At 38.5% G+C, this 72,089-nt stretch overlaps 3 protein-coding genes across 3 annotated transcripts; 2 read left to right on the forward strand and 1 right to left on the reverse strand.

Moving 5' to 3' along the window:
- Positions 1-18,008: 18,008 nt before the first annotated feature.
- Positions 18,009-19,306, reverse strand: LOC133789836 (fasciclin-like arabinogalactan protein 12). The gene has a single exon (XM_062227549.1). It carries the CDS (start codon positions 19,187-19,189, stop codon positions 18,263-18,265), a length of 927 nt encoding a protein of 308 aa, XP_062083533.1. The 5' UTR covers positions 19,190-19,306; the 3' UTR covers positions 18,009-18,262.
- A 741-nt stretch (positions 19,307-20,047) lies between these two features.
- On the forward strand, positions 20,048-21,306 carry LOC133788544 (fasciclin-like arabinogalactan protein 12). The gene has a single exon (XM_062226066.1). The coding sequence runs from the start codon at positions 20,116-20,118 to the stop codon at positions 21,100-21,102; it is 987 nt and encodes a 328-aa protein (XP_062082050.1). The 5' UTR covers positions 20,048-20,115; the 3' UTR covers positions 21,103-21,306.
- A 10,728-nt stretch (positions 21,307-32,034) lies between these two features.
- On the forward strand, positions 32,035-35,222 carry LOC133789837 (uncharacterized). The gene is made up of 5 exons (XM_062227550.1): positions 32,035-32,192; positions 34,039-34,104; positions 34,193-34,249; positions 34,556-34,621; positions 34,714-35,222. The coding sequence occupies exons 1-4, from the start codon at positions 32,046-32,048 to the stop codon at positions 34,619-34,621; spliced, it is 336 nt and encodes a 111-aa protein (XP_062083534.1). The 5' UTR covers positions 32,035-32,045; the 3' UTR covers positions 34,714-35,222.
- Positions 35,223-72,089: the final 36,867 nt, after the last annotated feature.

Below are 72,089 nucleotides of genomic sequence, written 5' to 3' on the forward strand. Positions count from 1 at the left end.
CAAATATATGCTAAGTTTCCCAAAATACCCTTAGGCTCACCCATAGCCGGGCATTAGACCCCGTTGTGACTATTCTGCTAATTCGCTCCCTAGGACCGCCTCGAGCCGAATAACGCAAATATATCAACATAATATTGCCGACTCAATCATTTAACACATATAATAATATTTATACCATCAACGGGTCTAAATTACAATTAACAAAAACAGGCCTACATGCATATTTAATTCACCTAAACATGCATATGTATACTCATAGTACCATATAATTCATGTATGCCACATAGTCACACATTTAATCAATTAATTTCATACATATATATCCAATTATGCCCTCTCACCACACTAATCAAGGCACTAAGCCGTAATAGAAATTTGGGACGTTACAACTACCCCTCCTACCGAAAATTTAATCCTAGAAATTTACATGAATAACTCGGGATGCTAATCCTGCATAACCGACTCTAGCTCCCAGGTCGCTTCCTAGAACTGGAATCATCATGGGTCATCTTATTCCATAAGAGTTTAACTAGAGGAATCATCTTATTCCTTAGAACTGGTCACTCCTCATAAGACAAGAATGTCTGTAGTTCCAAATCCTCATATCCCAATACATGGGTCATATTTGACATATACTTCCAAAGCATTGAGATCTTAAAGACATCATGAACTCCTGATAATGATGGGGGCAGATCCAATCTATAAGGTACCTGCCTGATTCTCTCCAAGATTTCAAAAGGTCCTACGAATCTAGGGCTAAACTTTCCCTTCTTTCCAAATCTCCTTACTCCCCGTGGTGAAACTCGCAAAAATGCGTGGTCCCCTACCTAGAACTCCACGTCCCTACGCATAGGATCAATGTAGCTTTTGTGTCTGCTCTACAAAGAGAGCATTCGAGCTTGGATCTTATCAATAGCTTCATTAGTCTTTTGAACCATTTCTAGCCCCAAATACTTCCTTTTCCCCATCTCATTCCAATGAATGGGTGACCTACACTTCCTCCCATACAGCATCTCGTATGGAGCTACTCCAATCATTGACTCGTAGCTGTTATTGTAAGAAAACTCAATCAACCAGAGGTACTTACTCCAAGACCCCTTGAAGTATAGCACACATGCTTTAATTATGTCCTCTAATATCTGAATTAACCTCTATAATTTCCCATCTGTCTGAGGATGAAAGGATTTACTAAACTTTAACTGAGTTCCCATAGCCTTCTTTAACCATACAAAAACATAGAATTATAAATGGGATCTTAATTCAATACTATATACTCTGGAACCCCATGGAGATGTACGATCTCCCTCACATACAGCTATGCATACTGGTCCACAGTATAGTTTGTCCTCACTAGATGAAAGTGAGCTGACTTGGTATATCTGTCTACTATCACCCATACCGAGTCATGTTGCCCCACCATCTTGGGCAAGCCTCCTAAAAAATACATGGTAATATCTTCCCACTTCCATTCGGGAATACCTAAAGGTTGTAACAACCTCACTGGGCACTAATGTTCAGCGTTCTCCTGCTAACAGGTTAAACACTTTGCTACGTAATCGACCATATCCTTCTTCCTCCCAGGACACCAGTACAACAACCGTAGATCCTGATATATCTTTGTGGTACCTGGATTTAATGAGTATGGTGCAATATGAGATTCAACAAGAATCTCTTGTCTGATACCCATGTCCATTGGAATGCAGATCCAATCCTTATATCTCAGCAAACCCGTCTCCAAAATTGAATAATCCTTAGCTACTCCAGCAAGGGCATTCCCTCTAATATCCTTTAATCGTATATCACTCATCTAGTCCTCTTTTATTCTCTCAAAGAGGCTAGATTGTAGTGTAATATAGAGCAACTTTCCCACTACCAACTCTATCCTTGCTCTGGTCATATCTTCTGCCAATTCCTTAGATATTTGCTTTGGACTGAACAGCTATCCTGGGCCCCTCTGACTCAAAGTATCTGCCACTACATTGGCTTTCCCTGGGTGATAAAGGATCTAACAGTCATAATCCTTTACCAACTCTTGCTAATGTCAATGTCTAATGTTTAGGTCATTCTGGGTGAAGAAATACTTCAAACTCTTGTGATCAGTGTATATCTCGCACTTCTCTACATACAAATAATGTTACCACCCACATCTTGAGGTATAGAGAACGTCTTGAAAGATCTTGGTGTGAGTACTCTAGCGAAGACAGAAAGATCAAATTATATATGAAAAGATACAAGGACTTTTCATAGGCTACAAGAGGTAAATCATTTCGTATCAATTTTACGTATACATATTTTGTTGATTAACATATTTCATATTAAAGGATCCACATATAAATTTGTTTATATGAAAAAAAAAAAATTGTATACAATACTACCATTACCGCAATTTTCGTTGCACACTAGGAACAGTTCTTTGCAGTACCATCATTTTATATTAGTCCAGCGCATACTACAGATACCGTGGCGCAATGATTAACCTCTGTTAAAATCTTAGAACCCCAGTTCACATCTATCCGTTCAGACAAACCTCAAATCCTCTCGTTACCTCAATCAAAGGTATTGCAGTCCTCGAAGATTCTTCAAGCAAATATCGATTGTATTTTGCAAGTCATGTAATACTTCTAACCTCTAAGGCCTTCCTTTAGCCAATTATTTATTGCTTTTATCTTAAATATATCAAGCACAATCTCATCATTACCTATAATGTGACTCCAAACATGACTCAAAGAAATCAAAACTCACCCCTTCCGTGATAATCCATGCTTCCATAAATTTTGTAATATCGAATGAAGAGTTCGCTCGTACTATATCTCTAATTGAAAGTAGGCCAAAATATGACTCGAAGAGGAAGATTTCTAGCGAGTTTTGCAGTGAAGTATGGAACCAGTTAGAAAGAATACCAAATGTGCTTACTCATCTAGGGTTCAATTTGATGCAACCAAATTTATTTCCGATGGGGTATTTAAACCCTATCAAAATGTTGTAGAAAGGCATAAAACAATAATTGAAGAGAGCGGGTTTGAAATGGAAGTTCGGCATGGGTACCCATCCATTTTGGAGCAGAAAAATAAATTGGAAGAAATTTTGTTCTCAACCCGATGCTACAGTGATCCCTATAGTAAAAGAGTTTTACGCCAATCGAATATCACAAGTCACGTCTATGACTACAGTGAGAGCGGTCGATGTGAAATTTTCAAGTACTGTAATAAATTGGTTTTATGGGCTTCACAACATAGAAAATGATGAGTATAGTGTAGTAGTGGATAATCCCAACTTTGATGAGATCATCCAATTTCTGTGCAAACTGAACATTCAATAAATTACAACTAAAACAAGCCATTCTTTAAAGTTCAAGCGAGAAGCAATGGGAGTTATTGAAAAAGCATGGCATAATTTTATCAATGCAAAGCTCTTTCCAGCTAAACATGTTAGTGATTATAATACAGATACTGCCATACATCAATATTCCATCTTTAAGGGTAAAACAATTGATGTGGGATGCATAATCAAGTCATCCATTTAGAATAGCTTTAGACATGGGTCGAAGGGATTCTATCATCCCCATCTCATTACCACAATGTGTGCTCAAGTTCGTGTGACATGGAATCCTTATGAGCCTTTCCTGCAGCCTATGCATGTGCTGAATAGATCGTCCATTACTCACTTCAAGGTCACTGATACTACTGGGGCGAGCCCATCCTCTCAAACTTAGGCTAGGCCACCACCATAAACCAAAAATATGACATTGGCAGATCGTATGACACTTTTCGAGTAACCTGTGTACAATACATCTCAAGAGTTGCATGCTCACCGCACTGAATTCTAAGCACACCAGCAGCGGATGATTAAATGGGACAGGTACTAGGATGTTTGTTTCAAAATGAGTGACATGCACCTGGGTATGGATATGGCAAACCACCCACCTGCACCACAATGGTTTCAGCCAAATCCACCACCTATTCCCATGATGCAAGATGAAGAGAACAAGGAGGAATCTAAAGATGATCAGGCAGATATGCCTGATGAGTGAGCAATTACTTTGGTTGAAGGAGTTCTTCTTTTTCTCTTTCTTTATCTTTTTTTTTATTTTCCATTGAGGACAATGTAATGTTTAAGTGTAAGGAAGGGGGAAAATGCCTTGTTTCTCTGTTGTTTTTATGTCATTTTTTTTCATTTTTAGTTTGTTTTGGGTTGTCATAAGCATGGCTCTGTTGAAAGTTGTTTGTCAATAATAAAACTTCTGAATGAGATAAAAATATTTCTATGAACTTGATGAATTCTACATGAATTATGTGCTTAACTCGTGTGTTGGTCGTCACTTAAGCTTGATCTTCGATTTTTAAACATATTATGTGAAGAATTCGATTTACCTTCTCACTATTGTTCGGAGATATTTATGGATTCTATTATCTATTTCTATGATCTTCAAATCTGAAGTACACATAATTAGGAAGATGATTGATGCATGTTCTTTGGATCATTTGGGCCTTTCAAGCTTACATATAAAATTGAATATCCTAGTTTCCTATTTTTGAGCCATAATGACTAATCTTTTTTTATAAGACAATTTCTCAACCTTTTGTAACTAAAAATATTTATCTTTTTTTTGACCCATTACACCATAGTTTTATATGAATATTTGATTTTTTTGGGTTGGGTTAAGGATTGTAAGAAAGGAACGATATGTATTGCACATATTGGTTACAAATGTGAATATATAAGATATACTATTTCTCCCAATGAAGTTGCAAAAAAAAAAGAGAAAAAAAGGAAATAGTATGAACGATGTGAAAGAAAAAAGGAAAAAATTATGTATTTTCTTAAGTTGTGTGGGAAATTTATGGAAATATCTAAAGAATAATGAAAAATATAGGCTATGGTGTGATTTAAGCTTAAATATCCTTTTTCATCTATCTTCAACCTCAGCCTTACATTACAAGTTTTTGAAGACCTTTTGATTCTTGATTATGTGTATTTACATTAGTGGAGAATAATTGGTTAACGTCTATGGAGTGGATGTTTTTCATGAAAATATTTATTATACAAGAGATTTTTAAACATATTTTGGCATGTATAAATTGATTCGAATGCTTGTGTTTTGGTAGGTTTAATTGTGCATAATCATAAATATATCGATTTTAAGTTTTGACTGGGCATTAAGTTGAAATTCTTAGGAATGTGGAATTCACTTTTTTCTTATGATGTATTTGTTTGATAAATTTTTAAGACAACTAGCACTTTCGATAAAACAATATTTCTTATGTTTTATTTGTTTAGTTTTTAGTTTTTATTAGTTTTTTTTGCTAAGGAACTAGCAAAGTCTAAGTGTGAGAGAATTTGATCAAGACATTTTGGATATTACATTTGTTATATTTTCGCACTTTGACAATGCTAATATCTAGTATTTTTAGGTGTTCTTAGCTTTTTTTTACGTGTCTTTCATTTTTAAGCCATAAAATATACTACAAGGTATTATTGATAAATTTTATGTATTTTTGTGGTAGGAATTGATGGCAAACGATAGGACTTGAGAAAATGAAGTTTGAGACGAATTTGAAGTGTTTTATAAGTTCCTAAACTTGAGGTTCGAGCGTAAAGTCGAAGAATTCAAATAAAAAAAGGATGTGCGTTGAAAAGGCCCGTGGTCGCAGCCAGCCATAATCCAGGCCACGGATGGAGCTTGATACTTGCTCATAAAATCTCATATGGTCGCGGCCACAAAGAATTACTATTAGAGGCCTGAGACTAAATTTTCTTAAATTTTGATTTTTAAATTTAATTTTTAAGGGGCTATAAAATGGATTAGGGTTAACTTTCAGAACAACTTTGGATTGCGAATTTTAGCGGCTAGAGCAGTAAAGGAGAAGAAAAGACATCATCATCTATATTCTTCAATCTATATTTCTTTCTTCTCAAAACTTCTTTATAATCATGGAATATTTATGTTTGTGAATATGAAAGTTATTATGGAGTAGTTTTCTTTGTAGTTGAGGGCTATTTGAAAACCCTAGACATGAGATCTTGAATGCATTGATAAATCTTATTCTTTCTATTCCCTTATATTTAATTGCTTCTATTTTTCTACTTCAATGTCATAGATCTTGTAAAATCTTGTTTAGACAGCCGCTAATTAGGGTTTTGGATTATTCTACTATGATCTTAGGATTGTTATTAACCTAATAGTATGAGATTCTAAGTAGAGTGATCAATTACAATTAGGGTATTGTGGTGGGTATCTTGATTGTGAAGAAAAATAGAACCCAGGTTAAATGAATTGCATGCTTAATGAATTTGTTGCCTATATAAACCTTTTTCAATAGAGTGTATCCAGGTTAAAAAGATCGCATGTTTAATGGGTTTATTGCTTGGAAAAAGGAATAGCTAAGAGCGCTTAGCTTTAATTAATTATAATAGAGAAACTTGGATAATTGACTGCTTAAGTGTTATCTATGGGGTTAATAGTTTAATAAGGAATAAGGGAATATTATTTATCTTTGTTGACAGATTGATTGTCGAAGGTGGAGAGTAACTCTTGACTATTTCTTTAAAATCTTAGTTTCCTTAGTTCTCGAATCATTAATCTTTAATCTTTACTCTTTTTATTGTTATTTTATTTTATGTTATTAATCTTTAAAACCAAATCCCCTAGTTAATTTTTGTTTATTTCCTATTAAATGATAATTAGAATCATAGTCCTCTTGGGTTCGACCCTTATTTACCACTATACTAAGGTAGCTGGTATAAGTGATTAAAATAAATAATTAAATTTGACATGTCATACGACATGCATCAGGCGAGTATTGGGTTCCTGGATCCACGACATTCGGGATCAACGGAGCGGGGAAAGACACTGGTCCCCCAAATTCTCCAATATAGGCTTCCTCACGTTGATGTACTCTTGAGCTCGACGTATAAAGTCGTCGAGCCTGTGGCACCCTCTTTACTAGAGGTCATCCTATTTAGAGAACTTGCTTGGATGCCCGGGCCATCAGCTGTTGGCCATCATCGACTCTCTTTGTCCTAGCTGCTTCTTCCTAAAAGTGTTTGATGTGGTCTTTAAGGTTCTCGGTGGTTTTGGCTTTATGTTGGCCAAATCATTGAACTCAAAGTTCACCTTCCGACCAGCTATGATATGTCTTTGGAATGAGGAAGAGAGTTGCTACCAGGAGTGAATGGATCATGGCTTGTTCTTCTTGAACCACTCATCTACTGGTCCCGTCAAAGTCAATGGGAAGACGTGGCACTTGGCGTCCTCGGAGACGCAGTGGACTGACATCAATCTATTAAACTTTAAAAGATGGTCTGTGGGATCTGTTCCTCCACTGTACGAAATGATGTTTCCCTTGGAGTCAGTGTACGCGCTATTAACTGAGACATTGATTCCCTGTCCTCGGTTGGTAGAGACATTTCTCCTATTGCCCTTTGGCCATGGTTTCTTTGAGGCTGGCAAGTTACTGGCAGGACACCACCTCCAGGCCTAACGCAATTTTTTGCAACACACTTAGGCGGAACATCCTAAGCTTCGTGGACTCTAGCGACCTGGCAGTGTCCTCAGTCTCCACGCCCTTGGTTATCATTGGTCCGTTTCGGGGCCTTGAATAGTTTCAGAAGCCTGACCAGTTCTCTTCCACCCCGGTGTGTGATCTTTGCCAACTATTCTTTTACCACGATCTTGTGGTGTAGGCAAGGATCCAACTCCAGTTGGGTGCGTAGGTGGCATGCCAGCTGACGGATCTTATGCCATGTCAGTGGACTGCTCGTGAGGCACACCCACTGTTTCAACATATGGCACTCAAGTAGGGTGTGCATGTGGCACGCCAGTTGGCTGCTAAGGTGGTATCTCACCATGAAGGTCCACTAGCAGCACTTTGGCCACCTAAATAGCCCTCATGGTGGTAACCATCTCCTATAGCTCAGCGATATTCCCTCCTGGGCATTGATTTTCAATTTCTTGCTGGTAACTTGCTCTGAGAACCACCACTTCTTGCGGTTCTATTGCATCCATGGGCTAATGATAATCATCCCCATAAAATCCATCTTCTTTGTCGTTATACTCGGTGTTTTCATCGTAATCCTCCTGGGCCACCTACGGGTAGTCTGGCAAAGGTGGTTTCCTAGGTTCTCCTCCCTCAGCTCTGGTAGGAGGAGTAACATCATCTGGAGCATTTCTTCTAGTGGTTACCATGAGTGAATCTTTGAAGTTTTCTTCAAGCTCTCAATGAAAGCACAAAACTGTTGACTGTCATTTCGCTATCAACTAATTAAAAAAGAAATTAAAGAATGCAAGATAGAGACACAAGATTTACGTGGTTCGGGTTATAAAAGAACCCTACGAGGCTTTAGTATTAGTGTTCTTGAAGCTTGAGATGTCAGGCTTCAATGGAGGTTTCCCAGGGAGCGTATATATTGCTCGTAGTTCAAAGAGTGAAAAGTCATTTACGATTCGTGGGTTGCAGCCCAGTACACTAATTAAGGTGGTCAGTAGAGGCATATCGCACGGGGCCCGATTCGTAGGTTGCAGCCCAATACATTACGAGATATGCCCCTGACACTGTCAGAATGCAGCTACACATTTCCTATGTCAGGCAGCGCATTGGGACATGCCAATTGTCGAGTGTACGAGCTCGAAACCATTACTCGAGGCACCAAAAGTTATCAGACGCAGCTTGTGGTACAAAATTGATGTGATTGACTCCTGACATTCACTCTAGGTCCCGAGGACAAACTCCTAGACATGGAGGACTAACTGACCAAGAGGATGTTAGGATCGTAAGGGAAGTCCTCATGGCGTGGCCTAACTTGAAGAGATCCACAGCTGGAAATAGACCATAACATGCTGGGAGGAGTTTATGCTTCGAGGAGCACTAGGCGAGCTCCACAAGACTTCATATTAGCTCCCAAGGCATCTAACTATTCTAATGACTACCATGTTTCCAATGATGAAATCACGGACAACAAAGATAATGTCTGTAATGCCCCACGTCACTATGGCTGCTTCCAAGAATGACGACTGACCCTACAAACCAACACGAGTCTTTCCAGCGTGCTTTGTCCTCACTCGCACGCTTCCTGAGAAAACTTCCCAGGAGGTCACCCATCTTGAGATTACTCCAGGTCAAGCACGCTTAACTTTGGAGTTCTTAAGTGATGGGCTACCGAAAAGAAGATGCATCTTGTTGATATAGGTAGTACCCATCAATCTATTTAAGCCCTCTTCAACTGTGTAGTCCCATACCTACACAGTCTTAGGATCATCACACTTGACCTTCCCCAGGAGGTGTGGGATTGCACAGCTTACCCGGTCTTTCCCCTTATGGATCACAGGATTCTGGCTGTCACAATCACCCCCCCTTACGGGCCCGACGTCCCTGTCGGCTACACTTCCGGCTGGGTCAAGGCTCTGATACCATTCTGTAATGCCCTACTACCTTAGAGTCGTTACTAAGTGAGTTTAAAATGTGCAATCACTCGCTAATCGAGGCTTTTTACAGCAAAAGTGTAATCAAGTCATAATCAGAGTAAAAACTTTAGAAAGAACTCTATACCATTGAAAATCATAAAATTTTAACACTTGGGATCCCAAAATACTGTTTAAAAATATTTTCAACATATAAATACAACCAAGTCAGCTAAACAACAAAACCTAGGTTTTATAATAGTCATCTCCCAAAATCTACTGGCTGTGGCAGCCAGGCAGACCAATCATGTACATGCCGCTTCATGCCTGCTACACTCATGGTTGGTTGGCCTTCAACTCGCCTTTACCTGCACCACAGAGCATCCGTGAGCTGAAGCCAAGTAAGAAAACCCACAAACAGATAACATATGCAAAACATACACCAAACATATAATCAGTCCATCAATAGGCTAAACACATATGGCCAAGCCGTCCCAGGCGCTTTACCAGGCCCTGGGTTCGCGGTCTACACTGTGAGAATATGCCAGGTATCCTTTAGGGTCCCGCCCTGGCAGCTCGCACTCCACGTGCTCAACACTGCTCCCAACCCCTTGTCGTTCTCGGCCTTGCACTTAGCGTGCCCAACGCCATTCCCGGCCCCTACCAACCTCGGCCTACACCGTTCCCGGCTCTTGCCGATCATTTACACAATAACATTCATAGCGTAATAAACAAATACTGAACACTAACAAATTAAATCAAAGGGCTACGCCCTGCAATTCAGACATATTAGGCTCAGCCCTGCATACAAGCTCTATGGGAACAAGGGTTCTCTTACTTGAGTCCCAAGCATCCCGAGCACCGTTATCCCGAGCACAATCCCTTCTCAGCACACACCAAATTCGAAGGGCTGCGGCTCACCAAGAACAATGTCGCGGCCTGACCCTTTGTACCCAGAAAAATCCTCCATTTTTGACACCCAAACCTCTCTCAAAACCACCCATAATCATCCAAATTTCACAACTCAATTATCCAAACTTTCCACAAGGTTCCAGCAACAATACCTAGCTGAAATCTAGACTAAAAACCCATTAAAAATCCATTTCAATCTCTGAGATTTTCTAACTCAAAAACTCAAAACTCAGCCATGGAAACACTATAATTCAACCTCCAAACTTTAAATTAAAGCTTACCTCAGCTGCAGAACCAATCCTCCAAGTGTTTTCTGGCTTAATTCCCAAAGTTCCAGCCTCAATTCACTCTTCAAATTCAAAACCCAAAAACCACTTAGAACATACTTAATTTCACAGAATTTTCAACACAGATAATGAGAATCAATCCTTACCTTAATCCTGGTCGAATACCTTTGCTTAAGTTGAGCTAATCCCTCAAAATTCAAGCCTAAACTGCAGAGCCCTCAGCTGAATTCCTTAGCTTCCAAGAGTATCCTTTGTTTTGCCTTAGAGAAAATAGAGAGAGAGAAGAGGAAGACTTAGGTCGGTTTCTACAAGTGTCTAAGTACTTCTTTCTTTTTGTTTTATTTAACATAGTCTATGTGGTTACCTCAAGGCTCGGGGTACCAAAACGTACCCGAGGGAAAAATGGTAAATTTCCCCAATATTCCCTCCTAGACATTCTATCCTCAAATATATCTCCAAATATTTATTTCCATAACCCGATACCCCATAACACATCTAATACACAAAATACCCCTCGACTCATCCTGAGTCGGATTCTCGACCCCGTGGTGACTTTCTGGCTAACTGCTCCCCCGGGACTATCTCGGATCGTACTACACAGAGATATACCACATGCATAACATATTTATCACATTTACGCCCCCAACGGGCCAAAATCACAAATATACCCCTATCATCCAAATGGGGCCCACATGCATATTTAATCCAGTTAAACATGCATCATTATCACATATTCACATATTAACATATTAAATCATTTATTGCCCTGCAGGCACACTAATCAAGGCCCTAAGCCTTATTAGCAAATTTGGGTCGTTACAACTATCCCCTCCTTACAGAAATTTCGTCCTCAAAATTACCTGAACAATTCGGGATATCGCACCCTCATCTCTGACTCAAGTTACCACGTCGCCTCCTTAACCTTGCTATTCCTCCACAACACTTTCACCAAGGCGATGGTCTTGCTCCGCAAGACTTTATGTTTCCAGTCAAGAACCTGAACCGGCTTCTCCTCATAAGACAAATTCTGATCAAGCTCCAGATTCTCATAACTTAGAACATGCATTGAATCTGACACATACTTCCGGAGCATGGATATATGGAAAACATTATGAACCCCTGGTAAAGATGGAGGCATTGCTAGTCTGTACGCTACCTCTCCAACCCGTTCCAGAACCTCGAAGGGGCCAACAAATCTAGAGCTCAACTTACCCCGAACACCAAACCGTTTCACTCCCCTCAAAGGTGAAACTCTAAGAAACACATGGTCACCAACTTGAAATTCCACGCCCCTGCGTTTCAGGTCTGAATAATTTTTCTGACGGCTCTGGGAGGCGAGCATTCGCGCTCTAATCTTCTCAATCGCCTCATTGGTCCTCTAAACCATCTGTGGACCCAGATATCTCCTCTCACCTGTCTCATCCTAATGAATTGGTGACCTACACTTCCTTCCGTAAAGAATTTCATACGGAGCCACTCCGATGGTCGCCTGATAACTGTTGTTGTACCAAAACTCGATCAAAGGGAGATACTTACTCCATGATCCCCCAAAATCTAGCACACAAGCTCGCAGCATATCCTCCAATATCTGAATCGTCCTCTCAGACTGTCCATCTGTCTGAGGATGATAAGCGATACTAAACCGTAATTGCGTGCCCATAGCCTTCTGCAAACTCTCCCAAAACTTGGAAGTGAAGGTGGGGTCTCTGTCGGATACTATCGACCTCGGAACCCCATGAAGTCAACACAATCTCCTTCACATACAACTCAGCATACTGCTCCACAGTATAAGTTGTCCTAACAGGTAGAAAGTGGGTGGACTTGGTATACCTATCCACAATCACCCACACTGAGTCACGCTGTCCTACGGTCCTTGGCAAACCAACCACAAAGTCCATGGTGATATCCTCCCACTTCCATTCTGGGATCCCCAGAGGCTGCAGCAACCCCGCTGGCCTCTGATGCTCAGCCTTGATCTGCTGGCACGTTAAGCACTTGGCCACATAATCCACCACATCCCTCTTCATGCCTGACCACCAATACAAAGCTCTCAAATCCTAGTACATCTTCGTCGTACCCGGGTGCAAAGAATAGGGAGTGGTATGTGATTCATCTAAGATCTCTCGCCGGATGTCAGAATCCATCGGAACGCAGATCCGACCCTTGTACTTCAGTAATTCCATCTCTGATATAGAAAAGTCCTTAGTCTCTCCAACTAAGACATTCTCTCTGTGACCTTTCAACTGAGAATCTTTCCCCTGCACCTCCTTGATCCTCTCAAGGAGTGTAGACTAAAGAGTGATGTTGGCCAACTGACCAACCACCAACTCTATACCTGCTCTAGTCATCTCCTCGGCTAGCTTATCAGATATCTGCCTCGAACTAAACAACTGTCCTGGGCCCTTCCGACTCAATGCATCAGCCACCACATTAGCCTTCCCAGGATGGTATAGGATATCACAATCATAATCCTTAACTAATATGTGCCAGAGTTTCACCTTTGAACGGAGGGAAACGGTTCAGTGTTCGGGGCAAGTTGAGCCCTAGGTTTGTTGGCCCCTTCGAGGTTCTGGAATGGGTTGGAGAGGTAGCGTACAGACTAGCGATGCCTCCAGCTTTATCAGGATTTCATAATGTTTTCCATGTATCCATGCTTCAGAAGTATGTGTCAGATTCGACGCACGTTCTAAGTTATGAGAATCTGGAGCTTGATCAGAATTTGTCTTATGAGGAGAAGCCGATTCAGGTTCTTGACCAGAAAGATAAAATCTTGCAAAGCAAGACCATCGCCTTGGTGAAAGTGCTGTGGAGGAATAGCAAGGTTGAGGAGGCGACGTGGGAACTTGAGTCAGAGAAGAGGGAGCGGTATCCCGAGTTGTTCAGGTAATTTCGAGGACGAAATTTCTGTAAGGAGGGGAGAGTTGTAACGACCTGAATTTGCTAATAAGGCTTAGGGCCTTGATTAGCGTGCCTGGAGGGCAATAAATGATTTAATATGTTAATATGTGAATTTATGTGAATATGTGATAATGATGCATGTTTAACTGGATTAAATATGCATGTTGGCCCCATTTGGATGCTAGGGGTATATTTGTGATTTTGGCCCGCTGAGGGTGTAAATGTGATAAATATGTTATGCATGTGGTATATCTTTGTGTATCACAATCCGAGACAGTCCTGGGGGAGCAGTTAGCCAGAAAGTCACCACAGGGTCAAGAATCCAACTCAAGATGAGTCGAGGGCTATTTTGTGTATTAGATGTGTTATGGGGTATCGGGTTATGGAAATAAATATTTGGAGATATATTTGAGGATAGAATGTCTAGGAGGGAATATTGGGGAAATTTACTATTTTGCCATCGGGGACGTTTTGGTACCCCGAGCGTTGAGGTAAGCACATAGACTATGTTAAATAAAACAAAAAGAAAGAAGTACTTAGACACTTGTAGAAACCAACCTAAGTCTTCCTCTTCTCTCTCTCTATTTTCTCGAAGGCAAAACAAAGGAAACTCTTGGAAGCTAAGGAATTCAGCTGAGGGCTCTGCAGTTTAGGCTTGAATTTTGAGGGATTAGCTCAACTTAAGCAAAGGTATTCGACCAGGATTAAGGTAAGGATTGATTCTCATTATCTGTGTTGAAAATTCTATGAAATTGAGTATGTTCTAAGTGGTTTTTGGGTTTTGAATTTGAAGAGTGAATTGAGGCTGGAACTTTTGGAATTAAGCCAGAAAACACTTGGAGGATTGGTTCCACAGCTGAGGTAAGCTTTAATTTAAAGTTTGAAGGTTGAATTATAATGTTTCCATGGTTGAGTTTTGAGTTTTTGAGTTAGAAAATCTCAGAGATTGAAATGGATTTTTAATGGGTTTTTAGTCTAGATTTCAGCTAGGTATTGTTGCTGGAACCTTGTGGAAAGTTTGTGGATAATTGAGTTGTGAAATTGGGATGATTATGGGTGGTTTTGAGAGAGGTTTGGGTGTCAAAAATGGGGGATTTTTCTGGGTACGAAGGGTCAGGCCGCGGCATTGTTCTTGGTGAGCCACAGCCCTTTGAATCTGGTGTGTGCTGAGGAAGGAGGGCGGGCCGCGGCATGGCCTGAGTAATGTTGCGACCCTTACCTATTTTTGGGCATTTGGAGGCCTCTGGTTGGGGCCATGCCGTGGCATGGTTGGCTAATTCCGCGACCCTTAAGGGATTTTAAGATTCTAGTCTTGGGAATTTAACCTAGGGTGCTTGGGATTGAATCTTTTACCATGTTTGGTGAAACTCAATGACCCGAAGACTAGAATTGTGATTTAAAGCTAGTTAATGGGTTGGAACTTGATGGATGAATATTATTATGTGTTGTGACTAGGGTTCGGCAAGGCTCAAGTTAAGGGACTGTGCTTGGGATAGCGGTGCTCGGGAAGCTCGGGACTCAGGTAAGAGAACCCTTGTTCCCATAGAGCTTGTATGCAGGGCTGAGCCCAATATGTCTGAATTGCAGGGTGTAGCCCTTTGATTGAATTTGTTAATGTTCAGTATTTGTTTATTATGCTATGAATGCTATTGTGTAAATGATCGACAAGAGCCAGGAACGGTGTAGACCGAGGTCGGCAGGGGCTGGGAACGGCAAAGGGCCGGGAACGGCGTTGGGCACGCTGAGTGCAAGGCCGAGAACAACAAGGGGCCAGGAGCAGTGTTGAGCACGTGGAGTGCGAGCTGTCAGGGCAGGAACCTAAAGGATACCTGGGATATACTCACGGTGTAGACCGCGAGCCCAGGGCCTAGTAAAGCACCTAGGACAGCTTGGCCGTATGTGTTTAGCCTATTGATGGCCTGATTATATGTCTGGTGTATGTTTTGCATATGTTATCTATTTGTGGGTTTTCTTGCTGGGTTTCAGCTCACGGATGCTCTGTGGTGCAAGTAAAGGTGAGTTGAAGGCCAACCAACCATGAGTGTAGCACGCATGAAGCGGTGTGTACATGTTTGGTCTACCTGGCTGCATAGCTAGTAGATTTTGGGAGATGACTGTAATAAAACCTAGGTTTTGTCGTTTAGCTGACTTGGTTGTATTTATATGTTGTAAATATTTCTAAACAGTATTTTGGGATCCCAAGTATTAAACTTTTATGATTTTCAATGGTATAGAGTTCTTTCTAAAGTTTTTACTCTGATTATGACTTGATTAAACTTTTGCTGTAAAAAGCCTCGATTAGCGAGTGATTGCACATTTTAAACTCATTTAGTAACGACTCTAAGGTAGAAAGCGTTACAATGTCGTTCCTTTATAATTCTTCCTATCAAATAGATTTTGCTTTCGCAAAATTTTAGATCCCTCAACCCATTTTTAAGTAATTACATATATATATATAAATATATGTATAATATAGGCTATTTAGGATTTTTACCCCCCAAATTATTACCACTACCGTATCGTGCCCCCTAATTTTTTCAGGCCGTTAAAAATTTCCCCCGAAATATTCATAGTAATGTAAAGAAGGACTTCCGTTAACTTTCAACACAGAATGTTGACATGGCTCATTACATGCTGATGTGTCTTGGCCATGTCAGCGCCATGTGTGTAATTTTATTGTTTTTAAATATGGTTTTTATTTTTTTTCATGTATAAAAAATGGTTTAATTTATTAATTCTATTTTTTAGTGTTTAATTCACTAATTTTTAATATGATTATAGATTTTTTTAATGTAAAATTACACACATGGCGCTGACATGGCCAAGACACATCAGCATATAAACAGCCATGTCAGCCTTCTGTTAGCCACATGTGTTGAAAGTTAACGGAAGTCCTTCTTTACATTACTGTGAATATTTCGGGGGGAATTTTTAACGGCCTGAAAAAATTAGGGGGCACGATACGGTAGTGGTAATAGTTTGGAGGGTAAAAATCCTAAATAGCCTATAATATATATAGGCAGCTTTTTAGGTAGGGGCATTACTTTTGCCCCTATCGTATTGGTATTTTTTGTTTTCGATACTTAGAGAAATTATAATTTTTTTGTATGACAGCATACATGATAGTTATAGTAGGCATCCCGCTGATTTTCAGGAAATTTCAATGAATTTATAGTGTTGAAATCAAAGTTCAAATAGTGTGTTTTCCATGAGTATAAAAAAAAAAGCAGATACATGCGCAACTAACTCTTTGAACTCTGATTTCGACACTGTCAATTATTTGAAATTTCCAAAAAATTGGCGAGAAACTTGTTATAATTATAATGTACGCTATCATGAAAAAAAATTATTATAATTTCTCGAAGTGCCGAAAATTGAAAACACTCCTACAACAGCGACAAAAGTGATGCCCTTGAGTAAGAATTAAAAAAAGCTGAAAAAATGGTTTCATATATCTTTTTTTTAAAGCAGAAAAACAATTAAAAAAACGGTTCATAGAAGGAGGGAGGAAAGAGAAAGTATTGTATTTTATTAAAACTGAATTAGTATTTTAAAATTAATTAATTAATTTTAATTTTATTTAAATTAAAAGAAAATTTTGTTATCTCTTTTTGATGATTGAACAAACTCGCTTCTGTTAAAAGATAACATAAGTTAAGGAATTAGCCTTAATTGACACAATGTTACAAACTTCAGAATTTGATTGCTAAAATAAGAAACTCAATGACTGAAATGAGAATTTATGTATAACGTAAGGGGGGATTAGTGCTAAAACCCTTTTAAGTTAATGTTTCGCTCATGGTGCCTAAAATGTTTGGGCCGGCCGTGACAAATGGGTTGTTGTTTGCTAAATGAATCCAATATATATTCACAACTACATCAACAAAAACACATTATAAACATTGTAAAAAAAAAAAAAAAAATTAATATAATCCAATATGTATGGCCAAATAATTGAACATTAACTGTCACGTAGTTCCACAAAAAGATAATAGGCATGTATTTTGTTAAAGTAAAATTTCTATCACAATTTTTAAAGTGGTTTTTTTTTCATAGTATTTGGTTAAAATAACCGTTTTTTTATATATAGATTTAAGTAAAAATTATGTTACATAATGAATTAATGATGCTATTAGTAGGAAGGAAAAACAAATAGTAACCTACCCAATCCAAGCAGCTTGTCATTAATTTACTAATATTCTATCACCATAAAAAAAACTTCAATCAAAATTTTGTCTGCAGCTTCTCTCTTGAAATCATATGCGAGTTTAGATATAATGTTTATAATATATCTATTTATATATTCCAATTTTTAAGAATTATTTTTGCATTGTACGAGTAAAATAGAATTGACTATTTGATGAATAATGAGTGTATAGTACTAGTTTTAAAATAAATAAATAACCAAACTTAACAGAAATTCATCTGAAGGATATGAAAGGATTTGAAAGCTGAGAAAGACATTGTGAATCAATCCACAATAATTTTATCAATGACAGTAGAAACATTCTAAATTAATAACTTTGAAGTAATCACATTTCTTTTAATTTATGCAAAGCACTTCGAATGAAGTAACCAAGTGACTTCTCTCTGAAAGATAAATAAAGGAAATCATTGCATTCATCCAATTCAAACAATGCAGAAAATTAATGGATATCATGACAAAACAACCAACAAGAATAGTGCGAAATTAAAGTCTCATGGCCACACACCGGCCGCTTTCAATTCCGAGACAACACCATAGTCTCCAGCACGTAGTGCAGAAAAATTAAAACTGACCCAACATAGAGATTGCGGCGATCATAACAACTGCAATATTTAAAACATCATTTTTGGTCAGAACAAGAGCCTTCGACTTGTCTCCTTGCGCAACGTCAGGGCTGAGGGATTCTTCGGACGAAGAAGAAGACGAAGATGAAGACGAAGACGAAGAAGAAGAAGAATTAGTATCTTTAGAAGGCTTCAATGGTGTTGGCGCAGGTGCGAGCTGCTTTGTTTTCGTTTTATTCGGAGCGAAAATCCCTAGTGGAAGCAACACTTTGTCGACCTTGTAAATAGCAAGCTGATTGTCCTCGTAAACAGTACCAGAAATCGTGGTGTTAACAATTCCAGTCGATATGTTGACAAAGCTCCCTTCGACAATAATGTTTAAAGGGTAGTCATTGGTATTGCTAGCTTGTGTCCGTACAGGGTTGCTGAGAGTCTGAAAGTTTTGGAGCGAAACTACGGTGGGAAGAATGTGGTATTGGACAAGCTGGACTTTTTGTTCGGTGGAGAGAGTGTTGAGGGTACCAGGTTTGAGAGCTGCAAAGGCTCCGTTTGTTGGGGCGAAAATGGTTAGGGTGTTGGATACATTGAGCTGATTCTCAATCTGAATGCTTACGGAGGTACTCTTAAGGAGGCGAATAAAGACACTGAAGATACCGGCTTTTTCAAGGATTTTGGTGACGTCGGTTGGGGTGAAAAGGGCTTTGTGGGGTGGCGCTTGGACGAGTGGTACTTGAGATGGCGGCTCGACTGCTGGCACTGGTAATGATGTTGGCGCTTTAGTTGGGGTTAAGGTTTGAGCTTTTGCTGGGGCTTTAGCTATGGGTTTTGATGGAGCTTGCGCTGGAGAGTGAGCTAAAGTTGTTCCTTTGCAGTGGTAAACAAAGAGAAATAGGAATGACGAGTAAATGATAACTTGTTTCATCATGTATTTTTACTGGAAGAATTAATGGTATCTATGGCGCACTAGTTAGACTGTAAAAGTATATTAAGAATAAAAAATTTCTTAATATTTGATGATTTGTGTTGGAGCAGGAACGAGTTCTTATATAGATGGGGGAAAAGAAAAGCAATTGTAGTAATCATTCTGAATATAAACTAGTTAAATATGTATTTTAAGATATAGATATGCAATATTATTTTGACATTAATAGGGGAGCAAATATTAAGATTGATAATGATTGTTTGCGACGTTGTAATGGATGGCCCAGCTTTATGATAATTTGAAGAACAGTGATATTTGTGATATTGGGTGTTCGATTATTATGACCCACCATTTAGATGAAGAGATCATTTCAAATTATTATATATTGGTTTTGGTAATCGGTACATACCTCGCCAAGATAGATCCTATCTGATCTCTACCGAAAATTTGATTTCTTTCCTAGAGAAAAGACATCAAACCAATAAATTTAGAAATAGTAAGAAAGTAAAGAATAATCATCGAAGGTAACTTGTTTTCATTTCTCATAATTGAGGAAAGTTATTATTGGGCATAATTATACATATATAATGTTATTCACTTTTATACATTTATCACTGCACTTCAAATTATCATAAAGCTGGGCCATCCCCTACAAACGTCGCAAACTATCATTATCAATCTTTATTTTTGCTCCCCGATTAATGTCAAAATAATAATGCATATCTATCTTAGAAAACTATGTAGTACTTACCATATAGTTTTGTTAACTAAACACTGCACTCTTTCACCTTACTATTTCTCTCCCACTACCTATAAAAGCCTTCCCTTCTTCCAACTCCACCATCAAACTATTAGCTCATTCAACTGATCTTAACCCCCACCCCAAAAAAACAAAAGAGAAAGAACAAGAAGAAATATACTACCACAAAATGATGAAACAAGTTATCATCTTATCCTTCTTCATCGTCTTTCTCTTTCACCCCACCGCAACTTCAGCTCAGGCTCCTGCTCACTCACCAACCCAACCTCAATCTCCGCGAGTTCAGGCTCAATCGCCTACTGCTAAACCAGTCCTCGTTCAACCACCATCTCATGCACTACCGGCTCCATCCCAAGAGCCTCTTGTTCATGCCCCACCGCAAAAGGTGCGAAAGCCAGCCCCCCCTAATGTCACCGATATCCTCGACAAAGCCGGAGGCTTCAGTGTCTTCACCCGCCTCCTTAAGAACACCCAAGTCATTAATCAAATCGAAAACCAACTCAACTCCTCCAACAGCTTGACTATTTTGGCCCCAACCAATGGAGGATTCTCCAGTTTAAAAGCTGGCGCTCTCAATGGCCTCACCCCTGAGCAAAAAGTCCAGCTCCTTCAGTTCCACATCCTTCCATCCTTCGTGTCCCCCCAAAACTTTGAAACCCTAACGAATCCTGTCCGCACACAGGCCAGCAACACCAAAGATTACCCCATGAACATTACAACAGAGGGAAACTCCGTAAACATTTCGACTGGCATAGTGAACACTACACTTTCAGGGACAGTCTACTCCGATAATCAGCTGGCCATTTATCGAGTCGATAGTGTTCTTCTTCCTTTAGGTATCTATGCTCCAAGAGTAGATTCCCCAACTCCTTCTCCTTCTCCTGCTCCTGCTCCAGCTCCACTTGTACCATTAAAGCCAAAGAAGCCTTCTACTCCAGCTTCATCATCGTCAACTTTGCCTTCCAACTCATCATCGGCGCCTAAACCCTCGAAAGCATCGTCAAATTCGTCGTCATCCGCCGCAGCGTTGATCAGCCCAGTGGCGGCATTGGATGAATCTGGTGTCCTTGCTCTAACATCAAGTAATGGCGTCGCAGTGTCCATTATTGGTCTTGTTGTGACTGGAGCCGCGATGGTTATGGGTATGTCGGGTTGATCCATTTTCTGAGTTCTGGTAATTTATGGCCAGGTTATAAACTTGGTTGAATGGAATTCATAGATCACGATCGATGATTGGTCGGGAATAATTTGAAAGTTTTTTATGATTACTATTTCAGAGTAGTAGTTATACTATTTTAAGTCGTGATGATCAGAACTTGTACGTGTGGATTGAATTAATTTGATATATATTCTTTTGTTTTCCCTGTTTTAAGCACTATTTCTTTTCAACTTTTTTAGTTTGATATATTCAATGACATGGCAATATTATATAATAATGAAAAACTTTCCATCCTGATTGAGTCCAACCCAAGTCAATGCCAGTAACTTACAAGTACAAATTATTTGTAAATAATAATAGTATTGCCAAGGATAATAAATGGTAACACCACATGAGTATCACCACATGAGTATGAGGATATTGTTGGCATAATTTAATATTGGGTAGCTTATTTAAATTTAATAATTAATACCACAAACTACTCATGTTACTTATTAAATTAAAAAATATACAGGACCCAATTATAAATTGTAGCAATAACGGTATGATACCTCGTGTGATGTTGGATCCCTTAAAATATCAAATAACAATACTCAAATAATTGATATGTACTTATTTGAGACTCGTACCTAGGCTTAATAGTAGAGATACATTATAACGAACGCTTATGCTTGGTCCGTGGACGAGTCTAGCATGAGTTATGTAGTTCTCATTTATTAGGTGCTCATAAAATGAGTGCACATTCACTACTACAAAATGCCAAATTTTTTGTCAGTTTCTAATTGACACTAAGAGTTTCTGCATTAGTACAAGAATACGCAGAATCCAATGACACAATTTTTGTTGGATTCCGCGTCAGTGGTGAACTAACACGAATGAGGTTTTTGTGTTTGTTACACCCAGATTTCGAACATGAGAAGTTATGACCCCGAAATCTAGGATCGTTAGCTATAAGCTCGAAATATGCATGATCGTCATATGATCCTTCAGTCAGACCGCTTTGTTATAAATAACGACCTCGAAAAGCTCGAGGGTGTGTAGCCTCGAATATGCTCTGAGATCACAATAGCCATGGTTTGACACATGTTTCCCTGGTGCATCGCTTGCCTTCAAGGAGAGATGGTTCGAGCTCGGGAAGTTTAAGCTCGAATGTGATGACTTCGTCAGTGGTTACTTGTTCTGAGCGTAGACGGATAGTCTTGGAGATGTAATGAACTCCGTGTTTGAGCTAATCGGTTACATATGAATGTATTTATTGTTGTAAAATCCCAATGTTTAAGGAATATTATTTAGTTTGTTATCCAATCCCACATTTTATGGGATGTATCCGTGTATGTAGGAAATAATGCATTAAATAGCATTATATTATTTGATTCACAGAATATCTTCCCGAAATATGTGGGAATGAATTCTGTAACCTTCTCTATAGAGAAGGAAACTCCATTTGTAAGGGACCAAAATTCTGAGATCTTGAGAAAAAACTCTGGGCAACTATTCTCTAAAGAGTTTCCAGAAAAATCCCAAGTGATAATAACACATACTCGTGGACTAGGCAGGTTTAACTGCTGAACCACGTAAAAAATCTCTTGTATTCATCTTCCTTCATTACCCCTGATATTTTCTTGTTTAATTGCCCTCATTTTTAAGTTGACGAAAAACAGTGTCAACAATTTGGTGCTTTCATTGAGAGCCATTAAACAATGCGTGAATCTGTTTAGTTAGAGAGCCTCTCAAATTAGCAATGGCTGCAAATGATCCCATCATTCCTGAGTAGGAAATTCTAGATGAGGATGAGTACCCCCAGCGCCCTAGAAACAACCCAAGGTGAATTCTAATCCCAATGAGAGGAGTAGTTCATCCGACTCTTTGGGACCACCTGCTCCCAAGGATGACGAGGATAAGTACTACAATCTCAAGAGATATGTCCCAATCGTCGAACTCGAGAATCGCCAGCTACGTAATCAATTGGCAGAAGCTAAAAAATGCAACGAAGAGCTAGCCAGACTAGGTGCTGAAGCACAGACGGCTCATGCCCCGCCTCCGCAAAATGCCCAGGCTTCGCCACTGCGGGACGTTCATGTCCCACCTCGTAGGCCTCGGGGGCGGCCGCATAAAAATGCGGCCACCAGAAGAGTGGAGCAACCTCCGCCACCAACAAAGCAGCCTGTCCCATCGAGACCCCGGAGAGGTAACCAGGCCGATGGTGCTGCCAACCTAACTACAGAGGCACCAGCAGGAATAGGGAATAACCGAGCCCCCTCAGAGGCTCGAACCCGAAATCCTAGTGCCACGCAGAATGTATAAGAGCCTGACCGAGCTAATTTAGGGCCTTCTAGGCCCCATAATGGACGATAGCCACCCTCTCCAATAACGCACCCACCATCGCCAATAAGGTACCCCTCACCAGTTCCGAGGGATGCACAACCATCCCATCGTGATAGGGAAAGGCGAGCTGGGCGAAGACATGGGATTGAAGAAACTGCTAGGGAGCATAGAGGTCCCCATCCCACGAGGAGCCGAATGTCTCGATCTCAAACTATTGAGACAAGGAGACCAGGAGGAAACCCATCTCATAATAATCATGCAACGAGCCATGTCAGCGAAAGCTCGGGTGACACTAGATCCATGATTATATATAACCCGGAGCCTAGGAACACTGGAAATCGAGGAGATCACCCAGATTTACTGGAGCATTTAAACCATAATCGAGGATGTGATTATCCCCCGAATCCCGATTTGAGAGATCATCTCAACGGGCGCAAACATCCCGCGCCGAGGCGAGGAACTGGAGCTGTAATCAATGATAACTAGTTCCCCCTTATTCAGGCTAGACCTCCCATAGATCCAGTCCAATAAAGGATTATGCAGTTGGAAAGAGCATTAAGGCTCTTGCAGAATGAATGTTGCTGGGAACGGGAGGAAGAGTTCAATGAGGAACTCGAGCCCTTTGCCCTCCATATCTCTAACACCCCATTTCCTCAAGGATTTAGAATTCCTCATGTCCCGCCATTTGATGGAAATTCAGATCCATACAACCACTTAAGCACGTTCAACACAATTATGTGAGCCAGTAATGTGGGATACGAGCTCAGGTGTATGCTGTTCCCAGCCTCTCTCACGGGACCAGCAAAAAACTGGTTTGAAAAATACAAAAGACATTCGATTGCTTCTTGAGACCAACTATCGAGAGATTTCAAGAAACAATTGAAAGCCATGGTCGGCATCAGGCCCGACCTTGACCAATGTCCAACAGCAGCCAAATGAGTCACTGAAAGGTTTTCTCACTAGGTTTAACTTGGAAGTAGCTCAATCTCATGATGTCGACGATAGTGGCTATTTAATGGCTGTTCGAGCTGGAGAAATGCCTGGAAGTCCTCTCTAGGAAGATTTGCAAAGGAAGCCTGTAAGGTCCTTAACCGAGTTCAATCAACGAGCACAGAGGTTTGTTAATGTACAAGAGGCGAGGTCCGCATTGAATATGACCTATCAGCCCGTAACTACGGCAAAAACAAACTCTGCCTCGACCTCGGCAGATCCTATGACTTCGAAACCCCTCAAGGACAACCCTTCTAAGAGAAATTAAAATGAAGGGACACCCAGAGGCAGATGGGGGAAAGATACTTCTCTGTATACAAGGTGTATACCGAGCTCAATGAGTCTCGGGAGAATATTTACCTTGCTAATGAAAACCAGGTCCCTTTCAGACGACCTGATCCCATGAGGAACCAAAAAGTAAAAAGAGACTCCAAAAAGTACTGTAGATTCCACCAAGACATCGGACATACAACCGATGAGTGTAGAAATCTAAAGGATGAGATCGAATGGCCAATCTCGAGGAGGTATTTCAGACAATATGTAAGGAACCGAAACCCCATTCAGGCTTCCACCAGCCAGAGGGCAGCAGCTACACCACCTGCCTAAAACAACAGCTCTCGACCTCGGGAGGATGAGCGACCCCCTCCGATTGATGGAGAGGATGTGATAACTATCTCCAGGGGGGGGGGGGGGTTCATATCGCAGGAACGGACAAGAATTCCCATAAAAGATATGTCAGTGAGTTAAAAACTAGTGACGGTTCTCCTTACGAACCCGAACCTAGAGCTCCGATACAACAAAGGGTTTAAACACAACCCATAACTTTTACAAAAGAGGAAGCCTCTCACATATTGTTCCCTCATAATGACCCTCTGGTCATCACCCTTCAGCTCGCAAACAAGAAGTTGCACCGAGTCCTAATTGACAACAGAAGCTCAGTGAATATCCTCTATAAGGCTACTTTAGAAAGGATGGGACTTGCGCTTCGCGACCTAAAAGCCTGTTCAACTACGTTGTATGACTTTTTAGGAGAAGGGATTGCCTGCATGGGTCCATCAAACTCTCTGTAACCTTGGGAGACTATCCAGTCTCTATGACCAAGATGATGGAATTCGTCGTGGTGGATCTCGCATCGACCTATAACGTACTGCTCGGGAGACCCGCCCTAGTAGGGCTGGGGGGCAATTTTGTCCGTTAGGCATCTCGCCATCAAGTTCCCAACTTTTAGTAGCATCGGGACTCTAAAAGGGCACCAGCTCGCAGGGAGATAATGCTACAACATTTTCGATAGAGGGAAAAAGCAAACAAGTGCACAAGCACTTGTTGTGATTCAAAATAAGGATGGGACAATCTTTAAAATAGACGAAGAAATCGACCCTAGAGTATAGGAGAGGGGTGACCTTGAACCATTGGAAGAGATCGAAGAGGTTAAGCTCGAAGAAGCTGACCCTCCAAAAACTTTGAAGGTAGGAAAAAGCCTTCTTGAAAAAGTAAAATAGCAATTAATTTTCTTCCTAAGAAGAAACCAGGATGTGGTAGGGATAAGCCCGATTGTAATGAGCCACGCGCTCAATATCGAAAAAAGCTTCCCCTCGAAGCAACAAAAGCGAAGACTCCTCGACGATGATAGAAAGAAAGCCTTTAAGGAAGAGGTTGACAGGTTAAAGGCCAATCGGTTCATACGAGATGCCTTCTATCCTGATTGGATCACCAATCCGGAATTGTTGTTTGTTGACGCCGTTTTTTGCCAACTTGAAAAGGAGAGATATTAAACAAAGATATATCAGAGGAAATAAAAGAAGATGAAAAAACAGGATCTTTTTTACGTGGTTCAGCAGTTAAATCTGCCTAGTCCATGAGTCTGTGTTATAAGTACTTGAGAGTTTTCTAGATACTTTTCAGGGAATAGTTGCCCAGATTTTTCTCTCAAGAACTCGGAAGTTCGGCCCCCTACAAATGGAGTTTCCTTCTCTACTTATAGAGAAGGTTTTCAGAATTCATTCCCACATATTTCAAGAAGATATTCTGTAAAAATCAAATAATATAATTCCATTTAATGCCTTATTTCCTACGTACACGGAAACATCTCATAAAATGTGGGATTGGATAACAAATTGTATAATATCCCTTAAACATTGGGATTTCACAACAATAAACACATTCATATGTAACTGATTAGCTCAGATACGGAGTCCATTACATCTCCGAGACTATCTGTTAATCACGAGCTCGTCATCTTACTTCGCCTATGTTTATCGCAAGTATCCATTTATGAAGTCATCACATTCGAGCTTACACTTAACGAGCCTAGATTTCAAGATTATAACTTCTCATTCTCAAAATATGGGTGTAACATTTTTCCCACTCAAAAGTATCAGTTCGAATCCTACGAGAAGGAAACTTTTGAACTACCCTTCTTGGAAACTGTACCATTAACCGCACTCAAGTGTGGACACGCGTCAACCAGGGATTGCTCAACCAGAGTACTTGAGTGCTCTTGTACCATACCCACGTCTATTCCTCTGCCACCTTTATGCTTCCATCACTTCATTTGTACCTGACCGTCAGATTAGATACGAAATCTGGTCAATGGCTCAGATTAGCCTGACCTTTGGTCTCCTTTTGGGATTTGCGTATATATAGCTTCTTGTCTTCTCTTCTTCTTTACTTTCATTTTCAAGCTTTCGGAGAGAAGAAGGAAAGACCTGAACCCACATATTGCCTTGTCTTTGCATGTTCTCTAAACTGAAAAAATAAAACAATCCTGGCCTATTCGACTTCGTGAGCTCATCCTTGCAACCACTCCTCCGGTCGTTGATTTCATTGTATTTGTAAGCTACAGTGTGTAAGTCTCTGTTCTTGACCCCATATGTTCATAGTATATATATTTTTTTTCGTGTATTTTGGTATTTCTGTTGCACTTTATGCACATTTACCAGTTTTGCACTAGAATGTTTTTAGCCGATATTGTGTAGATTTTAGGTTCTTCTGATACTATGGGTTTCAAACCCAGATTTTGCGTAGAGGATGCAAATATGGCTTTTTCTACTATTGTTATTTAAATTACAGGTAACGTATCATGTATACCAAGAAATGGGGTATGGAATTAGGGTTTTAAATTGCACGTTTCTCGAAAGTATGACCTTTTTGAGTAACCACCAACTTTTTCCCTGAAAATCCAGGATTCTTTAAAATAAATCCACTTCCCCCCCTTCGCGTTAAATACACGCTTGAAGCCTGACTCTTTCAATAGCTCAGGTTTATTCCGAGTTCAATCCCGTTCTTTCGATCGAGCTTATTCCATGGTTTCGAGCATTCGAGCTTGAACTATCGTGAATTTTATCTTTTATTTCTTGTATGCCTAGCCCTCACCCTTTTCTTTCTTGCTAGATGTCGCAGAATTTTGAAAAACGGTGGGGGTCAGTGCTTGCAGTTCCCTATTCTCCGACAACTCCGAGCCCTAAATCGCCCTTCACTTGAAATCAGGGGCTAATTCGCGAGCACAAAGTGAGGTGTGAGCAAGAAGATATTCGAGCTCACTTCTGGTGCCAAATCGACGAGGTTGAAGAGAGAAAAAGGAAAAAACTTCGGGTTGTGATCTATCCAGACCCAGATCCCGAGCTTAGACCGATCCCTCTTGACCCCAAGCTTAAAGTAACGGTTGCCTTCAAGACAGATGATCTTACATTCTATCTAATGGAGGAGTCATCAAGTCGTCCATCCACCTCATAGCCGACTACCATTCCTACCTCAAGGGGGGAATTTTTTGAGGCGGAGCAATATTGGAGCTCGGTTTCTTCACTACACCAAATATGGATTTCCATAACACATAAATATAAGACTATCTAAAAAGTATTATAATATATTGAATGTTAGTGAAGAAGAGGCGACACTTTTGGGAGAAAGCCTGCCCAAGTAATTCAAGAGGCGCCAACTTTTTTTCTTTGGATTATTTTGGAATTAGAAAATAGTCTATCTACTAATGCTTTTGTTTTCTTCTTGGAATCAATTTTTCCCATTTATCTATCTATCTCTCTCTCTCTCTCTCTCGTATTCTTCCCCATCTATCAACTATCATCATTCTGAGTTACTCTTTCCTATATTCCATGTACCTTCTCCTGCATTTGTCTCTCTCCTGAAGGCACTCTCTCTTTGCTTTGGGTAAGTCATCTCTCTCACTTTTTATTTTGTTCATTATTGTCATGTATTTGTTAAAAATAAGGGTTTTATGTTTTCACTTCTTGTTCACACTTTAATACGAGACTCTAGGTTTCCTCTAATCCATCTCTACACATTCTATAGAGGATAAAGAGATTGTGTTTCTCTTGTTGTCTGCCTTAATTGAACCCTAGTTACTTTCCTTTGGTTTCTTCTTGGCTGCCATTATTTCTAGTTGGTTGTTATGGTCTTTCTCATTCTTTTAAGCTTTATTTCCATAATTTTTTTTCTGAATATGGTAGCTGGTTTTTTTTTTCTTTTCTTCACTTTTGGGTTTTTGGTTTCAGGTTGTTTTCCTTGGCTTGTAGTTGGTGGGTGTTACTGTTGATGCTTACCAAATCACTGAGGCTGCACCGAAGGTTCTAGTTTTCTCAATCTTGACTATAGTTGTTGCAGCTTTTTTATTCGAATGCCTAGCTAATATTTTAATTTATTTGTAATGCTGTAGACGTAAATGGGTTTTGATCTCTTGGCCCATACGAGCTTCATAATTTGTCAATGAATAATTTATGCTCTAGTCATTTACTTTAAAGAAAATAATAGAAAAAGTAAACAATTAAGTCGATTGAATTGACTATACAATTTAATTGCTCATATAATTAGTCACATCCGTGAAATAGATATAGTGAAATGGAATTGCATATGAGTGAGCGATACACCTCCTGATATATATAATTAAACCCATGTATTGTTGTAGGTGCCCTATTATTCTTTAATAAGAAGAGAAATGCATCGGTGAGTTGAAAAACAGAGCATGTTTATTTTTTTCCGTTCTTCATTTATCTATTAAAGTGTGAATATAGTATATATATATATGGGAAAATAACTTAAAGGCACTGTCAATAATGACCAAACTAATTGAAGGCACACATACATGCTTCTTGTTCTTGGTAGCTTATTGGCTTAGATAAAGTAAACTGCATGTTTAATGTTTTGCGTACATAATAATATAGATCATAATAGAGTGTATCCATATGAGATGAGCATTTTATATTATTGTAATAACATGGCCTATATTACTACTTGTTAATGAATGTGGCCCCACTACTCACAACTACAAATGTATATAGATAAAACTATAAATATATTTTCTTTGGATGGTGGAAGAGGTTTTCAATGTTGTGATTGTTGCAAGTAGTCATTACTTTATCTCTATCTCTCTTTTTCTTTTTTTTTTCTTTTAAAATTAGTGGGACTCAAGAAAATTGATTTTTGAAATCATAAAAGATTTATATGTATGCATATATGCTATGGTTGCTTCAGTTGGCTACAATGAGAGTTTGCTTCCTTCTTTTGTGTGTGTATATATAGATTATATAATTTAGTAATTTTTTTTTTGTTTGGATATATTATTTAGTGTTGATTAGGTATGGCACCACACTACTTTTTCTTGTCACAAGGAATGGAAGCACACCTAATCCTTGATTAATTAGTTTTTGTTTGTTTTTACTATTCTTCATATTACTATATGATGTCTACATATGTGTATTTAATAAATGGTTCATATAATCAAGATCACTAGTATAACATTAATTATCTAAGTTCTCATTATTCAACCCAAATATTAATTTACTACTACTTTAAAAAAAGAATGTAAGACACTAGTTGAATTTTTGCTTTTCTAAATCAAAATTTTAGTCCCTTCAAAAGAAAAAAAATCATAGTCTTTTTTCAAAGACTTAGTGTAGTCATCTAGTAAATGTTTTTTTTTTTGTCATTATTACTTGCTTCAACAACTCTATTATTGTTATTGGTTTCCATTATTTCTCTAACAAGATCAGGTATAAATATAGACTATGAAGGAAACATAGTTATTCATATATATGATTTGAGGTTTATTTCTTTTTTTTTAGTATTGATTTATACATGTATATATTTATTTTATCTTATTTTTATCAAGGTATGTGTTGAACTAGATTGATTAAAAATGTTAGGCTTTGTATGAGTAAACTTAGTTTGTCTTATAGGACATATTTTCATATATTAATCATCTTTTTTTTTACCAACTTATTTTTTCCTTTTCATTGCAGATATAATATTTTCAAGCCTTATCCTACTTTATTACTTCTTAAAGAGGTATGCTAAATTAAACTTATACCCTGAAAGCACTTATCAATCGGCAACAATTAATTTGCAACAAACAATATTATGTTGAATGAGTGACCATATAATATGACCTAAATTACATTAAAAAAAAACATTAGGCATAGCTCATATGTCACCATATAGATGAATATTGATAATTGCTCTAATAAGGAGTTGTGTTTGCTACAGAGTTACTTTGCATAATTTCTTGAATGAAGAGTTGTTATTGACACATGGTTAGGTAATGTAATGAATCCTAATTTGCCTATTAGTTTTCTTTTTATATGTCATAAAGTAGTTTAAATTTAGTACGTACTGTTGCTTAGTCTACTAAAAACTTGATAGTAAAATTTCATATAAGTATACTAGATATAAATTTATTTCTAATCAAACTAGTGGTTTGACTTTTGTAGTTTGATAATGATAGAAATAAACTTATTCATGTTACTAATTTTTATGCAATAATGGTTGTCTTTATTTATGTGATTTTGCTATCATGAGGTACCATTTCTTATTTTATTTGTGTTTTATATAAGTCACACACTCTATTTATTATTCTCATTTGAATTTATGTTTCGTTGTTTTCTTCTTCATATTTGCTTATGTTATTATGGCCGGCACACTTGGAATAGTCTACATGCATAGACTAGATTTTAAAATATCTATGAGGAAACCTTGTATAGTTTTAATATTGTTTTGAAGAAATTAATTAAAACAAGAACAAATAATATGTACCAACTTGAATTCGCTAATTTCTTATGTGATAGGTGAGGAGTCTATTCTCTGATAATTGTTATACACAGATAAATTATTTTTTGAAATTATCAAATGAGAAATGTGAGAAATTTGTTAGTAGGAGGTATAAGTAGGTGATAGATTTTGTAGTCGGGTATGCATGAATTGTATTGAGTGAGCTTATTAACTTATGAAGAGTATAGATATCTCGAATACATCACTACAATAAAATCCTCTTTCCACAACACTTAACTATAAGATTATTGAAAAAGTATTATAAGGAAATAGACATGTATATGTATATGACATATATGACATATATGATATATATATATATAGAAATATTTGTTGAAGATCTTGTGTTGAAGGATTTCAATATTGACAATGAGGCTGGTGGAGTTGGTAAAGAAATTATAAAAAGCTTTACTGCCATTGTTAGTAGTAACAAAGGCTCTGTTTATTTAAGCTTGATATAGTTATAATGGCTTTGCTTTTAGTAGTTTCTTGGTTCTCTGTTCTTGGGTTGGTTTCCTGTTTTGTTTATGATTGGTAGTGTTCTTTAATGGGTGCAGAAGCAGTTTTCGTATATGAATTTTGTCGATAAGGATAGTGATATTCTGCATATTGAGCCGGTAAAACCGACTCCAGTTGAGTCTACACTGTTCAAGTTTGTAGAGGAAGTAAAAGATTTAAAGAACCTAGCTGCTAAGCTGCATGCTGTAAATGAATTTGCGGTAAGATATTACTAAAGCCATTCAAGACTGTTTGCTTTGTCTTTGTGGCGAAGTTGCAGTTTCATTTTCTTCTTTGTGGATGATTTGTTTCTTGAATTGGAGAATGAAGGATCCTTTGAAATGGATTTGATATGAACAATGTAGAATTATAGAAAACTAAACATTAAAGTGTAAGCATTTACCGCTCATGATCTAATATGAAACTCATACTTAAGTGTAAGCCTTTTCGCTTATGGTCTATTATGAAACTCAATACTTAAATTGTTAATATCGATATTGTATCATATATTTTCTTTCTTGTTTTTCATGTAAACCTTTGATCACAACAATGATTTTGCTGAAGTTGGCATTTTTTTCACCATTAGCCTTCATGTTGTGATCCTACCCATCATTCAAGATGTTTTCAGTCAATTTTCTACTTTTGACAAACCAAAACCCCCATCAAAAAATGAGAAAAAAAAAAAGAAATTCTAATATACGCTCATGTGGCTCTTTTTAACTTTGATTTTTCTTATCTAGGTTGATTTGGAACATAATAAATATATCGTTCTTTTCAAGGATTGACTTGTTTGATACAAATCTCAACAAGAACTGAAGATTTTGTAATAGATGCTCTGAAGCTCTGAATTCATATTGGTCCATATCTTAGAGAAGTTTTCAAGGACCCAACAAAGAGAAAGGTTGATCTCCTAACATGCTCTTTTCTCTTTTCAGCATAGAACACCACAATTTATGATCATATGTAAACTCAATTAGGTGATGCATGGAGTAGACTGTGATATTTTTTGGCTTCAAAGAGATTTTGGCATTTACATCTGCAATATGTTAGACACCGGCCAGGTATTGTACTATAAAAATTACTGGTATTTAGTTGCTCTTTCTACACATGTATAATTTCTACACATGGAGAAGTAGTTTCTTATTTTCATCGGTATCTTAGCCTCAACATTTTTTTTCATTTTCATTCTTTTGGGATATTTGGTGTACATACTTTCAGTGGTGGTTCCAGCTTTTTGTTAATTATGATTTTTTCCTAAACATTCCAAAACAAGGAAGTGATGCATCTAATATAATAACTATTCGTGATCATAATGCCACTCCAAATCCTTATAAATATGTTCTTTGTACAATTACCATTTCCTGATTTATGTATGTTTAATTGCTTCTTTAAGGTCTTGAATTTTTAAACATAAATTGAATTGTAGATATTTTAGTGTAATTCAGGATTAATCTTTTCTTTATTGTCTTAGTTTATTTTATATGAACCGTGTGTGAGGTTGGTAAATATTCTTAAAAATAAGAAGCTTTCATGGATCTATTAGCCTTTACCCCTGATCTTTTCATTGGTGATAAGATCACTCAGTCCTTCTAGAATTATAAAGACTCTAATCTTGTATTGGGAGTCTGTTGATTGAAGGACACTCCTCTTTACCTGAAATCTATTTGCAATTTGCACTCCAGGCTGTTGAATAAATTCTTCATGTATATTTGATATTTTCTTCCCACACAATAAAAACCCAGCAATGACTAACAATCTCTCCTTCCATATATTTCTCAAACCCTCTTTTTTGTTTCAGATTATTATTTCTGTATTAATATTTTAGAGTTTCTTTTCAAAAATAAATGAATCTATCTTTTTCTCAGTTATGATTTTTAATTTATTTCATGAGAGAGTAGTATTTCTCTTCATGTATATGTATTTGTAGCCTCTTATAACCCAATATTTCTATAGAAATTGTTTCAATCTTTTAAATTTCTCTATTAGTCATATTTCTCTTGAATGATGCAGCTATTTCTGGTCTACTTATTTCCATTGTCCTTATCTTCTTTACATTGATTTAAACAGTGTCAATTATTCAATATCAGTTACTGCCCACCAACAGAAGAAGACATTCCAGAAGGGAAAAGTTTGGTAAATTTTTTAGATTTCCTTACCCTTCAATGGATACTAAGGTGAGATTTTTAATTTTTCATTGTCTTAATTACTAATACTATTTCAGGTTGTAGTGGCATATAATCCCTTTGGTTGGCCCCGTACTGACATTGTTAAAATACCGGTAAGTATATGTTTGCTCAGTTCACATTATCATATATTAGAATATTTGAATGAATAGAATACTCTCTCCAATATGGTATGAAAATCACAATTGCTCAGTTCCTTAATGCTGTCAATTTCTAAACCCAGTAGTTACATATTATAAAATCAGGCAAGCCAACCACAAATGGGCGCTAAAAATGGAATGCTAACTTAAGTTTATATGTCAATTTTATATCTGTAAGGAACTTTTTTATTTCTTTTCTCTAACTTGACAAAAAAAATTTCATGCTAAAATAATGCTCATTTGATTGTCATATATTACAAGGTTGATGTACCAATACAACAGAGCTATCTCTGGTATGGTTCAAGCACTGGAGATTATGATTCTTAGGTAAGCACTTCATGTGCTATGGTTGTCGAGTTATTCAAGTCCCAAATTTGTCCAAGCAATGCCTTAAGTGCTTAAAATGACTTGTCTTGCAGGCTTCAGGGGCATACATTTTCCGGCCTAATGGGGCACGTCCAATTGTTGTTTCAAGATCAGCAAGCACTTTCTTGCAGTTCAATGTATTTATATGTTATTATTTATTTTCTATAAAAAATTATCAGACCAATTTATGATAATAAGCTTTGAAAACAACAAATTAGCCGAGAGCTTCTAATGGTTTTGACTTCTGATCTGTTATCTAATTTCATGCATTTTACAGGTTTCGCTAAAGGTCATTCGTGGAGCTTTAGTTGATGAGATTCACCAAGAGTTTAATTCATGGATCTATTAGGTTATTAACATATTTTCGGATTTAAAATTTTAGGCCATAATGTAAGAACCAAAACTTGTTCTCTTATAATAGTATCAAACAAAAATGAAACACAATCAGATTGCAATTTTCTGCTCTTGGGAACTATCAGACCATAGATTTAGTGTGTGTAGTTCTAACAACTCTTTATTTTGAAAGATTGGTCCAATGAGGGAAAATTGAGAATGTGTTGAATTGCTATGATATAGGCTTTCTAGTAGAATGTTTTCCTTTCTAGTACAACCCTCTCTTTCTCTATTTCTCATCTTTAGATTATCATTTTTTTCACTTCAAGTCTTTCTCCTGTAGTATACAAAGATCATTGCAAACTCCATGCCAGCTCTTACATTTCATACAAGTGTACTCATAGCAGAGAATAAAAGGTCAGATTTAAAAGCGAAAAAACATATTATGATTAATATTTTTAATAATAATTTATCATTACTTTAAAATACAATAAAAATAGTTTAAATGCTTATGCAAGGTTATATGTATTCTTTCAAGTTTTTAAGATTAAACGATTTTGTTTTTCTAGTCTCAATTCCATGTTCTTAAGAAGTCTTTTAACTTTCTCAAACTATATTCCTCAAACAATATTGTTTCTCTCTAATTTTTCAAAAAGTAGTAGGGAAGAGGTAATCTAGTTTTTGTTTGTCTCTATCTTTCTCTACCGAGGTATGGTCTCTCTCTCTCAAGCTCTCTGTGTTAGCCTTTTTATCTAAGATCAATTTGTTTGTGATTATTTGTCTGAATTTTTTTTATTCAAGTTATAAGTTAACTAATATTGTAGCATCTTAGTTTATGCTTCATGAGTTTTTCTCTGTTGATGGTTGAAGTTTGTTATGGTTTCTGTTATGGGCTCAGAATGTTCTCCATAAATTCCACTTACTGATTACAGTAAATTAGTTCTCTGTAGGTTTTTGTTCTGGTTTTGTGTTGTTATACTAATAAAATTAAGTTGCTCTTAGTGGGTTAATGATTTTTTTTCAGTGTTTCCTTATCCCATTTCATCATCTTTAATCTATAGTGGGTCCATTCAGGTGGAAATTATATTAAATGGTTAATTGGCCCTGTTAAAGCTCTGTTACATTATTGTGATGAAACTTTTGATGAATTATATTATTTTTATGTCTGGCCACCTGACTTCAGAAAGTTTCACTCACATTTTACTGAATTTTACTTCTACAAGAGCTGTTGTTGTTCTTTTACTTTTAGTTGTTTCTCTTCTTTGTGTGTACGAACTTTGTGCTGTGTATGTTCTGGTTTAGCAATTGCGTATCAGCAATTACCTTAGCAATTAACCTGCTCTTTATATGTAGAATGGTGTTTAATGGTACATGCAACTCTCTTGTTAGGAGTTTTGGTCATTTGTTTCTATGTTTTCTGCTTTTGCAGTAGCAATTGAATCTTGCTGTTCTATGCTTTTTATGTGTTGATAATTGAGTAACACTTTTATATTCTGAATAGGTCAGTACGTCAGAGCTGTCTTTCTACATTTATGCTTCGTACTTCCTAGAAATTTCATGATCTTCCTATGTAGCCAGGTTCTGAGTTTTTCTCTGTTTGTGGCTTCCTAGGATTGGATCTTTAAATTAATGCTCTTTAAATTAATTCATGCAGGTTCTGAGTTTTTCTCTGTATTTCTTGTTTAATTTTAGAGGGAAGAAGCAGTATGAACCACCTAGGTACATGACAATAAAGACTGCCATTGAGCAGCTCTTGGAAGTTGTGCAAGCAAAAGTAGAATCCGGTAATGATAACTACTACTATTACTCTATAATTCACTCATGTCTTAACTTTGAATTTCAAAGAACTAAATCAGACTTAGTTTATCAATTTAACATTGAATGTTGTTGTATTATGTTGCGTTGCAGTCTGCAATGAAGACACGGAGTGTGCTGGTTTTGCTAGAATTGGAAGTGAAGATCAGATCATTGTGGCTAGTACAATGAAGCAACTTCAATTGCATGTTTTTTTCCTATCAAATAGTACTTTAGAAGTGTGCAACTACTCAAATTTTGACGTGTTATTATGTAAAAAATTAAACTCTTCAAAATTTTGTGCTGAAAGTAGTAACTTTTCAATATGTTGAATATTTAAGACTACTTGAATACTTAAAGAACATTTTGTTGTTGATGACAGTGTTGAATGTTTTAAACTAATTTGTGGATTGTTAATACAATGTTGAATGTTTTTACTTTTTATTATTTGAAAATCAAGTTCATTTGATGATGCTAGTATATATTAGAAAGCTAATTTTAATTATATAAAAAATTAAAATATAATTGAATAAATTAGTTTTATATAATGAGAATTTAAACTTATCTAAATATTAAAATAATACGAAAAATGTGTTATAATATCTATTACAATAACACTTTTTATGTAAAGAATTTTGTTATGCAAACTTCATTATTTAACACAAATAATGTGTTATACTAAAGTGTAGTATAACACAAATTTATAAGTATTGAAATGTGTTATATAATCGACTATAAATAATATAAATAAACACTTATCTATTTATTAAAATGACACAGAAAGTGTGTTATCGTTGACAGTATATAATAACACATCTGTATAACACTGATAAAGTGTTATGTAAAGTACCCTGACCTACGATAACATAGTCGGTCTTAACACATCAAAAAGTTTTATGGTATATTTCGATAACACATTTTTGGTGTTATTAAAAGCATTTTTTGTTGTAGTGCTTCGTTAGGGAAAATCACCAACATCCTAGCTCGCCACGGCCTAAGATTGTCAGTCTCGTTGAGGTGTCGAGATCCTAGCTCAAACGAATGGAGCTGCTACGCCCCGGGAGACGGTCGTCTCGACAATAAGCTGAAGCTCGCAGCTTGGAACCACGAGCATATGAAGGCAGGGGACTTATTGCCCTTGAAGTCCTTTTTTAAGGACTTTCTGGATTTTTTTGGGCTTGCAGCGCTTCCAGCTCCGGACCAACTCATACAGGGTCTTGTCAGCCCTAAGGTCACTATACAACGAACTGAAGTGGGAAGGACCATCGCCAAGAGAGATCCTGTATCTCTTTTGTCTAAAAAGCAACCCCTCCCGAGCTCGGGGAGGAGATGGCTTCTACTACCTATCGAGCTATCCCAAGGAGACGAAGATTTTTGAAGACATGCCAAACCATCCTCCTAACTTAAAGCTGGCATTCTTTTGGACAGACGGCCTGGCTCCCTCAAAGTTTTATTCATTCAGATGAATTCGTATGTATATGACTCACTTTCCCTTCATGCTCGACTTTCACTTAGGCTTGCACTAATCATAATGTATTCGACTCTTCAACTAACTATCACTGTCCTACCCCTATGGACACAATGAAGGAGCACAAAGAAGCTCTGCTTCAGCTTCCATACGGTAGGTGCTCCGTATCTTATCTTCTTCATGAAGATAAGCTTTGAGCCTGCAGTTTTTAGAGTAGGACCAGTCAGCAGATGATACCGCCTACCGAAAGTACACCAAGTGGGAGCATGTGCCACTCCCTACTGAAAAGCTTCCTCCGAGGAGAAGGTCGAAAGCAAGATCCTCAGTTCGTCATCCCTGGAGTCCGTGCTCGGGGAATGACGCCAATGACGAGGCCTCAAGCTCGAGTGACAGAGGTAAGGTCATTCTCAACTCGACCTTGTGGTCTCCTTCCCTTCTTAAACATAGACCTAGCACACTGATCTTATTCCCAGATTATAAGGATAACTTTTATGTATGGTCTTGGGTAGATGATAGGGTCCATAGGTTTGATAGTAGGCTGGGGAAATACCAAACCATGTATAGTCTGAATGAATTTTGGGATGGGGGTAGCCATTCAATATGGGAAAAATGACTACAGGGTCCTTTCGAGATTGACTTCCACGTATAGGGAAGGGACTCCCCCAGCCTCCTCTACAGATAGGGGAATTACCTGGTCGCCGAGCACGAGCTCGGGGGAGAGTTCCAGTTAGTTTTCTTGGCACTTGTCTTTATTTCCTTTAAATGTCTGCCTTGTGCTTACTTTAGCATTTTAAGCTCATTTTCTAATGTGATTTGATTATGCAGACACTATGGACTCTGACCTCGAGAATATGCTCAACAGCTGTTCGGGAGCCAAGCAGAGCAAGCGCCTGAGAGCCTCACAAAAGACTGGTCGGCCTGCCAAAGTCCCTAAAAGGACCGAGGTGACTCCTCCTCCTCCAGCTCCTCTTATTCCAAGCCTAGTTGCGACTTCCAATCCCCAGGTCGACGTTCCTGTGGCAACTGATCCTTCCCTACCTCCTGTTGTCCAAACCCTTCAACCGACTGCACCAGCTCTGAAGAAACCAGCTCCCACTTGGGAGCGCTTATTGTCAATTTCTACTCAGTCTGATGAGTATATTATCGACAACACTACCGGGACTCACGGAGACACTCTCGGCTCAGACGTCATGTCTCAAGTGGGCCAAAGCTTCAACAGTCTTAGGGCTCCTCAATGGCAGTTCCTGGTCAATGCTCGGGACTCCAATGTCTTCTATGAAAAGAGTACCGAGCTCATCTCCTCGGTAATTTTTCTTACTTTGTCATTTATTTGAATTCTGTTCTTGGAACATGTTCTAACTTAATGTTTGTGTTAGACTCTCGCTGCAGTTGCTCAGCTAAATTACAAGCTAAACAACAAGGTTCATGCGAGTATGTCCTATGCTCAAGAGTCAAAGGATCTCTAGCGTAAGCTCACAGACGAGTTCAAAGATGCAAAGTCAAAGCTGGAGGCTGAGCTCAAAGAGAAAAGCTTCAGGGTCGAGGAGCTTGAGAAGCTGAATTCCGAGCTCAAAGAGAAGAGCTCCAAAGCTGAGGAGCTTGAGAAGCTAAACGCCAAGCTCGAGGAGGAGAAAAAGGCCACCTTTTAGATAATGGAGGGTGAAAAGGCTCGCCTCCTCGAAGAGTTCAGGTAGAGGAATGATCGAGCAGTTGACATGGACATGTACAGGATTTGGGCCAACAACGCCAATCTTGAGACGAGCTTCTTGGGCACCTTTGAGGATAAGCTTCTGGAAAAATAGCAAGCTTGGCTAGAGGCAAAGGAAGCTACTCAGGAGGAAGCTGAGAAGGCTAAGGAGGGGTCAAGTGCTGCCAAGGGGGATGCTCCTACCTCCTAGAGCTCGATCATGGGCTACGTCCCATTTAAAAAAAATTGTAATAGTTTAGGGCCTTTCCTTTTTTTATGCCCTTGGAGCGAAAAAAATTTACAGCTCGTAAAAGAGCTATTTTCGTTTATTCCATATTACATTTGATATTTTTAATATTATGTTCGGCTTTACTTTAATATTTTTGCCATACATTTCTTAGATCGAAATATTTTGAGCAATTTACATTAAATTTTTGCCTTCATGTTTGTTTACTCATACAAACATATGTTGGATTTAGGCTTGAGTTTCGATGCATTCATGCACAATTTGCTCGATATATCCATGTCTGATCTCGTTATTTGTCAAGGTCGGACCTTACTTTTACCATGCACTCGAAAGTACTCGAGTGGTATGTAAGATGGGTAGTTTAGTTATATCTTGCGTTTTCTTAGTCATTTTTCCTTTTTCTCAAGTAGCTCCCTGAGGTTATAAGGTCGAAACTATCCTCTTGCAAAATATTCCAACCTCGGTATCGACTTAGTTCAAAGTAGGTTTATCTTTTTCCCACTTGTGTCAATCAGTTTTAGCTAGTTTGTTTCAAACCTATTTAGGTTGTGTTTGGTTTATAATCCATACACTTATATATTTTTCGATCTAGTTATATCCATATCACACTAGTGTGCAAATCTAGTCGTTTCCAGACACTTTATTATCTTAGCTCGCGCATCTGGTTATGTCCAAATTATCTCAACTCACGCATCTGGTTATATCAAGACACTTTATTTTTAATAATTTGGTTACGTCCAAATTATCTTAGTTCGCGCATCTGGTTATATCTAGACACTTATTTTGAGAATACACTTTTAACTTCTATGTCGGGTTAACGGTCTAGACATTTGTTAGTTTTTGTGTATGCTATATTTATGTTATTTATTTTTTCAAACTTATGATATTTATACCATGATGCCTCCTTAATATCCTCTGAGTGTGATCATAGGTTATTAAATTAAGAGAGTTTAGAAAAAACACAACACATTGAAACAAGAATGAATTTTGAGCAAAATCGAACATTTTATTAAATAAAATTATGTAAAGATAGACAAGCATGGTTACATGAGACATCATTCCTACACTATTGATAGTAAGGTCGTAGATGTTCGCCATTCCAAGATCGTCGTACAAATTCTCCGTTTAATCTTGCCAATTTATATACACCAGGTTGAATAATTGACTCAACCTGCTATGGTCCTTCCCAATTAGGCCCAAGTACGCCAGTAGTTGGGTCCCTCATAGCTAGGAACACACATCTTAACACTAAGTCTTCCAATCTGAACTTTCTGTCCCGAACCTTCTAATTGAAATATGGCGTAGCTTGCTGTTGATATAACGCATTCCTCAATTTAGCTTCATCTCGCCTTTCTTCAATAAGGTCCAGACTTACTTCGAGCTGGGATTGGTTCAAGGCTTGATCATAAGCATGGCTATGAATAGTAGGTATTTCGATCCCGATTGGTAACATGGCCTCGCATCCATATGCCAGGGAAAAATTGGTATGTCCTATTGAAGTTCGAGCAGTAGTTCGATATGCCCACAAAACTTGGGGCAACTCCTCGGGCCATTTTCCCTTAGCTTCTTCCAACTTCTTTTTCATAGAACTCTTGAGAGTCTTATTTACTACTTCGACTTGGCCATTTTCTTGGGGATGGGCAATGGAGGAGAAGCTTTTAATTATCCCATTTTTTTCACAAAAGTGGGTGAATAATTCACTGTCGAATTGAGTACCGTTATCTGATACTATTTTCCTTGGCATTCCATATCGGCAGATGATGTTTTTCACCACAAAGTCCAAGACTTTTTTCGAGGTAATCGATGCCAGAGGTTCGGCCTTGGTCCATTTTATAAAATAATCAACCGCGACCACTACATACTTTACTCCACCTTTTCCAGTTGGCAATGAGCCTATAAGATCGATCCCCCACACTGCAAATGGCCATGGGGAGGTCATCATGGTTAGCTCAGATGGTGGAGCTTGCGAAATTGTAGCAAATCGCTGGCATTTATCACATTTCTTGACATACTCGAATGCATCTGCTTTGATAGTGGGTCAGAAGTATCCTTGTCTTATAATTTTCTTTGATAGGCTATGCCCCCCAGTGTGGTTTCCATAAAATCCTTCATGAATTTCTTCTGGGATTTTCTTGGCCTCGGGTGGAGTCACACATCGGAGTAATTGCATAGAATATCCTCTCCGATATAACCTTCCTTCCACAACAGTGTATCTTGGAATCTGATACATCAGTTTCCGAGCCTTGTTCCGTTTTGCTGGGAGAACACCGGTTTTGAGGTAATCAACTATTGGGGTAATCTAGGTCGGTTCAGATTCAATCATGCATACATCTTCCTTTCCAAGCTTGCTGATACTGGGAGTCGACAGGTGCTCTATTGGTACTACATTCAGTGCATCAACTTCGTTAGATGTGGCGAGTCTGGCTAAGCCGTCCGCATTGGAGTTTTATTCTTAGGGAACCTACTCTATCGTATAGAACTCGAAAAGTTCGAGCGCCTCTTTAGCTTTTTCTAAATATGCGGCCATTCTTATGCCACGAGCCTGATATTCCCCTAGGATTTGGTGGACAATCAACTGCGAATCACTGTAGCAATGTATTGCTTTGTCCTTGAGCTCTTTGGTTATTCAGAATCTTGCCAATAGATCTTCATACTCAGCTTCATTGTTAGATTCTTCGAAGCTGAACCTCAAGGCAGTGTGAAATCGACTTCCAGTTGGAGTGATCAATATAATCCCTGCCCCTGATCCATTTTTGTTGGAAGATCCATCGACATAAAGTTTCCACAGGTCGCGTGCTGTGGTTATAACTTCGTCATCAGACACTCCCGTACATTCCACAATGAAGTCTGTTAGGGCCTACCCTTTTATGGTCATTCTCAAATGATAAGTGATCTCGAACTGTCTGAGTTCAACAACCCATTTTAACATTCTTCTTGAGGCCTCTGGTTTGGACAAGACTTGCCGCAGTGGTTGGTAATTCAGTACATGGATGGGGTGTGCTTGGAAGTAAGGTCGGAGCTTTCGAGATGAGTGGATCAGGCTGTGAGTATATACAACCTAGAGCTTAGGAATGTTGGAAATTGAGGAGATCACCCAAATTTAAGGGAGCACCTAAACCACAATCGGGGACGTGATAATCCCCCGAATCCAGATCTGAGAGATCACCTCAACAGGTGCAAGAAACGTGCACCGAGGCATGGAACTGGAGTTGTAATCAACGATAACCAATTCCCCCTGATTCAGGCTAGACGGTCCGATAGATCCAGTCCAAGAAAGGATCGAGCAGTTGGAGAGAGCATTCAAGATCTTGCAAAATGAACGAGGCTGGGAACAAGACGAAGAGTTTGGCGAAGAACTCGAGCCCTTTTCCCCGCATATCTCTAGCACCTCGTTTCCTCAAGGATCCAGAATTCCTAATGTCCCGCCATTCGATGGAAATTCGGATCCATACAGTCATTTAAGTACGTTCAACACAATCATGCGAGCCAGTAATGCGGGCTACGAGCTTGGGTGCATGCTGTTCCCAGCCTCTCTCACGGGGCCAGCAAAAATCTGGTTTGAAAAATATAAAAGACATTCAATTGATTCTTAAGATCAATTATCAAAAGATTTCAAGAAACAATTCAAGGCTATGGCCGACATTAGACCCGAGGTATCTTCCTTGATCAATGTTCGACAATAGCCAAATGAATAACTCAAAAGTTATCTCACAAGGTTTAACTTAGAAGTCGTTCGAGCTCGAGACGTTGATGATAGTGGCCATTTAATGGCGGTCCAAGCTGGAGTAATGCCTAGAAGTCCTCTATGGGAAGATATGCAAAGAAAGCCTGTAAGGTTCTTAACCGAGTTCAATCGACGAGCTCAAAGGTTTGTTAATGTAGAAGAGGGGAGGTCAGCATTGAATATGACCTCCCAGCCCATAACTACAACAACAAACGCAAAATCTTCTTTGACCTCGGTGGACCCTACGACATCAAAACCTCTTGGGGACAATCCTTCTAAAAGAAAGAAGAATGAAGGGAATAATCCTGAGGCGGATGGAGGAAAGAAGAAGAAAGGGAAAAGATACTTCTCCGTATACAAGGTGTATACTGAGCTCAATGAGGCTTGAGAGAATATCTACCTAGCTAATGAAAACCAGGTCCCTTTCCGATGACCTGACCCCATGAGAAACCAAAAGGAGAAAAGAGACTACAACAAGTACTGCAGATTCCACAGAGATGTCGATCATACAATCGATGAATGCAGGCAATTAAAAGATGAGATCGAATGTTTGATCTCGAGAGGATATTTCAGGCAGTATGTAAGAAATTAGAACCCCAATCATACTTCCAACAGCCAAAGGGCAGCAGCTGCACCACCTGCCCAAAATAGCAACTCCCGAGCAAGGGAAGATGAACGACCCCCTCTGATTGATGGAGAATATGTCATAACCATCTTAAGGGGACCCCAAATTGCAGGGTCGGGCAGGAATGCCCAGAAAATATACGTGAATGAGTTAAAAACTGGTGACCGGTCTCCCTATGAACCTGAACCTAGAGCTCCGAAACAACAAAGGGTTGAATCTCAACCCATAACTTCTTCTGAGGATGACACATCTCATGTACAATTCCCTCATAATGACCTACTGGTCATCACCCTTCAGCTCGCGAACAAGATAGTACACTTAGTCTTGATTGATAACGGGAGCTCAGTAAATATCCTTTACAAAGCCACTTTAGAAAAGATGGGTCTCGCGCTTCGCGACCTAAAAGCCTATGCAACTATGTTGTACGACTTTTCAGGAGAAGGGATTGCCTGTATGGGATCCATCGAACTCCCTGTAACCTTGGGAGACTACCCAGTCTCAGTAACCAAGATGATGGAGTTCGTAGTGGTGGATCTCCCATTGGCCTATAACGTGCTGCTCGGGAGACCCGCCCTAGTAGGACTGGGGGCAGTTTCGTCCGTTAGACAACTAGCCATCAAGTTTCTGACTTCTAGTGGCATCGGGACTCTGAAACGGGACCAGCTCGCAGGGAAGGAATGCTACAACATTTCCGTTAGAGAGAAGAAGCAGAAAAGTGCACAAACACTCGTTGTAATTCAGAATAAGGATGGGGCAATCTTCAAAATAGACGAAGAGATCAATCCAAGAATAGAAGAAATGGCTGACCTCGAGCCTCTAGAGGAGCTCAAAGAAGTCAAGCTCGAAGAAGCCGATCCCCTAAAAGCTGTGAAGGTAGGGAAAAACCTTTTAGAAAGGACAAAGTAGCAATTAATTTGTTTCTTGAGGGAGAACAAGGATGGCCACATTCAGATATGGTAGGGATAAGTCTAGATGTGATAATCCATGCACTTAACATCGACAAGAGCTTTCCCCCGAAGCAGCAAAAGTAAAGAATCTTGGATGATGATAGGAAGAAAGCCTTGAAGGAAGAAGTCGACAGATTAAAGGCAAACTGGTTTATACGAGATGCCTTCTACCCTGATTGGGTTGCCAACCCGATATTGGTTCCAAAACCTAACGGAACATGGAGAACTTGTATTGACTATTTCAATCTCAACAAGGCATGCCCTAAGGATTGCTTTCCCCTACCTCGGATCGATCAGCTCGTAGATGCCACAGTTGGGAAAAGTCTTATGTCATTCATGTATGCCTACTCTGGATATAACCAAATCACCATGCATGCATCGGACTAAGAGCATACGAGTTTTGTAATAGATAAAGGGTTGTATTGTTAGAATGTCATGCCTTTCAGGCTCAAAAATGCTGGAGCGACGTACCAGAGACTTGTAAACAGGATGTTCTCTGAGCAGATAGGTAACAACATGGAAGTGTATGTTGACGATATGTTAGTCAAATCTAAACAAAACAATAACCATGTGGATGACCTCAAACAATGCTTCGCCGTGTTACGAAAATATAACATGAAACTCAACCCACAAAAATGTTCTTTTGGAGTATCGAAGGGAAAGTTTCGAGCTCGGAATGTGTGAGTTCGAATGTGGAAACATCCTTAATGTTTACTTGTTCTGAGCGTAGGAAAAGTTAGGCGAGCTCGTGATCGACTGATACTGTAACGCCCTGGTTACCTTAGAATAGTTAAGGTGAACCGGAAATTTGACTCGCTACCCGAGTCCTTTGGTTAAACACGTGCAACTAAGTGTTATTAATAGGCTAAGGTGGAAAACCAATAAAAAGGAAATGATATATTGTATTTAATACATAAAACTGTTCATGGGCCCATAAAAACATTTACAAGTTATTTACAACTCAAAATGGTCACTACTGTTTCAAATTTACAAACCCGCTAACCTAAGCAGCAAAAATTGGGTAAACCCCCTAGTTCCTCTGAGAACTCCATGGCCGTGGTGGCGAAGCGGCCGCATATGTACACATCACCATCTAAGCTCTCCACTCAAGGCTGGTTGAGTTTTTCTTTTCTTTTACCTGCACCACATAGCACCCATGAGCCAAGGCCCAAAGAGAAAACACAATATAGCATGATATAATATCAACAATGATCATAATAATCATTCAAGACTTTCAGTCCAAGACAGGTAAGTGATAGTCGCAAAAGTCACTAAGGTGGGTACAGCTCCCTTTAGCCATGTGACGCTAGGGTCACCGGGGCTTAACAGATAAGTGAACCTTTCACTAACTTAAATAGGATAGGTGCATGGTGACTAGTTACCAACATAACATTCCTCATGACCATAGAGTCATAACCCTAGAACATCTCTCCCTAGCCATGTGACAAACGGTCACCTAGGCCTTAGGCCCTGACTCTGAGTATCTAGCTTAGACTAGTCAAGTGCTTATAAGTTTCATCAACCTTAGGGTCGATCCAGCGTTAATGCCTTTGAGTCATTCAACGCTGATATCAATTAGATCTAATATTCACTCAGCCCTGCATTCAGGACGCTTATGCCGTTTCTGACTCTTTAGGTCAGTGATTCCCGACCAGTGCCGTCCCTGACTAATCAGTGCCATACACAAGTAAACAACATTCGCTAGCATTTAATATACAATCAATGTCCACATTTATCAACCAACATGCCTCAACAACAATCACGCATGTCATATACACAGGGTGAAGTTTTCTTACCTCCAGTTCGAGTGAGAGATATAAAACAAGAACAACTCCTAAGAATGATCGACCTTTTGATCCCTTAGTGGTTACCTAATCACAACCAATTATAACCTCCATTAATGAAAATCAACATTGAAAGGGTCTTAACCTAAACCCCACTCTTGAGACCTCGAAACATGCCCACACGGTGAGTAGATTCGATCCCGGGCCTTAAGGATTGAAACCCCAAACCAAAAACCCTTAAAACCACTCAAAACGGGATTTTGGAGGAACAAAGTAGCGCTACAGCGTTGCTCAATAGCGCCCCAGTGCTATACTCAGAGCCCCCAACTGCCCAGAAACCATCCTGTGTAGCACTATAGCGCCCTCTGATGGGCGATGTAGCACTACCCCCAGACCAGTTTCCCCCTGAAACTTACTCCTTAAGTTCTAACTCAATTTCAATGCTTCCAAATCCCATTTTTGGTGCCAAATGAACCCAAAAATCATCCTCACATACCCCAAACATCACAACCATAGGAACCCTAGCCAAAACTCCCAACAAAACCAAGCATCCAATCTAGAAATCCCAACTGAAAACCAGAACTAAAACAGGGCAAACCAGGGAATTCAATGGCTAAAAACTTACCTCAAACTCAGATTATGATGCTCTTCAATGGTGGAACACACTCCCAAACTCCCAAGGCTTACTTCCCAAGATTGAATCCTCAAGAATGGTTCAAAAATCACAAAGAAAACTGAAGGAGAGAAGGTGCGGGAGAAGCTTCAAATGATACTCTGTTTTCCTCTTCTTTCTACAGCCTTAATGGCTTATACCTATCCTAGGTCTAATAAGGGTTTCTAAAGGCTCCCAAGGGCAATATTGACATTTTCCACCTATCTCGTTAATCATAATTAATGCTCTCCAATTCCCGCTATTCTCGATAATCTCAAACACCGATAATTCGTATCCCATTACCCTTTAATTCCCGGCAATGCTCTAATCACTAAAATCACCCCGAGACTCACCCCAAGCCCCGAACTTAAACCTGTTATGACTAGACCGCTAATTAATACTCCAAGATCGTCTCATGCCAAATAGCTCGAACAAACCCACATTATAATGTGGTCTCAACAATATGTCACCGACATGCATTCAAATATACAATTATGCCCTCAATGGCCAAATTACCAAAACATCATAATAATCAAATGTGGACCCACATGCATGCATATAAAATCATATTATAATATAATTCATATAAACATGCATATTATCATTTAATGGCATAATTAAACAGTTATGACCCTCCCGACCTACTAATCCAGCCATTAAACCGCTTTAGGGATTTCATGATCAACTGCTGGTCTCGAATATTTGATGAATCCTGTATCTGAGTTGATCAGTAATATGTGAACATATTTATTGTTGTACAATCAAGATGTTTAAGGGATATTATTTAATCTTTTATCTGTACCACATTTTGTGGGACGTTTCTATGTATATAGGAAATAATGCATTAATAGCATTATATTAATTGATTCACAGAATATCTTCCCGAGATATGTGGGAATGAATTCTGCAAACCTTCTCTATAAATAGAGAAGGAAGCTCCATTTGTAGGGGGGCCGATTTTCTGACTTCTGGAGAGAAAACTCTGGGCAACTATTCTCTGAAAAGTTTTTAGAAAACTCCCAGGTTCTAATAACATAGACTAGTGGACTAGGCAGATTTAACTGTTGAACCACGTAAAAAACCTCTTGTGTTCATCTATGTTTATTTCCTTTGATATTTTCTTGTTTAATTGCTCTCCTATTTATGTTGACGAAAAACGGTGTCAACAAGGGACAAACATATTTGTTTTCTGTTTGAATATATTATCATATTTACCTGAATGTCTTTTGACAGAAACATTGGTCTGAGATGTTGAGACCTTAGACACAATAGCATATCCTGCGGAAACAAAATTGTAAGAAATATGCAAAATTTTGGATTTAAGTTCTATAGCGTTTTCTTTGGATTTTGATTTTTTCAACCCAATTCCTCCACAATTTCCAGCCTTCTGACCTGTACACAACACATCATCAAATATCGCAACACCAGGATTAAGCATCTTGACCACTTTTTCTACGTTTTCATATTCTTTTGAGATACGCTTAATTTCATTGTCTTTTAAAACAAATTTCTCATTCATAATTTTCACAATGTGATTTTCAAAAAATACCTTCAGCAATTGAGAATACATCTGTTTGTAAGACTCTTGTAGAGAATCTGCCTCTAATTCATATGAATCAATATCAGAATCTGAATATGAATCTAAACTACTAGGTGGTGAGATCAAACTGTTTTGAAATATTAGTTTGTCTTTTTCCTGCAAATAAAATGGTAAGCCAGGCATAACAGAAGAAATTAAATCAAGATTGTTTGATTCTTCATCATCACTATTCTCTTAATCTTGATCACTCCATGTTGCGGTTAGTCCTTTTTTCTTGTTCAAGGTGTTGACACATTCGACTTTAATATGTCCAAAATCATCGCATTCCATGCACTAAATTCTCTATTTGTTATTTACAAATGGTTTAGAGAAATTACCTTTGGAGAAATTCGGTGGAATTTTCTTGCTAGGAATTTTCTTAATGTATGTTTTGAAATTTCTTAATTGCAAAGTTATTTCATCATCATTTTCCTCATCTGAGTCTTCCTTAGAGAATTTCAAATCTATTGTCCTCTCCTTTACAGCAGTAGGTTTGTCTTTCTGACGCATTTGTTGATTGAGTTCAAATGTTCGCAGTGACCCCCATCAATTCCTCTACTTTTAAGTTGACCAAATTTTTCACCTCTTCAATGGTGGTGTTCTTGGCTTGGATCCTGTCAGGCAAGACTCCAACAATTTTTCTGACAATTTTAGCATCGATTAATTTCTCACCAATAGAAAAACAACTCATTAGCAATATCAAAAAGTTTTTTCATAGAATTCAGATAATGTTTTGGAGCTGTCATTCTAAGCTCTTCAATTTTAGTTGTCAGCATAATAAGTCTAGATCTTTTTACCTCAGCAGTACCTTCAAATTGGATTCGAAGAATATCCCAAGCTTCCTTAGCAGTTTCACAAGAAGAGATTAGTTTGATATGACCTTCTCCAGTACCATTAAAAATGGCACTAAGTGCCTTATTATTATAGCTTGATAATCTTTCATCTTCAATTGTTGAAGTTAATTAAGGTTTTGATGTGGTCACACCAGTTTTCTCATCATTGTCAATTAGTGTTGTCCATCCTGATACGATTGACCTCCAAGCATTCTCATCAATGGTTTTGATACAGGCTCTCATCTTGACCTTCAAGTAAGAATTGTTTATATCATTGAACCATGGGGCACATGATACCGATCCTCCTTCAGCAAGAAAACACATATTAGAAACACACAAAAAAATGGATAATCACAAGATCAGACTAAGAGTTTAGTGATCTGCTCTAATACCAATTGAAATTCTATTTCTCTTAATAAATTACAAAGTAATTGCCAACTTATATTAAATTCGAAAATGTTATAGGTGTAAGAAATACATATTGCAAAATATTTATTTATTTTCATGTAATTTACATATTATCAAACAAACATGTAAATACCTAGAACATGCTCCTATGAAATTGATATAAACAGAGTAATGTAAGGAAACTTACATTACGCAGCGGAACTGGAACAACTCCTTCCTTCAATCTCTCTAACCCTTGATTTCCTTCTATAGCATATTAGTATCAAGAGAATGAACTAGATCAGCAATACAGTCTTCCTCACCAAGCCTTTGATCAACCTAGCACTAGTGTGGGCTGGTTCTCAACACATGAGATAGAGATCTAGAAGAGAAGAGGAGAGTGAATGGCCAAGAAAGGATTAGACTGTATAGATTTTCACTTATCCAATGTATCAATTGAAACTTCCTTATGAAAACCCTAGATATCATATTCTTTATATAGGGAACTTAATGGGCTTTATTAAAATTTAAATTTAAATTTAAATTAATTGAAAATATTAAACAAAAAATAAAAGCCTTGGACTTCCACAAATGGACTTGGGCCCAATCTCTTTGTTTTGAATTTAAATCTCAATTAGACCTAAATTCAAAACCATTTATTTATAAATTTTTTTAATTAATTTATTAAATCCTTATTCATATTAACTAATTATAATTTGAAATTTGATTTAATATTATTTATTTATATTGGCACCAATTTATCAATATTAATAAATTTACCCAAAGATTATATTTTATTATCTAAATCTCATATCTCTGTAAAAGTTTCCAAAATTGACCTAGTCAACTTTAAAATCCTAATTGATATTTATATAAAATAATTGACACATTCTAGATGATTTACTTAAAGGTGATGCGGGGACCATGGATCCATGAAATCAAGGTCCAATAAGTTACCGTGAATTTATTTACGAATAATTTCACTACATTATTAATTCCTCGTGACTCCACTATAGGCTCAGAATTGAACTCTTGAATTCATAGAACATATTTTCCAAAGTATAAATATATTATCCATTGTTATAACAATTACAGTCAGTCAATCCTCTATCATTGACTTACTAACAAGCTGGGTGCAAATTACCCTTTTACCCCTCATCAGTATTTTATCCCTTGCTCCCACTAAGTTCCTTATAAATGATATTTTTGTAAACTTAATCGCATAAATGAGATCTCAATCATTTAACCTTTTGAACAAAATAATTAAGGAAATCATCATTTCACTTCTCATACAGAAGTTATAGATTCCATATCTATGAATAATACTCACACTCAATTACACTACTAAATCTCCAAGATGTAAGTATGGGCTTTACCGTAGGGTAAGCTGCTAACGAACAAGTCAAAATATTTCATTAATATAATTAGCATAATATTATCACTAAGAATTAAGATCGACTTAACCTATGGTCAACGTTCTGACATTAATTAGATTCAATAAATATGATACTTATTTATCAATCAATATCAATATCGGTCCTAGTCTAATTTGACCAAATATATCTGATCTTATCTACTTGGTCAATGCCTTGGACAAGACATCACACCTCGAATGTGTAAGTAGATCATATCATAGATTGCCTAATCAGTGAAAATCCAATGCACTGATCTAATCTTAGGACTTGTTCTTTTGAACATACAATTATAATTATAATCCACTATGACATAGTCACTATAATTGTAACTATTCATATGTTCGAGATTTTATAAATTTTTGTATTATTTAAATAATCATGTAATAAAACAAGCAAGCAACACGGTTGTCAAACTAAATGATTTCTACTACTTTAATTGAAAATATAAAATCGCATTACATGTCCAACATGGTTTTATAAGGGCATAAAACCCAACAAACTCCCACTTTCCCCATTAAAACAAATGGGACATGTTTATCAAAAACCATGCATTCTAAATGCTTCACAATTATGCTCTCTGCTTATATCTTTGTAAAGGGATATGGAGGATTGTCTTCCAATGCTATCTTCATCACCTTCACATACGCCTTCGCCAGACATCCTCTATAATGTGGTGCTTTCTCTCTATATGATGTGCTCTTCTGTGGCTTCAATGTTCTTTCGAATTCGCTATTGCCTCATTACTGTCACTAGACAAAATGAGTAGTTTATCCATTTTTGGAATAACACCGAGATCCGTATAGAACTTCCTCAACCAGACTATTTCTTTAGCCACCATAGACATAGCTATGTCTCATCCTCCAAGGTGGAATCTAAAATGGCAGATAGCATAATGCTTCTCGAAATCATAGCTACTCAGATGGTAGACAACCTATCACTTCTCCAAATCATGGCTCCACCCCCAAGAGTAAACACATTTTTCAGAAGTACACTACCAGTCATCAACATCAGCCTAAAATTTGTATCTGTGAAGCCTAACAGGTTCAATGATCCACCTAAAAAGACTAACATATTGTCTCTAGTCCATCAAAGATACCAACCTCCATCTATTCATCATTTCCAAGTATTTATTGGCACTTTCTCACCATTCTCACTGCATAGCAAATCTTCGGTCACAGCACACAACATAGCATGCATTAGACTTCTTATTATAGATTCATAAGGAATTCGTTACATCTATGGAGACTGCTACTTAGAAAAATAAATTCCATGTCAAGACACTAAAAATCCTTTCTTAGAATTTTTTTACAGAGTAATGACTAAGCACCTCACCTAAGTAGGCCGCTTGAGTTAGAGCCAAAATTCAGTTATTTCTATCCCTGATGATCTGGATACCAAGAACACGACTTGCTACAAAAAAATCTAGATTTTCGTTTCCTGCCAATTCTTTATGTCTGATAATTTATTGACATTGTTTCCAATAAGTAAGATATCATCCACATAAAGGATTAAGAACACCACAATGTATTTTTTCCATAAGTTGTTAAATTAAGGGTCAACTACAATTTGTTCAAAACAACAGGTCTTAATGTTTCCATTTAACCTTAATTCTAGGAGCATAAAGCTTGTTTAAGTCCATAGACTGACCTACTCATCTTGCTGACTTTCTTGTCCAACTACTTTAAATCCTTTTGATTGATCCATGTTAATGGTCTAATTAAGATAGCCATTAAAAATGCTTCTTTGCTGTCCATTTTCCTTATCTCTTAATCAAGAGTTGTGGCTATGGATAAGATCACGGAGAAAAAGTTGCACCCCATAGGCCTAATGTCCAATGGCGCTTCTACAAGATCTCAGACGAATTTAGAGTTCTTAGACTCAATTTCTTGGTTCTTGGCTTCAAGTTAAAGATACCTTTCAGACTTACCCATTGTATATTTAAAGGCCAATGGATCATTGTTAATTGTATCCCCAACCATCTTGTGGGTTTCACTATCCATCTCATAGGTGCCGGGTTCGGAGAAACCTTCCTACTACGATGAGGCACTGTAACCTTCTGACTTGGATTAGTGGTTTCTAAATCTACCTTGTTTTCATCGACTTGCGTCATTGAGGATTGAACAATAGTTTGCTGTTTTCCATCTAATACTATTTTTCTATGAGGCTTGAAATTCCATACGTAGTCTTTATCCACAAAAGTAGGGTTTGTGTAAACAAACACTTTCTTGTCAACTGGACTATAAAATATACCACCACGAGTACCTTTAGGATAGCCTACAAATAAGAAAACCTCAGTTCGCAATTATACCTTTCCTTCCTTTTTCCTCAGGACATAAAAAAGACACCCCAAATTCCATAATGACGTAAATCAGGTTCACGACCATTCCATAATTCTAGTGGTGTCATGGAGACAGCTTTGAGATGACATAACATTTAAAAAATGTCACATGCGGTCTAGGAAATATGTCTCCTAAAAATATCTTGGTAAGAAGTCGGTAGAGTTGAATAGCTTATCCTAGAACACACATTTTCATAAACGAGCGATTCACGCCACTCAGCAACATCGTTCTGTTGCGGAGTCCCCAGGGAAGTTGCTTTAGTTAATTTTGTAAGTTCAATTAAATGATCTGGGTTCTAATTATCTAACTATCATCCACCCCAATCAGATCGCAAGATCTTTAACGTTTTACCTAATTTGGTTTTAAAGCCATGGTAATGAATGATTTGAATTTCTTAACAAATTCTCAAAATTCTTATGCTTTAGGTACTTACATGATTCTCTAGAGAAATCATCAATGAAGGTGACGAAATACTCATAACCACCCCTCGCTTTAACATTCATTTGTCCCAAGACATTTGAATACATTAGCCCAAGTGGTTCTTTGGCCCTTTCTTCTATAACAGAGAAGGGACGCTTTGTCATTTTACCTTGGAGACTAGATTCACAAATAGGTAGGTCACCCTAGGTGAGTTCCCTCAAAGGCCCAGCCTTTGTTAGTCTTTGAATCCTATCATAGCAAATATGACCTAAGCGAAGATTCCAAAGGTACGTCATTTTTAACATTACCTTTTGTCGTTTAACAGTCCTAGGTTTAGTTATCTCAAACAACTCATTATTTAGTACACAGGGTTCGTTTAGTTGCAATAGGTATATCTCATTTTCCATACATTCAATCCACAATTCACATCCATTTAAATAAATAGGATTTTATTACTTGTGAAAGTAACTACAGATTGTTGTTGATGTAATGAGGAAAACTGAAATTAAAATTTCCACTGAAAATTGGAATAAAATAAACAGTATCTTAAACACAATATATTTATTTCCAAAATTCATTCATGCGTATCCTTTTGCCTTGCCTAATACAAACAAGCCTTGTAGGATTCCAAGCTTTAGCTTTTCATCCTTCATGGCTTTCCCAATATTAAAAAGTTTTAAAAAAACATACATGCATGTTTAGTAGGTCTTGATTCAGCGATCCAAAACCAAAGTATCATCCTCTAAAATAACATGCATCAAAGACAAATTTCATTATCCTGGGTTCCATATGCCTTGAGTGTTGGAAAATCTTGTTCCAATTCCCAATCTCCTTGCAGTTGGAAACACTCCCCTTTAGTGTACTTATAATTACGCCTTGCTCCAAGATGATTTGCAGCATTTGGTGCCTTGCCAATAGACTTCTTATTCTTTTTGTTTGAATTTCTTCCTCATTTGCACTTCGAAGAAGAAACTTAAAGAAACTTCTCCTTGAGCTTGCTTAGTAGTATTTTCCTTCTTTCCATTGCTCGAACTGCCATCAACAATCCTCTTTGAAGGATTTGGTAATCGTTGCATAAGAAAAGTAGGAATATCTTTGATTATCACGAACTCAATGTTGTCCATAATCAACACCATGTTGATGTTGGACAAACATTTCATGAGGTTCTCACCATAGAGTAACCTTTTAGAGATTAGAGAGAGTATGGGATGGGAAGCCTAGAGCTACGATTATCAACTAAGTAAAAATCAACGCATGGCTTGACAAAAATTTATTCATTAAAGTTTTAGAAATATCATAGCATACAAAATGTTTTGCGATAAGAAAAATACTAAAACACGTATCTTCTATTTCTTAGGTACTTTAACTATAGCCATGAACCCATTTGTCCCGGTAGGCGAGAGTCACAAATATTCACTTAGTTAAATAGAGAAACATTACAAATAGTAAAACGTCATAGACTTTTATTAACTGCCTATCCATCTGAATAAAGTAACGAAAACTCAGATGTCCCGATAGGCGAGAGTCACAAATATTTCTTACTTTATGAGTTTGACCCACGGTTTCGATTATTATAGAATTAATTTCTATAGTCACCATAGGGATGAGTCTATAGAAGGTCTGTCTATAACCATCTATCCTAAGAAATTTAACCATGTTAAGAAGTCCAGTGAACACCTTCCGTAGGGAGACAAAATCAAAGCGCCATGAGGCCCCACTGAACTCGAACCATGTTAAATCAACGGTGGAGATCGAATTCAAATTTTTAAAACTCATTATTAAATCTTTTAGTATTTTATTCTTTTTGAAAAATATCAACTTAGGTTTGCCAAATTATTAAAATAATTAATAAACCATAGTTTATAATTTTCCCATTAATTCTAAAATTACCATTGAAAATTAATTCAAAAAATATAATTAATTTGTTTCTAATCAATTAATATGTCCAACTTAAAAAGAATATTCTAATACAATTAAGTCCAACTTAGGTAAATGAGCTTTAACAATTCGAGTTTGCATGGAGGAGAGTTGGGTTCAGTATGTTAGATCCACTACTTAGGCTCCCTAACTTCCATACAAAGCCTAAAATTATAGGAATTTGAACTTTTGTTTTATTAATTGTTATTCAATTGATTAGGTCGAATCTAGTAATGCAAAAAAAAATGATCATTTAACAGTGGAACCACCCACAAGAGAAGAATTTAAACTTTATATGTTAAATTGAGCCCAAATAAAACCTAACATTTTATGAAATTTTTATTTAAGTTTTCCCACATTTTTCAAAGGAAAAAATTGGGTCATCATTATACTTATATTTAAAGCTCAAATGCAAAAAATAACTTAATAATGATGCTTGATATGATAATAATTGGATGAGCCTAACATGTTACTCTATAAGCATGTATTATTAAATTATGCAAATATATCACAACAATATACTATTTTGCAAAATACCATAATTAATTAACATAGAATTCATCAGACAAAATTCAATATAACTAATTAAACAAGTTGAAAAATATTAAATTAATTAAAATAGAATTTATCAAACAAAATTCAATTTCAAATAATTAATTTAATCTAGGTTGTTAAGATGTTAAGAATGACAAGATAAAATATTTTAACCAATTTTAAAATATCAAAATATATTTTACCAAATTTAAAATATCTAAAATATCCAGAATTATCATATAACCAATTATAAATATATTAAACAATAAAAATATTTTGAATAATTAGAAAAACCAATCTTAATGTTTCAATTATAACAATATAAAAAAATATCTTACAATTTCTTGATTATTAGATAACAAATTCAAAATATTTTAAAAAGCTAAAATATCTAAAATAACCAGAAAATCAATTTAAAATATTTTAAACTTAACTGCACATAATATCCAATTTTTAAAAACTAAAAATTAAAAAATTAATTTTTTTTTAATGAAAAAGTGTCACTCTAGGGTCTGGCACTGACGCCGTACGGCCGGGGTCCCTGAAACTCCTTCATGCGTGCCTAGCAGGCACATTGCCCAATCAGTCCAAAAAAATTGAAAAAAAAATCTGTGAAGTTTTTCAATCCCAAAGCTAGTAAAAAATAATCAAATTATTGCTAAATTTACATAACAAAACATAAACATGCACCAATAACATATACCATCCAATTAACACCTTCATACATTAATCAATTCATACATGCTGATTCTTGAAAATAGACTAGCAACCTATGACTCTGAGGCTAATTGTAAAAAATACATATTGGAGGATCTTTATTTATTTTTATGTAATTTGCATATTATCAAACAAACATGTAAATACGTAGAACATGCTCTAATGAAATTGATACAAAATAGAGTAACGTAAAGAAACTTACAATACGCAGAGGAACTAGAACAACTCTTCTTCCTTCAATCTCTTTAACCCTTGATTCCTTTATGTAGCAGAGTATTATCAAGAGATTGAACTAGATCAGCAACATAGTTGTTATCCCAAAAATTTTAGCTCAATGACGTGGCAATCATATGTGATAAGCGGCAATGCGAGGTCATCAAAAGGCACATTAATGGTCAATGAACGTGTTGACCAAGGGAAGTGTAAAGGTTAGAAGATGACCTACACAGTCGTCATTTCACTAGTCGGAAGAACATTGGCCAAAAAGATCGTTTTATTTGGTCAGGAAGTGATTTACTCGACCAGGTAAGAATTTACATGGTGAGGAAGTGATTCACCTTACTAGGTATGAATTTACCTGGTCAGGGAGTGTTTTACTCGACCAGCTACATCTGAAAGGAGATTTACTTGACCAACTATATCAAAAGGAAGACTTAGCTGATTGGGTATGTCAGTCTCAAGAGTTAAATGTCTGGTGACTTTTCTACGAATCTTAGTAACAACTACAACTAGAATTGCCAGTAACTACCGCGCAAATCTCTCAGATATCCCAAAGTAATAGCCATATTGTTGTAATTTGAATTTGTTTATTATTTTATTAATTAAAATTGGTTAAAAATATCAAAGACTCTATCAAAATGGGAGACATTTCATGTACAAATCAGGAGCCTATACATGAAGAGCTCATGGCATCATTTGGGGGACTTTTGAACTTTGACTTGGGGAATTCATGGGGCATTTTCTAAGAGAGCTTAGAGAGAGAAAGCTTGTATTTTCTAGATAGACACTCTACTTTTACAGCTTATGTAACACCCTGGATAGCCAAGACCGTTACACTGTGTATTTATAAAGGTGCAGAACTTGCTAATCAAGTCATTTAGTTAAAAACGTGTTTGCTAAGGACATTACTGCGCTAGGGTTAAAAGGTTTTGGTCTCAAAAGAAACTTTTCATATAATTAAACATTTAAGACATGCGATCCCAAAAGAGACACCATTTTTAAATTCTGTTTACAAAATTTCCAGTGTACAGACAACCACTAGCCATTAAGGCAACTCAGATGTTAATGGTTCCCCTGTCCCTGTCTCCCCTCAACCGTGGCGGCTGAGCAGCTGTTCATGTACATTCTGCTCCCAGAGCTCTCTAAATCAGGGCTAATCAAGCTAGCCCTTGCCTTTACCTGCACTACGAAGCACCCGTGAGCCAAGGCCCAGCAAGAAAACGTAATATCACAACACAAGTACTAATAATAATCATAAACCCCTTTAAGCATGTTTAAACATTTAGCAATCCCCAAATAAACATATACTTACTGACATAAGCATGAATTCATAAACTAACAATTAACCAATCAGCATGTCATATTCAACAGTCAACCACAACAACCAGATTATACGATAATTAGGGTCGACACCCTTAGGTCGCACCCTCTATTTACCCCATTGACTCTGGCCCGCTTAAACCGAGCTCAGTGCATAATAAGCTGTCCTCAACTACCAGTGGCCGAGCCGTGCCCTGTGCGCTAATGTAAACATCGGCAAACTTAGGCCGTTTGTCGACCATTTACATGGCATAATACCATCCTCTATAAGGCATACAAAACAGGGAGCCCTTAGTCCCATTATGAATCCACAACCGGGTGCAGTTTTCTTACCATTTATGTACAATCGCTTTGGTTATGTGAAATGCCCCTTGAGCACGATCTGTCTCTCGAGCCCTAGCTTTTACCTAGTCACAACCAAAATAAGGGATTCCATTAATATTCGAATAAAGGTTTCTGGGTGAAGTTCTAGCTTCCAGGACATCGAATTCAACCAAGCAGGTGGTGGAATTGATCCCTAGCACCCTAAGTTAGATTCCTGTGCTTAAAACCTTCAAATAAACAAAAATGCCCTTCAGGGTCGCAGGCCCTAAGACCTACGCCACGGCCCGCCCCCTAAAACAGAGGCTAGGCCTCTATGACATAAGACACGCGCCGCGGCCCTGCCCTGTGGCGCCGCGGTGCTTTCCCACTGCAGAGCCTCCTTGGCTCTTCTTTGCTTCGCAGGACCGCAACACTCTTGAACAGGGCCGCGGCCCAGCCCCTCGTGCCCAGAAAATCCTACATTCCTAACATCCCAACCTTGCTCAAAACCACCTCAAAGCAACCTAATTCCAAAACCCATTTATCACTAAACTTCTAACATGATTCTAGAAACATAACCCAGCAGAAAGCCTAGCTTAAAAACTCATTAAAATCCCATTTTAATTTCTGAAACCCACAAGCTCAAGAACATAAAAACCATTCATGAAAACTCAGAATTCAAACATTAAATCATAATTTCGAGCTTACCTTCACTGCAAAGCCAATTCCCCAAGCTACTTCTGAGCTAACCCCCAATTCCTAGCTCCAATTCAGTCTTCAGTTTCAAAACCCAAAAATCTCTTAGAGCTCAACAAAAATCACAGAATTCTAATGACCAAGAGTGTAATTCAGTTTTTACATTAGTCCTAGTTGAATCCCTTAGTTAAAACTGAGTTAATCCCTCAAAACTTCAGCCCAAATCACAGAGTTCCAGCTGAATATCCTTAGGTTTCAGTAGTTTTTTCCTTGAGAGAGAGAAGAGAAGAGAAAAGGAGAGAAAGGGGTCGGTTCTTTATGTTTCTACCAAGTTCTGAGTTTTACCTAGTCCATCCTTAGTTAATTAAATCAATCCCGAGGCTCGGGGTACCGGGAACGTCCCCGAAGACAAAATGGTAAAATTCCCCAATAATCCTACCTAGACTTCCTAACCTCAAATATATCTCCAATTATTTATTTCCATAACCCGATAACCTAAATAACCATCCAATACCTGAAATACCCCTTGACTTGCCCAAAGTCAAGTATTGGATCCCTACAAAGAAGATTGTCATCCTCCCTTTTCCCTCTCTTCTCCACCTCCTTGGGAGTGTCTTTGTCGGATGGCTTGGCTAGAGGAGCCAAGGAAGACTCAAGGATGTAGGCAATTTTGAGAGTGGTTAATAGAAACCTCACCTTGTCTTGCCACCTAGTAAGATTGGATCTATCAAACCTATCCAACCTTACTAGGTCTTTGTTCATGATCTTGATAGTTTCCCCTACCATTGAAACAAAAAGGGAAATAAGCTTTTGAATGTTAGGAAAATATTGTTTTGCCTCAATGGAAATGATTATAATATTACAACTCTATGCAATATATTACAAATAAATAATGATTGATTGAATAAGATTACTACTCTATAAGTGAAAATAAAAATAGACTAAAGAACAAGAAAAGTAGAAGAAGAATGAAAATACAACTCAAAGCAAAATGTTACAAGTAAAGTAAAATGTTTGAAATAAAGAAAAGAAGATTACAACCTTTGAACAAGAAATACAAGTAATAGGAACAAGAGAATAAGAAGAAAACAATGCAATAGAAAGAAGAACATAAATACAAGAAACTCTCACTTACATAACCTAAGTGAAGAGGGTTGGGGATCACCAACTTGAACAAGGTTTAAAACCTTTGTCCAAAATCTTATTTCCCCCTAACTCAAGCACTAAGGCATCTCTCTCAGATATTGGAAAAGCTTTCTGGAATTATCAAGCCTCAATGTGTTTCTAGCCAAGTGCTCTAATGGATAGAAATGTTGTGTCTTACAAGTGAGCTATAGGCTCCTATTTATAGAGTTTAGAGACACCCTTTGAATTTCAAATTCCACTAACCCCCATGGCTGTTGCCAATGTTTAATTGGATTAATATGGAATTAAAAAAGAGATTTGGGAGTTATTTGGGGTTTTTGAGCCGTTCAACAAATATTGAAAAAACTGAAAATGGGTCAGTTTTTGGCCTGTGGCTGCGGCCAGAGACATTGGTGGCCGCGGCCACTGGTCTCTGTCCCACAGGCCACGGTCACTGAATGTTGGTGGCCGCGGCCACTGACCAATTTCAGCACAAAAAATTGTGCTGTTTTTTCAAACGGTTCCAAACCCTCCCAAAACACATTATTGGGGTTAAAATCATATCTCTAACAGCCATATCACATATGGCTTTATGAAATTCATCTCAATATTGTGTAACAACAATTTTACACAATAATGGGTAATATTTGGAAGTTACAAATTTGTAACACCAAATATGTTACATTATTTGGATATATCTCATATATCTAAATATTGTAACTCTCTATTATATGTTACAATATGTAACACACTTTGTCACATTTATTTAATCTAAAACATTATATTATAATATAATATAATTTTACATTATATTATAAAATAATATAACAATTCTCACAATTATAACATATAATCACATTACATTCATATAACCATACAAGCATGCTTATCATAAAATCATACATTAAATTAATAAACATACACACATAAGCCACTTATGCCCTCCCGTCACACTAATCAAGGACCTTAAGCCAAATTAGTGATTTTGGGTCGTTACAACTATCCCCTTCTACTGAGAATTTCGTCCTCAAAATTTACCTAAATAGCTCGGGATACTGATCCCGCATCACCATCTCAAGCTCCCAGGTCGCTTCCTCGACCTTGCTATTTCTCCACAACACTATAACTAACAGAATCATCTTATTCCATAAAACTTTATCCTTCCGGTCCAAAATCTGAACCGGTCACTCCTCATAGGACAAATCTGTTTGTAAATCTAAGTCCTCATACTTCAATACATGTGTCGGGTCTGAGACATACTTTCGCAACATAGAGACATGGAATACCTCATGAACTCCCGACAACGACGGTGGCAAGGCCAACCTGTAAGCCACTTGTCCAATCCTTTCTAGAATTTCGAAAGGGCCAACAAACCGAGGGCTCAGCTTGCCCTTTACTCAAAATCTTCTCACCCCTCACAGTGGTGAAACTCGCAGAAACACGTGGTCCCCAACCTGAAACTCCACGTCTCTACGCCTAGGATCAGCATAGCTTTTCTGTCTACTCTACGAAGCAAGCATTCTGGCTCGAATCTTCTTGATAGCTTCATTTGTCTTCTGAACCATGTCTAGCCCCATGTATTTTCTCTCACCCATCTCATCCCAATGAATGGGCGATCTACGATTTCTCCCATATAGCATCTCATAAGCAGCCATTCCAATCATGAACTGGTAACTGTTGTTATACAAAAATTCAATCAACGGGAGATACTTACTCCAAGATCCCTCAAAATCAATCACACACGCCATAAGCATATCCTCCAACACCTGAATCGTCCTCTCAGACTGTCCATCAATCTAAGGATGAAAAGTTGTGCTAAACTTCAACTGAGTCCCTATAGCTCTCTGCAGAGCTCCCCAGTTGTTGGAGGTAAAGATAGGGTCTCGATTGGATACAATAGACTTAGGAACCCCATGGAGACGAACTATTTCCCTCACATACAATTCTGTATACTGCTCCACTGTGTAAGTTAACTTCATTGGCAGAAAATGAGATGACTTGGTGTATCTGTCCACTATTACCCACATCGAGTCACAAAGTCCCACTATTCTGGGTAGACCTCCCACAAAATCCATCGTAATGTCCTCCCACCTCCATTCTGGGATACCTAAAGGCTGGAGTAACCCTGCTGGTCACTGATGCTCAACTTTCACCTGTTGACATGTCAAACATCTGGCCACATACTCTGCCACATCCTTCTTCATCCTGGGCCACCAATATAATGTTCGTAAGTCCTGATACATCTTTGTGGTACCCGGATGAAGCGAGTGTGGCGTGGTGTGAGACTCATCTAGTATCTCTCGTCTGATCTTTTCATCTGACGAAACATAAATCTGCCCCTGATATCGAAGCATACCAGCCTCAGAAACAGAATAATCCTTAGCTATCCCCGCTAAGACATTTTGTCAAACTTCCTGTAGCTGTGCGTCTACCAACTGACCCTCCTTGATCTGCTCCAGCAGGGTCAACTGCAAGGTAATATTGGCCAACCGACCCACTGCCAGCTCTATCTTTCCCCTAGCCATCTTATTCCCTAATTCTCTGGAGATCTGAATAGAACTAAATAACTGCCCCGAGCCCCTTTGGCTTAATGCATCTACCACAACATTGTCTTTCCCTGGGTGGTAAAGAATGTCACAATCATAGTCCTTAACCAACTCCAACCAATGCCTTTGCCTCATGTTCATATCCTTCTGGGTGAAGAAATACTTCAAACTCTTATGGTCAGTGTATATCTCGCACTTCTCCCCATAAAGATAATGTTGCGAAACCTTCAGTGCGAATACCACTACCGCCAACTCCAAATCATGTGTAGGATACCGTTGTTCATACTCCTTCAATTGTCGCAATGCATAAGCTATAACCTTCTCATTTTGCATCAACACACAGCCCAAACCCATCCTCGATGCATCGCAGTATACTACAAACTTCCCTTCTTCCGAAGGAAGACTCAGTACAGGTGCAGTAATAAGCTGTCGCTTTAATTCTTGGAAACTGTAATCACATTTCTCCGACCAAACAAACTTCTGGTTCTTCCGTGTCAACTCTGTAAAACCTATCGAAGATGTCGCTCGTGCTCTGCCTCTGAACTGGATTACACCAAGATGTCGTCGATGAAGACAATGATGAACTGAACCAAGAAGTCCTTGAACACCCTGTTCATCAGATCCATGAAAGTTGTTGGGGTGTTGGTCAAACCAAAAAACATGGCCAAGAACTCGTAGTGTCCATACCGCGTCCGGAAGGTCATCTTCGATATGTCCTCGTCCTTGATCCTCAGCTGGTGATAACCAGATCGAAGATCAATCTTTGAGAACACCGTCTTTCCCTGCAATTGATCGAACAAGTCATCAATACTTGGTAGAGAGTACTTATTCTTAATGGTGAACTTGTTCAATTCCCTGAACTCTATACACATCCTCAGAGTCCCATCCTTCTTCTTAACAAACAAAACTGGAGCGCCCCATGGGGTGTAACTAGGCCTAATGAATCCCAAATCCAGAAGTTCTTGCAGCCGTATTTTCAATTCCTTCTACTCTGCTGGTGTCATCCTATATGGTGCTCTTGATACTAGTTCTATCATCGGTGCTAACTCGATAACAAGCTGAATCTCCCTGCGTGGCGGCAACCCCGATATCTCCTTAGGAAATACATCCAAAAACTCACAAACCACCCTGGTCTCTCCCGGCCCCACTGGAAAAATCCTGGTAGTGTCCACCACACTAGCCAGAAAACCTATACATCCACCATGCAACAGGTCTCTGGATCTCAATGCTGAAATCATGGGTACGTGGGGTCATATACCGCACCCACAAAGACAAAAGGATCCTCGCCCTCAGGCTCAAAAGTCACCATCTTCTCCTGTAGTCAATAGTAGCCCCATACCTGACCAACCAATCCATCCCTAAGATCATGTTGAAATAATCCATGTCTAGCTCAATCAAGTCAACTGAAAGCTCCCTACTATCAACCATCACTGGCAGCGCCCTACTCCATCTCCAAGAAACTACCAGTTCCCCAGTTGGAAATAAAGTCCCAAACCCCGCAGTCCAATACTCACTTGGTCTACACAGTCTATCAATCACTTTACTACAAACAAAGGAATGTGTAGCACCAGAATAAATCAATACAGAAAAAGGAGAGCCAGTGCTAGAAAGCTGACCTGTCACTACCGAGGGACTAGCCTCGGCCCCTGCCTGCGTCAAGGTGAACACTCGAGCTGGAGTCAAGCTGCCCACCTTTCCTACTTCCGCTTTCTTCACTGTTGGGCAATCCTTCTTGAAGTGCCCCACCATTACACACACATAGCAAGCCTTGGCCCAACATTCGCCCTGATGGCATCTTCTACACCTCGGGCACTCCGGATAACTCCTCCATGGTTCACTGCCGCCCTGAGGGCCGCCCTAACCACCCTGACCCCTCCTATCAGGACCAACAGCGGTCAAAGTGTCAGGAGTCTTTCTCTTGAAATCACTGGGGCCTCCACCCCTCCCTGACCCAGAATAAGGAGGAACCACTCTACGGCCCTCCCGCCTTACTGCACTTTCCTTCCAAATCGTGTTCTCCGCTTCCTCAGCGGTAAGAGCCTTCTCAATGGTCTGGGCATAAGTTTTTCCCCCAGGTACCGTTGTGATCCTAACATCCTGGGCTATCAGCATTAAGCCCCCGAATAAACCTATATTTCCTGGCTCCATCTGTAGGCACAAGATCTGGTGTAAACTTCGTGAGTCTGTCAAACTTCAGGGCATATTCTATAACTGTCATGCAGCCCTGAACCAACCCTACAAACTCATTCATCTTCACTACTCTGATGGAAACATTATAGTGTTTCTGGCTGAACAAATATTTAAATCCTTCCCAACTCAAAGCAGTGACGTCCCTAGTCTGTGATGCTGCTTCCCACCAAATGCGGGCATCCTCTCTCAACATATACGTGGCACAAGCCACTCTATCATGTCCCTCTATCCTCATGAAGTCAAGGATAGTGGTAATCATAGTCAGCCATTGCTTGGCCTTCAGTGGGTCAGGTCCTCTGTCAAAGATTGGGGGCTGCTGCTTCCTGAACCGCTCATATAACAGCTCCCACCTATTCCCAATCTCTCCTGGCTGTATAGCTGGTACCACTATAGGTGGTACAATAGGGGCAGCACTCCCTGATGGAGCCTACTGTCGCAGAAGACGAATCTGCTCATCTTGGCTCTGAAGCTGTGCTTGCATATCTACCATAAGTTGCTGCCAGTTCTTAGGGACTAGCAGAGGAATCCCTCCCTGATCATCACCTCCGGTCCCAGACCTAGTGTCAGCTAGTCGCGTAGATTTTCTTGGACGCATAACTATCCAAGTCAATCTGCATTTAATGACTCGGCAATCAGACCATGATGACAAGGTAAAAGCTTCTCAAAAATCCACCAAAGGAATATAACCAATCACAAACAATCAAGATATAAGCATTTATTCACATGCACCGTCATTGCTAATAAGCATGCCCCAACATTTCCACACAATAGCTAAGATATAAACATCCATCCATACACAATATATAGTTAATCATTTGAATATTCATTTACACGCACGACGATGTTAATAAGCATGCCTCCATATCTTCACAAGCAGCCAAGGGCCAGGCCCTATCAGTATCTCATGCTTCGTATTAATCCAACAAATAACAACATTCATAAGTCATTTCAAGCAAACAAGCATATAAACACAAATACACATTACCAAACCTTGAATCGAGCTTGTCACTAGAAGTGAATGTACATGTCCAACCGGTCTTCAGGAACCTTTAAACCTAGGATGCTTTGATACCAAGTTGTAACGCCTTGGACAGCCAAGACTATTACACTGTGTATTTATAAAGGTGCAGGACTTGCTAATCAAGTCATTTAGTTAAAAATGTGTTTGCTAAGGTCATTAATGCGCTAGGGTTAAAAGGTTTTGGTCTCAAAAGAAACTTTTCATATAATTAAACATTTAAGACATGGGATGCCAAAAGAGACAGCATTTAAAAGTCTGTTTACAAAATTTCCACTGTACAGACAACCACTAGCCATTCTAAAGGCAAAACAGATGTTTATGGTTCCCCTGTCCCTGTCTCCCCTCAACTGTGGCGGCTGAGCAGCTGTTCATGTACATTTTGCTCCCACAACTCTCTAAATCAGGGTTGATCAAGGTTGCCCTTGCCTTTACCTGCACCAGGAAGCACCCATGAGCCAAGGACCAGCAAGAAAACGTAATATCACAACACAAGTACTAATAATAATCATAAACCCCTTTAAGCATGTTTAAACATTTAGCAATCCCTAATTAAACATATACTTACTGACATAAGCATGAATTCATAAACTAACAATTAGCCAATCAGCATGTCATATTCAACAGTCAACCACAACAACCAGATTATAAGATAATTATGGTCGACACCCTTAGGTCGCACCCTCTATTTACCCACTTGACTCTGGCCCGCTTAAACCGAGCTCAGTGCATAATAAGCTATCCTTAGCTACCAGCGGTCGAGCCGCACCCTGTGCGCTAATGTAAACATCGGTAAACTTGGACCGTTTGTCGACCATTTACATGTCATAATACCATACTCTATAAGGCATACAAAATAGGGAACCCTTAGTCCCATTATGAATCCACAACCGAGTGCAGTTTTCTTTCCTTTAATTTACAACCGCTGTGGTTATGTGAAATGCCCCTTCAGCACAATCCGTCTCCCGATCCCTAGCTATTACCTAGTCACAACCAAAATAAGGGATTCCATTAATATTCGAATAAAGGTTTCTGGGTGAAGTTCTAGCTTCCGGGACATCGAATTCCACCAAGCACGGTGGTGGAATCGATCCCGAGCACCCTAGGTTAGATTCCCGTGCTTAAAACCTTCAAATACCCAAAAATGCCCTTAAGGGCCGCAGCCCCTAAGACCTGCACCGTGGCCCACACCCTAAAATAGAGGCTAGGCCTCTTTTACCACAGATACACGCCGCGGCCCTGCCCTTTTCGCGGGCCGCGACACTCTAGAACAGAGCTGCGGCCCAGCCCCTCGTGCCGAGAAAATCCACCATTCCTAACATCCCAACCTTGCTCAAAACCACCTCAAAGCACCCTAATTCCAAAACCCATTGATCACTAAAGTTCTAACATGATTCTAGAAACATAATCCAACAAAAACCCTAGCTTAAAAACTCATTAAAATCACATTTTAATTTCTGAAACCCAGAAGCTCAAGTACATAAAAACCAGTCATGAAAACTCAAAATTCAAACATTAAATCATAATTTCGAGCTTACCTTCACTGCAGAATCAATTCCCCAAGCTACTTCTGAGCTAACCCCCAATTCCTAGCTCCAATCCAGTCTTCAGCTTCAAAACCAAAAAATCTCTTAGAGCTCAACCAAAATCACAGAATTCTAATGACCAAGAGTGTAATTCAGTTCTTACCTTAGTCCTAGTTGAATCCCTTAGTTAAAACTGAGTTAATCCCTCAAAACTTCAGCCCAAATCACAGAGTTCCAGCTGAATTTCCTTAGGTTTCAGTAGTTTTTTCCTTCAGAGAGAGAAGAGAAGAGAGAATGAGGGAAAGGGGTCGGTTCTTTAAGTTTCTACCGAATTCTGAGTTTTACCTAGTCTATCCTTGGTTAATTAAATAAATCCCGAGGCTCGGGGTACCGGAAACGTCCCCGAAGACAAAATGGTAAAATTCCCCAATATTCCAACCTAGACTTCCTAACCTCAAATATATCTCCAATTATTTATTTCCATAACCCGCTAAACTAAATAACCATCCAATACCTGAAATACCCCTTGACTTTCCCAAAGTCAAGTATTAAGCCCCGTTGTGACTTTCCCGATAACTAGCTCCCTAGGATCGCCTCAAGTCGCATGCTGCAGATTTACCCACATGATAATGTGGTTATCACAATTATAACATATAATCACATTACATTCATATAACCATACAAGCATGCTTATCATATAATCATACATTAAATTAATAAACACACACACATAAGGCACCTATGCCCTCCTGGTACACTAATCAAGGCCCTTAAGTCGAATTAATGATTTTGGGTCGTTACAGCTTATACTTAAGAAATTCAATTGGCTCAGGTTCATCTGATCTTGAGTATAGGTAGATATTTATCACAACTTTAAGTGGATTAGGCTATTACCAAGAAATTGGAGCTGAACCACTATAAAATTGGTCGTGTCCTTTTATTTTTTGTTCAAGGCTATTATGTTTATTGTCGTTTTTGTGTCTACTCACAGTTGGCAAAAATCGTGGTCAACATTTTTGGTGCTTTCGTTGAAAGCCTGAATAGAAGAAACACATTACCATCCTACCATTATGGCGACCAGGAGGCCCGGTACGTCAACGAAAAAGAAATTGTTAAACCAGAAGGTCCTGCACCTGAGAACCATGAAACTGAGCCCATGGTCACTCTTGAGGAGATAACCCCAAAGGTCGAAAACCTCCCAGAACCCATGGGGGCTTTTAAGGATGAAATGATGCAATTCAATGCCCAACAATAGTCTTTCACTAAAGAAATCGCCATGCAAAAGGTTGCGTTCGAGCAACAAAAATGGGATACGGATGCCAGAAGTGAAGATATCAGATGCTGGCAGGAGGAAGCCGGCCGATGACATCGCGAGGCAGCACTCGCTCTAGAAGCAACTACCCAGTTGGTCAAAACCAACACGCAAGATGTAGAACACACAGCTGCCCAGGGAGCACAAAATGAAAATGCTAGTCAGAAGTGCTCTGCTGGGAGGACGGACTCTCGTAGACCAGACCAAAATCGAAGCAATCATATTGGTTGGGCAGATGATGGCGTCCACTCTAGAACTGTGCTTCCCGATCAGGAAGTCACTACTCAGGTAGTAAGAAAACCCCGCAGGAATAACCAGATTAGAGCTCCTCAAGATAAGAAAACTCCCCAATACAAATACGGATATGGTCGAGATGAGGCCGATAGTCATCAAACTGACAGGTCAAAGGAAAAAGAGGGCAATGACCAACGAGAAGGAGGAAGAGACTGCCCAGGTCATTCCGAAAAGCTGCCACTACATCCTGGCTAGCAACCTAGTGGGAAAGAGCAGATCCTGCGTAGTAAGCCCTCTGAAAAATAAAAAAGTACAGTGTTCTACCGGTTAGGAGGACATGCTACCCAGAAGGATCTAAGAGACGTCCTCAGAAACAAGAGGAAGATGACCCAGGTTGAAGGGCAAGGTCTTATCTGCCTTGTCGATCAAGTAGAAATACTTGACAAAGTGCACTACATGGAAATGCCCGACCAGGAGGTCAAAATATAGGAACCTCGTCAGTTGCACTAGCCATCCAAGCTTAGATTAACACACTAATAACTACAGTGCAGGGCTTATCTAAACAACCTTATGGGATAGATGTGGTAGACCACAAGAGTGGCAGTCCCTTTTGTGCTCGGATCAGAGCGGCCCAGCCGCCAGCAAAATATAAAGCACCGGTGCTACCAGTGTATACAGAAAAAGAAGATCCGATCAGACATGTTGGGAAATTCAAGGATCAGATAGAACTATTCGGGGTGAGTGATGATTATCAGTGCAGAGTCTTCCCAACTACGCTGTTAGATACTGCCCATGAATGATACTAGAAGTTTAAGCCCAATTCCATTACCTCATGGGAAATGTTCAGGGAAGAGTTTTGTAGACAATTCATTGTTGCCTGAACTTTACCAGTTTATGCCAACCACTTGGAGGATATCAAATAAGGAAAGGATTAATCTCTAAAGAATTATATACAGAGATTCATGAGAGAGGCCAACAGAGCAACTGCTGTAGGAGAAGAGGGGAAGTTGGTTTCCATATCCTCTGGAATCGCTTACTGAAGCCCCTTCTGGGATAGTATTCGTAGAAACTCAATCTTAACACTTCAACAATTTCTTGATCGGGCGTATAAGTATATGAAATTGGATGATGCAATTGAGAAATAGGAGAAAGGCATAAACAATCCAGGCGGATCAACTGGTCCTCCCAAGGCTGGTGGAGACGGTCAGAATGGTGGAAAGAAACGTAAGAATAATGGGTCTGACAACCATGAAGAGAAAAAAAGGCTTAGTCGGGATCAAATGACAAGGCAACCAAGTATGAACCTCGGTTCACAAATTAGACAACTCTCTCAGCCAGCCGGGCAGAAATATATCTCGCTAGTCATCAGGAGGTTCCCTACTGGAAGCCTCCACCCATCAGGAAAGAAATGAGTAAGAGGGACATGAATACGTTTTGTCGTTTCCATGGAGATTGTGATCGCAACACGAATGAATGCAATCACCTCAAGGATGAGATAAAATTTCTTCTCCGATCGGGCAAGTTGAAAAAGTACCAGG

The sequence above is a fragment of the Humulus lupulus genome, chromosome 7 (assembly GCF_963169125.1).
Source record: "Humulus lupulus chromosome 7, drHumLupu1.1, whole genome shotgun sequence".
Taxonomy (NCBI): domain Eukaryota; kingdom Viridiplantae; phylum Streptophyta; class Magnoliopsida; order Rosales; family Cannabaceae; genus Humulus; species Humulus lupulus.

What these genes read in the sequence shown, in the direction of transcription:
- LOC133789836 (XM_062227549.1), bottom strand. Translation starts at nt 19,189, where the DNA reads ATGATGAAACAAGTTATCATTTACTCGTCATTCCTATTTCTCTTTGTT.
- LOC133788544 (XM_062226066.1), top strand. Translation starts at nt 20,116, where the DNA reads ATGATGAAACAAGTTATCATCTTATCCTTCTTCATCGTCTTTCTCTTT.
- LOC133789837 (XM_062227550.1), top strand. Translation starts at nt 32,046, where the DNA reads ATGAATTTTGTCGATAAGGATAGTGATATTCTGCATATTGAGCCGGTA. An exon ending in ATGCTGTAAATGAATTTGCG is followed by an intron (nt 32,193 to 34,038) that starts GTAAGATATTAC and finishes TGATTTAAACAG; the next exon opens with TGTCAATTATTCAATATCAG. An exon ending in CTGACATTGTTAAAATACCG is followed by an intron (nt 34,250 to 34,555) that starts GTAAGTATATGT and finishes ATATATTACAAG; the next exon opens with GTTGATGTACCAATACAACA.